The 71,228-nt window shown below is 48.0% G+C and overlaps 1 protein-coding gene across 2 annotated transcripts; it reads right to left on the bottom strand.

Moving 5' to 3' along the window:
• Window positions 1–32,144: 32,144 nt before the first annotated feature.
• On the bottom strand, window positions 32,145–57,923 carry TRIM29 (tripartite motif containing 29). Of its 2 annotated transcripts, XM_034754864.1 has the most exons (9): window positions 56,889–57,923; window positions 49,401–49,496; window positions 47,491–47,724; window positions 46,873–47,071; window positions 43,162–43,245; window positions 40,179–40,268; window positions 38,786–38,887; window positions 37,538–37,614; window positions 32,145–33,765 (listed from the first exon to the last, which is right to left on the bottom strand). In XM_034754864.1, exons 1-9 carry the CDS (start codon window positions 57,744–57,746, stop codon window positions 33,703–33,705), a joined length of 1,803 nt encoding a protein of 600 aa, XP_034610755.1. In that variant the 5' UTR covers window positions 57,747–57,923; the 3' UTR covers window positions 32,145–33,702. The 2 variants fall into 2 exon arrangements, with proteins under 2 accessions (XP_034610755.1, XP_034610756.1); XM_034754865.1 differs by lacking the exon at window positions 38,786–38,887.
• Window positions 57,924–71,228: the final 13,305 nt, after the last annotated feature.

Here is a 71,228-nt window from a genome sequence, read left to right as displayed (position 1 = left end):
GAACTGGAACTCTGCTGCCTCCTAATCCCGGAAGGATCTTTTCAATGTAATTTTTAGCTGGATCCTTTCCCGGTCATCTTCCTGTTTTTCAGCACATTCAGATTTCTCAGTTTTTCATCACATGCAGCCACTTTCTATTCCTGGTGCATGGGGATGTTTCAATCACGATTTTTGCGTACACACACACACACACACACACACACTTATTTATTTATTGAGCTTAAAGTTTTCATTGAGTTTTATGTGGGGGGAGGAGTAGGAGGGGAACGTCCTGACAACTTGACACATGAAATTACAATCTTCTCCCTCCTCTGCTTGCCTTACAGAAATTGTTTGTAAGCCGTGTCTACACACTGGCAAGTCTCACCGTTGCACTAGGCCTGGCGCAGCAGTAGCACTGTGTGTAGCGACAGCTGGTGTTTTTTACCACCGAGTCAGTGAGGGTTGAGAGAAGGGCAGGTCAGTGAAATGGTTGGTGCAATCTCGTATTGTCCTTGTTGCGGACCTACTTTGAATAAATTGAGGACTACAGTAACACCCCGCTTTGTCTGCTGGTTTGATCACTATCTGGGGGCTGGATTTCAGGGACTGTATAGCTGACCTCTCGGTGATGGAGAGATGGTGATGTTTGTTAAGGATTTCATCATTTCTCTACTTATGTCAACCTTAGGTTGTGTTCTCCTAGAAGGAGGCAATCCTCCTTGAATGCTCTTTGGACATAATGGGTGCTTCAGAGCAGGGATGGTCATGCAATACTCTAAAACTGATCAGTGCGGATGGCTTGTACAGAAACAGAGCCCTTCCCAGTCAATAGGCATCCATTCTTCCAGCGATCGACTAGAACTTACTGCCGTGTTAGCATTACAACCATTGCTCCATTTTAAGGGGGAAGGCAAAGCCCAAACCACACATGCCAGATGTTAGCTACATCGTGTAATGGAGGACCGCAAAGCACTGAGATATCGCAGCGATGAGGAGGGTTGGTATCAGAAGCTATGTCGAGTCGAATAAATACCCCAAGGTCTGGGTATTCTGCACTCCGCCTGTACATGACAGTCCCATTGATATCCATTTCTGGTTTCCTGAAAGTTTGGGAGTTTCCCGAGCAGGGGTATAGCTTTGACACACACCTCTTCTTTCTTGCATTTTGATCTATCGTGCACCCCCCTGTTGTTGTTCATCGTTAGTGGGGAGTTTGCAAAATACCCCCCTGGCTGCCTGCAGGAAGGGGCCATTCAGAAATGGAAATCTCCTACTGATTGCTGCTCCATATCAAACCTTGGATTTCAAAAAGTTTAATCATCCCTGTTAGCATAATTTGGGTGGATTTATTCCATATCTCAGTGACAGAGCTGATTATTTATGGGACCTAACAGCAGATTACAATTAACTTTGATTAATGTAAAGATTTTTGAGGGGAAAAAACCCCACCTTCCTCCACTCCCACTATAATTTATAATGCAGATTAGTTTTGGTGCAGATAAATTGAACCAGGTCATAAACCATTGAGACTCGAAGCAGGGGGGCCATGGGGGGAATCTGTGAGCCAGATCCCCAGCTGGTGTAAACTGGAGTAACTTCACCAAAGCTGACAGAGACGTGTTCGTTTGACATAAACTGAGGATCTGGCCTTTTATTTTTAATCCTGTTTTTTCCTCTTTCCTGCTGATCTCTCCTTTGCTGAATGCTAAGAGAGGAGAGGGAGAAAGTGGGTTTTAATTTATGTAGATTTATGCACAATACCAATATTTATGTAGGTGTGAGTGCGCAGAGAGGATAGGGGGAGAACAGGGTGTCCTCAGAGATGTCCCTAATAAGCAGATGCTGCAATCTCCAGGGATCTTTACTCCAGTAAACAGATCTCTAAGCAGGCTAAATGAGAGAAATAATCTCGTGAGCCTGGAATGTGAGAAAGGCTGCATGGCAGAAAAATGATGCAGTCTCAGATCAAGGTAATAACCAGAGAGAGGTGGTATTGAAATGTCGAGGAGCAGGGTGGGAGAAACACTGTCTTCACTGGGATGCCATTAGCATTCCAGGGTGATGCTGTATCCATTGGGGGGCGGGGGTGTCAGTATGAGCTTGGGCTGGTATTAGTTACCCTTCTGAGATATAGCATTCAGAGATGCAAGGTCAGTTCCTGAGTGATAGAAAGATGCCTTCAGGATGAAAATAACTGCGCTTGGGATGTTGCTATGTCATTTGAGAGTTTCCCCAGAGATGCTCTGTGAATTCAGATCAGTCCAGCACTACTCCAGTTCCATGCCCAATTAACTCTCATTGGTTGAGATCTGGTGTGAAGGGCTGGTTCTTCTAATCTCCTTCCTCTAGTTCTGGAACTGGACATCTTTAGCAAAGAGCCATTCTCTGGAAATGTAGTTGCATCTGATTGGAGTGGCTGGTTGAACTATTTCCTATCCCTTCTGAAGTCTGCTCCTGCCCTGTACGTGATGGCTATTCAATTAGGGCAGGATGCCTTGGAAGATGGGTAACAAGGGATATAGAGCTTTTCCCACCAAGTCTCCTTTGACTGGTCAGTGGTAACTGAAAGGTGGCTAATATCTAATGTCTGCTCAGCGGCCTACGTGAAACTGGGGGATGTGTCACAAAAGAGTCCCACTACGGCTGGCTCCCTGAGCAAGAGCAAACAGGCAGGGAAGCCTTAATCGTCCTCCCTATTTCTTACCTGGAGACGGGGCTCCTGGCTCAAACACACTGGCTGGGCAGCATGGAGGAAGATGGCAGTGCTGCGGTCCCTGCTCTGTGGATAAGCAGAGCATTCCGTCACTAAGGCTTTAAGCCAACGCTGGGGCCAAAGTTTAGGGGTCAGCTAGCGCCAGCAACGACTCTGAGCTCCCACTTCTGCCCGGGCACAGGTCTGCCACCCGTGAGGTCAAACTCTTCCCATCAGATTCACATGGCAGCTCTATCTCCAGGCTGAGAGGAGGGTTACCCTCGCACCGATGACCAGGAGAGCATGCTGCCTAGTGTTACGCTATATGCCTCTTGTGCAAGAACATACTGCCTCACTCAAAGGAGAGACAGTGCTTCTGCCTACAGGGTAAATGCTGCCCTCTGTAGCACATGGCAGCTGAGCTGTGATTACTCAGCTTGAGAGCAGCATGCGTAGTTCCTTCTTCCCCAGAGCGTGCATGGTGGACCTTGTATGCTCAGCCATGTTTCACCTCTCCAAATCGCTGGTTAGCAACAAGTCTCTGCGGATGCTCACGGCTGCAGCCTTTTGCCCTGGACTCGCTCCGAGTGGGGTTTTGTTCATGTAGTTGTGTTCAATTCCTTAGTCACAGCTGCCTGCTGAACGTGGCGTTTGCACCAGGTCTGCAGCTGCAGCTGGCTTGCAAGGATTCTAAAAGGGACTCCCAGCACCTGCCTCAGCCATGGGATCTGTGCCTGGAGCCTGCTCACATGGAAGCAGTAACCAAACTATTTTAAACAGCAGAACTTAAAAAGGATCAGGGAGGTGTTTGGATCGACTGCCAGAAAACTTGTTGTTTGTCCTAAGCTTCCCTGCTCCTGGCTGGGAAACGTGTGATGTTGTCGGTGCTCCTGGGTTTTGTCAGGTCAGAATTGGAGGCTGGGACAAGATGAAAAGTTAAGATCTTGGATTGAGAACACTCAGTTTGGAGGTGTTAGGATAAAGGGGCTGGGCTCATCTCTAGCTAGACTATTGCTGTTAGGAAGGCATCCTGGCCAAATTTCTACTCAAGCGATCTTATGCTGCTGATCATAGAATGAGCCATACCCTTATAGGATAAGCTCTCCCTCGCTTTGAACGTGCTCTTGCTGAAAATCAATGGGAACTTTGCCATGAAGCAAAATTGAGAGCGGTTTTTCGTCCACGGGTCCTCACTCTGCAAAGGTTATAGTTAGCTACTCAGCACCTGCAGGAGTCACTTGGCACCTTGAGGAATCAGGCGCTAAAAGCAACTCTAAGCAGCAATGCAAGTGCAAGAACAGCTGCCGTATTCCATCTCAGAGGTGGCTGCACATCACTGACGAGCAATGTGGCAGCAAGAGGAAGGTCTGGCCTGTTAGTAGTTTAGAATATGGGAGACTTGGGTTCAATTACCTGTTCTGCCACAAACTTCCTGTGTGACCTTGAGCAAGTCATTTAATTTCTGTGACTCAGTTTCCCTTCTTCAAATGGCAAAAATAGCACTTCCCTCCTTCGCCAGGGTGTTGTAGGGACAAATGTATCAGACTGTGGGGAGCTCAGTAACCTGTTGTACGACAGTGATTGGGGGGCCATAGACGTACTATAGATAGAACACAATCCCTGTACTTGCAGGACCAGCCTCAAGTCAGCATGTTAACTCCAACCAGCTGAGTAACTGGCCCCCAGTCTGTTGATCACTGAGCAGTCCCCTTTGTGGATGAAAAGGTGCTATTGGAATGCACAAGGCATTGTTCTGTTTAACATAAAGGGGCTTGCGTGCAATTGTTTCTTTGTGCTGCTGACCTCGGGGTGACGTCCTCACACTGAGCTTTTTACCAGCTGTGGTAAATGTTCATTCTAGATTAATTCTGTCTTGGATCAATAATTAATGTTGCTGCATCCTTTACAACTCTCCCCGGCGAGAAGGAGAGAGAAGCTTGGTGACAGGATAGTATTTCACACGTTCCCTGTCAAAAGATCTTTGTTGTATGCAATGGTGTTGTTGCCGTGTTGGTCTCAGCATATTAGGGACACAAGGTGGGTGAGGTAATATCTTTTATTGGCCCAACTTCTGTTGGTGAGAGAGACAAGCTTGTGAGCTTACACAGCTATTTGTGAAGGGCTGAAGAAGAGCTCTGTGTAAGCTCAAAAGCTTGTCTCTCTCACCAACAGAAGTTGGGCCAATAAAAGGTATTACCTCACCCCCCTTGTCTCCCAAAAGGTCTTTTGTATTCTTTGAAGACCCCTCTGGCCCAGGCTCTATCAGGCTTTTGATATCATAGATGCATTTTACTACTTTAGGGAAGGCAAGATCTCAGGCCATGTTGATTGACATGCTCTTTAATAGCTTCCCTCCTTGCTACGTACATGAAACCCACCTAATGCGCTTGCCTGGGTCTGTGAAGCAGAACCCTCGCTGTCCAGACACAGTATCTTGTTTTAAGGGGGAGTTGACTATTTTGAGTCATCTTAGTGCTGCTGAAAGATGCCAGATGGCAATGGAGATCAATCCTCCAACCACAACATAGACTGATTCCTCACTCTTGCACCTCACTCCTGGCTTAGAGAGAGACCCCTTCTAAGAGTGAGAGGGGAGTTAAGTCTCCATAACCCATTCAATCCAGGCCTTTCTGATGAGACCCCCCAACAAGAGGACAAGTGAGTAGACCAAGACCACCGACTTCCTTTTGGCCACCAAACAACTGTTAGATCACTGATGTCCAGCTGCTAACAAACGGAGTCAGACATGAAGCGGTGACCTAAGGTGAAAATCTCTGAATCCCATTACCAGCCCCCTGAGCCATCCAAGTTCCTAGAGCACCTCGTGTTAAAAATCAAAGTGATCTTGATTCTGTCTCTTTAGAAGACAAATAGGTCAAGACAGAGCAAGTTTGAGTCAGAGCTCCTTTAGCCTCCGGCTCCCCTGGAGACAGCTCGCAGTTTTGACTAATGCATTCGCCACTGGATAGAAAAATCTAAGCATCTATGTTTATTTCTATAATGAAGAAAACTAGCAGTGCAGCTGGACTTAGCCATGCTGGTGGCTATTGAGAAGCCTTGCGCTTGCACCTGGGACATAGGATTTCTAATATGTTTACGGTATAATGGACAAATGCTCACTTAATACTGTGTTTCAATAGCCCCTTTCATGCATGGATCTCAAACAGATTTTGCAAGTCCTAACGTGTGGATTATGAATTCCTTTAAAGAAACTGAGGCAACGATAGGTGCTGGAACAGGCCGGTATTCACCCAGAAAAGAGTTTTGAATGGAGCTAACTGAAAAATGCCAATTTTCCATGGGAAATCTTGAAAGATCCTCGGCTTATTTGGGGGCTTTTGGGGGGAGGTCTCAAAATTTCTTGTGATTTTGTTTTTTGTCAAAAAATGAAACAAGAAAAACTTTGATTTTATATTTTTTCTCAAATTGATTCCAAAAACTGATTTTTTGCCTGTTTCTTTTTAGACAAGGTTGACAACTTATTTTCTGCACGCACACAAAAAATACATACAAATAAATCCTTTTTGTAAAAAATTGTCAAAATGGCCTTTATGATGGAGAAAAAAATTGATGAGAGATTTGGAGTTGTAGTTGTTAATAGAACTCAAGTCCTGCCTCCTAGTTCCCTCTCCTAACCATTGGTTACACTCCTTTCCAGTCCATGGGTATCACACCGAATCAGCTAGACCAAGCAACAGAACCCAAAAATTCTTACTCTCTAAGCACCACTTCCCTGATCTTAGTGGCCAGAAAAGGGAAAACAGAGATTCTGAGTATAGAAAGAATAAAAATGTGAATAAGGATGTGGAATGTAGACTGCGGTTCCTCCAATTTAATCTCTCTGGGACCAGGACTGACTCTTGCTATGTGAATGGACAGAACCTAGCATAATGGGCCTAGACATCAACTGGAATCTCTAGGCTCGGGTGTAATAATAACAATAAGAGCACTGACATTTGGAAGAGCTGACTGGTAGCTCATAGTTAGGCTTGACAGAACTAGATTTTTATTTTTTGTGCCTCTTTATTTTTAAGCATTTTTCCGTTTTTATAAATGTTCACATTTGTGAGTAAATATGGGGAGGGGCTCAGACAGCAATTATTTAATGACCGTAGAGGCTGACATTCAAAAAGTTCAAGCTTTATAATCATCCAAATCCAAATACTCAACATCACACGTCAGGATACACAAGCAAATATCCTTAACTCAAACACTGATAAGTTCTAAAGCAGCATTTTTCTTACCTGGCCTGTCTGTACATTTTGATCATTATCGATGGGAATATTTTTTCGTCAGTTTGTATGCACGCAGCAAATTGACATTTCCCGACATTTACTGGGGTAAAAATCTAATCCTTCCAAGCCTACTCCTAGCACAGCCCAGGACCACCAGTTCTCTCTGTCTGTCTCTCTCTGTCTCTGCAGATTTTTATTACAGGGAAGTCTTGCAACAAGCAATTTCTATTCATCTATCTGGGAACATATGAGCTCTTTGTTCTTGGTTTGTTTTTTCCTCGATCAAAATAAGTCGTCTAACCTGAAAGAACCAGTTTCACTCTTTATGTCTACAAAATAGCATGAGAGACAAACCTAGGGGGGCAGAAGGATCCCGGTGCGCAATAGATCCTCAGCTGGCAGAAAGCATCGAAAGCTGCATTGCTTTACACCAGCTGCGGATCTGGCCCTCACAATGGGAGAAGCTTTGATACAATTGGCCTTTATTCTCTCTCCTTGCCCCAGACTGGGCTCAGGGAAATCCTCTGCATGCTTCCTAGCCAGCACCAATCGGTTGGTGACAAGCAGCAAGGCCCTAGCGCCCGCCCTCATGCTGCTGGTCTCGTAACACACGGGATTGTGACAGCGTTGGTCTGTTAATGTGATTGATGCCACAGGAGTGGCTAAAGCCCAGCTCGTAAATCTAGCTGTGCAGACGTCGTGCCGAACATCGGTCGCATTGATCACTGAATCGAAGAGTCTGTGGCTGAGTCTCTTGGGGTTCCTCCCACAGGGTGTCTTCACTTGTGAGTCCATTAATCAGAGCTGGGAAGAGCGAACACAGCCTAACTCCAGCCTTGCTGCTGCAATACGCGGTGTGGCTTTCTCCTTGCACCACATACGCTTGCATATAAAACAACCCGCATGTAAACGGATCCTCCCCGCGCTGCCCTGCAACCAGGGCCGGCTCTAGCTTTTTTGCCACCCCAGGCAAAAAAAAAAAAAAAAGGCAGCCGGACTGCCAAAGCAAAAAAAAAAACGGCAGCCGCAGGGAGCGCGTGGAGGGTGGTCAAGGCGGCTTGCAGGGGGATGAAGGGCGGCACCCGCCCGCTCCCTCCGCCCGTGGGCAGCCAGGCGCTGCAGCCCGCTTGCAGCCGGGCGAGAGGGGCTCCCCCTCCGGCCTTGGGGTGCCTCTCCTGGCCGGGCAGGCTCCAAGGAGGCTGACACGGGCAGCGCTGGCTGGGGTCTGCGACCTCCGCGTGGGGCCGGCATTGCAACAGGACTCAGCACAGTGCAAACGGCGCTGGGATCAGTGGGGCCCGCCCCTCCGCTGCCTGCCGGGCCACCGCAGAATCCTCCCTCCCTCCGATGCCTGCCGGGCCGCCACAGATCTATCCCTGCCTCCGCTGCCTGCCGGGCCGCCGCAGAACCCTCCCTCCTTCCAGTACCCAGGGGCTGCAGGAGGTGCTGGCTCAGCCACTCCTTTAAAGGCGGCTCGGCCGGGCCGGGTTCAGAGCGGAGTGGGAGGCGGAGGCCCGTGCAGGTGGCGGGGAGTGGCGCGTCCCGGGGAGCCCGGCGGCACGATGAGCAGCGGGGATCACTAGTTCCTGCCCCCCGGGTCGGGGTCCGTGCCCCTTCAGGGCTGGGCTGGCTGCTCCAAGATTGGCCGGAATGCCGCCCCTTACAATGTGCCGCCCCAGGCACGTGCTTTCTCGTCTGGTGCCTGGAGCCGGCCCTGCCTGCAACGTGCTAAGATTGAAACAAACAGCCTATAAATAATCCAATCCCCCGCCACAACCTGCGTTACTACTCCACTCACTTCTATTGTCCTCTTCGTTTTCCGTGGACATCCTCTCCATCCTTCAGGCGCTTTGCCAAACTCATTGTTCTCTCTGTGCCCAACAGCCTTTCCTCGAGGCCTGGCAAGGCATCGTTCAGCTCCCTTCTGCTCATCTATTGGGTTACCCTAATTAATCCATAAATATGTCAGTGAAATGGGTCGATCAGCCTTGGTCTCTCGATTGGCATCAGTGGAAAGCCATCTATTGACATCAGGCCTATCCTGACTTGAGATTCCATTACACCTTCCTTTATCTCCTAGCTGAGAGTACATGGTATGTTGTTTTTACAGTACAGGTGCTCAGATACTCCAGTGAAGATTAGGCAATAGAGTTGTCTGGTGGTGAGGGAAGGGGTGGAAGCAATATAGGGAGAATAATCTAATTACAATGGGACATAGGGAGAAAATGTGTAAATATCAAGATTAATTGTGAAGGATTTTTTTTTTTTTTTTTGCAATATACTGTTTGCTCTGCTGTAGTTCTTGACCTGCAGAAGGGACTGTGGGATTTCTTCCTGAAGTCAAACTGGTGGTTTTGTCTCACACAGAAGGGCAAACACCTTTGATTTTTTTTTTAAACTAGTTAACTTGTTTCTGATAATGGGGGGGAAACAAAGAACAAATATAAAGTCTCTATGAAAGAGAGCACAGTGATCTCGCTGGAACATTCTGCATCTGAATTAAAACACACAATGCCTGTGCAGCAGACAATAAGGGTCCTCTGCATTTCAAGGGGAGAAAACAGAAGGACCAACATCTCCGTAGCTACAAACACCATCCAGACCAGGGAGAGGAGTGTTTCCTTGGGGAGTCGGGATTTGGAGTTATGGTTGGTGACTGGCCAGAAGTACTTAAGAAAGAAGTATATGAACAGGAGTGTGCTGCTGTACAGTGCCTGTAGGAGGAGCGGAAAAAATGCTCAGTTCACAGATTTAAGCCCTGAGGAAGGGAGATGTAAGTGGTATATGCATGATAGTTCCTGCCTTAGCTGACACATTAGGGACTGAACTGGGGACCTCAAGAGCTGAAAGCATAAGCTAAAGTACCAGGGCTCCTTAGGTGTGATTGTAACAGACACACATCCTCGCCAGATTGGGCACACTCACCAGTGGATTATGAGGGCTCTTATCCCCATGGGGAGCCTAGGCTAAGGGACTTGCCCAAGGCCACACTGAGGGATTCTGTGGCAAAGCAAATAATTGAACCTAGGTCACCCAGTTCCCAGGCAACTACTTAACCACTGTGCCATCCTTCCTCACAGATTTCTGGGCTGTTCAAGGGGCCAGAGCAGTCCCTGGTGTTGCTCTAAGTTATGGCCTCCCATCCCAGGCTGTGCCACTGCGTTGCCTAGACCTGCACAGAAGGTCCACAGTGCTATGGGGCTGTCTCTCTGAGCTGGGACTTTGTGAGGGAGCTTGTGTAGAGCAGTTTATAGCAGCCCTAAGCAATGCCTACACTGTGGGAGTTCTCCCCTGGCAGGCTATGGCTTTTACAGCCAAAGGCCAGTGCAGGAGGGTGGGGGTAGTGTTTCCAAGACTCCTGAAGAAGGCAAAGGGGCAGGTAAGGGACTTTGTCTCTCTCTCACAGGGTCAGACACTTCCTCCTCTCTCACTTGTTAGCAGAAGGGACGAAGACCACTGCAAAGGGCGGCTCTCTCGCTCCACACAGGAGTGTGCTTTACAACTTGAGGTGCTCAGGCGTATTCCTGCATCGAGGAGACTGAGATGGAGAAAGTAAAATATGGATTTTTGCAGAGCTGCAGCAATTATGCCAAATTACAGCTCATGCCCACACCTTGGCTACGAATGCGTACTTATGAGGAATGCACAGCATTCTGGGAAGGGGGGAAGAGGAGAGAATAATAGGTTTGTTTTAGCAACCGCATTAGAATAGCAATAGCAGCGGCCATGCGGACTGGCCAGCCAGGCCAACCTGCATTGCTCCTGCTGGAATAATTCACTGCAGCACAGTTTGCAGCTCTTGCCTAGGACAGTCATTGGCCCCAGTAACTATACGACTTCATGCACTGATTGTATATGCTAAGCAGGGTTGTGTCTGCTCAGTCACTGGAGGGGAGACCTCCAAAGAAAATTGGGGGTGCTGCAGGCGAGGTACTAATGATTTAGTGGCTGCTCCCTGGCGGTGGTGTGGGCTGGTGGGTCTGCCTTCTAGCTGAGGTATAAAACCCTGATTTCAGTCACCTGTGATCACTAAAAACTCCATTGTTCTGCCTACCTCATTGTCCTTCCAGTGTGAGTAATTGCATTCTGCTTCTGAGTTATCCGCCCCTAACTTTCCATTAGAGCTGCCATTCTCCTTCATTTCCTGTCCTTGCTTTTTACAGACCCTTTCTAGGGCCTCATTTTGTCCCAGAAGCGGTTCAGTGATGGGAGAAACTATTTGTATAATACTTAGTCCTGCCTTGAGTGCAGGGGAATGGACTAGATGACCTCTCAAGGTCCCTTCCAGTCCTATGATTCTATACGCTATCCATGTTTTGTGCTGCATGCCATGGTCATGAACCAGGGAACTCAAATTTGTCTGATCTAAAAACACAGGCTGCTGCCCCTGGAGCTAAAAGAGAGTGTTAGAATTATAGGGCCTATGATATACAGCTGCGTTGTTCTGATTCCATCCAGTAGAGGACAGAGGCCAACTCACTGCATGGGAAAGCTGTAAGGTGCTTTGGGATTTGTTTAACTGCAAGGGCTTAGGTAAGCCAAAGCATTCGGGTAGTTGCAGGGCTGTCCCCAGAACAGAGAGATGAGGGGGGAGCGGTACTAGCCTTGTGTGAGCATTTCCAGTCTGGGTAGTAAGGGAGTTTTGGGGAATGCTTTCACTGCCCCCGCCCTGAGAAGCCTTAAGGCCTGCGAAGTACCTGTCTTTATGCACCCCCTCTCTGAAAAGCTACCGCAAAATCATCTCGCCCCAAACAAGAGCCCACAGGCGTGAAACCGCTGAGCATTGTCTCATTAGGAGGTGTCAGTCACAGAGGATGGAATAGGCTGTGGGAGGAAAGCCGCTGAAAGAAAGAGAAAGAGAGAGCTGGGCGCCAAAGAAGGGTGGGGAAGGTGCAGGGGAAGTGGGAGTCTGATGGACGTAGTAGTGAGAACAATCTCTGACACAGCACCTGCACCAGCAGTCCTTCCCACCGAGTACACCTGCTCCACTGCACCCTGGAGCACACACAACATTTGTCTCTCCCCAATGCATTTGACCGTGCAATAGACACCTGAGTGAGCAGGGGCACCTGCCAGGTTCTCTCTGCCTGTCCTGAGGAAAGGGAGAGGAGCACTTCTGACGCTTGATAACAACACCGAAATAGCCGTCCTGGGCCGGGCCTTTGCTGGTGTATATGGGTGTAACTCCACTGAAGTCAACAAAGCTCCACCAAGCTACGTGAGCTGAGTCCCATGGCCCCCTGTCTGCGGTTTGCGTGCATTCACGTCTTCTGAGACTCCAGCACCAGTCAGGGACTGCATTGCATTGCATTGCATTCGGTGGCAGGCAGTGGAGTTTGCAACGTGGTGATTGGAGGATGGAGGAAATGGGAAACCTGCCTTCCATGATTACCCAAGCAAGCTGCAAAAATCAGTCGCCTAGAGTAGAGATTGGTCTTTAGAGTATCCCCCAGGTGCCACTGTAATTTCCTTCAGCTTTTATTTAAAGAGCTGATTTAAGATGCAGTCAGAAGGGTCCTTTGTATAAATTTCCCTGTTATTTCTTGTCCACCAAGTGCCTGTCTGTCTCCTCCTTCCAATCTCTGCATCTTCCACAGATCCTCCCGACCTTGCTCTCTCCTCTTCCTTCCTCTCCTGAATTGCTTCCTATCTGGGCCATACAGAATACACCCCCCTTCCCTTCTGGCATGATATGGGGAACTGTAGCCTCCCTAAAACAGGAGCCCTTTCTGAAACTGCAGACCCACAAACCTGCTTCCCCACAACTTGATGCTAGCTCTGTCCCCTCTGTCTACCAAGAATCTGCAGGGAAAGGGAAAGAGACCTCTACTGGCTGAATATCCTAGAGCAAGCAAAGATGATATTGCTCTGCAGGGAGAACAGAGGGAAAAGATGCAATAACATCCTAGATGCTGGGAACATATTTCATTTGCCTGATGACTATGTTGTTATCTGCAGCATATTGCACAGTGGATTAGGTCTCTGCCTTTTTCCTGAGCATTGTGGAAAAGCTGCCCCTAATTCAGAGTTAAAGTGAAATCAACCCATCTGAAGGCGATGAAGCTGTAGCCCATCGTGAGGTTGGTTTAGTCACACTGGCTATTTTAGATGTAGTTTAGCAAAGATCAATTCGTCTGTTTCTGCTTTAAATTACATATGAAACTGGTTTATTTCATGATAACTCAGAATTAAACTAACTGCTGCCTGGCTTACTTAGTCTGTGGCGAAATGGGTCCAGGTTAATCAGTCTGCACCCACCAGTTTAGTGTGGATTTGGCTGGTGAACAGCAGGTGCTGGCTGCAGTCACATAGATAGGAGCTGCCTTGGTTTCTCTGTACTACTGGCCTACCTGTCTGTGGGGTTACTAGGCAGCTCAGCTTGTGTAGACACAGCAATAGCAAATGTTGACTGCTATAGATTATGATCCATTGGCTGCATCAGCAGCACAGGAATGATGGAGCGTTGTGCCATGATTGTTCCTTAATGCCACTCAGAACTATGGTGGCTGATTGACACATATAAAGTGCTACCAACCTCTCGGTCCCTCCCCATCCTCAAGCAAATACCACACTGTCAAAGCCCTCCTTGCCTTTTGTCTCATTTGCGCTCCCTTTCTGTGTACCTCACCTCATCTAGCAGGAGTCTCTTTTCTGCCTTTTCCCACGTTCTTGCTTCTGTGGGCACAAGGGCCTTATCGTCTGCAGCTCCTACTATCTGGAAAAGAGGTCTTCCTCGTCATCGCTCCATTTTCCCCAAAATGTCCTTGAGTTGCTGGCACTATAGAGTTTATGACACACAGTAAGGCACTTGTGATTCCATCCAGCAGAAGGCAGTGATACAGTGGCCAACTTATTACAGTTTATCAAAGAGAAGGTCAAGAGGTGACTTGATCATGGTTTACAGGTACCTACCAGAAAGAAAACTTCTGATGATAGAGGGCTATTAACCTAACAGACAAAGGAAGAACAAGATACAATGGCTAGAAGCTGAAGCTAGAGAAATTCAGGCTTGATATAAGGTACAAATATTTAATAATGAGTAACCATTCCAATAACTGACCGAGGGACAGGGTGGATTCTCCATCACTGTCAAGATTGGATGTCTTTCTAAGGCCTGGTCTACATGTATAATTTAGATCAACATAGTTAGATCCCTTGGATATGAAAAATTCACATCCCAAGCATTGTAGCTATGCCAACCCAACGTTCAGCATAAACATGGCTAGGTTGATGGAAGAATGCTTCTGTCGATCTAGCTATTGCCACTTGGGGATGTAGATTACCTACCGTGATGGAAAACCCGTAGCACTGTAGTGCCATGGTGTAGCCATGGCCTTAAAAAAGTGCTCTAGTTCTACCACAAGATATGGGCTTAATGCAGGTATTAGTGGGTGAAATTCCTTGGCACGTGTTATTCAGGAGGTCAGACTAGATGGTCCCTTCCGGTCTTAAAATCTATGAATTACAGCGTGATAATGCATGGTCTGTTCTGTAAATCTTTCTTGCCTCAGTACCACTCGGAGCACCAAGGTCTCAATGCTGCTCAGAGTCTGGGTAGCACCACTGAAAATCTCGTGGCCCTCGTCAGCATGCCTATTAGCACAGCTGAAAGAGTTTGACATGAACTCCACAAATCCCAGGATTACCATAGGTAGCTAAATGTTTGTATAGTGCTTTGGAAAACAGAGAACACCGTCTTTAAGTACTTAGGTATTATTATTGCCACCAGCTCTCAAATGCCTCTTTGGTTGGAGTTCAAACTGTGTTCGTGCACAAGGACGTCTTTTGAACCCCATCAGGAAACCATCTGTCAAAGCTTTACGTGACCTTTTCTGGGCCCTCTCTGGATGCCGAGGAACATTCTGAGGTCTCCGTGCTTTAGGGGACGTGAGGTTCAACCTGTGTTTGCTAAGAACATTCACATGAGGCAACACAGGCAATTGTTACTTAGAGGACTCCTAGACCCGGTTCCAGTGGGGCTGATACGAGTGTGCATGTCCACCTCCCGCCTGATTACTCAGTTGGCAGGTTCTGAATGAAACTTGACCCACGGGGAAAGCTCAACCTGAACCCCATTCCAACCCCCACAAATTGGCCAACTTGGAAGTGCTAATACCTGTCCTCTTGGTATCATTTAGAATACACACTTGACCATGCTCTGGAGCTTCTAGCAGCGGTGTGGTGAAGCTGGGCTCTCTCCTTAATTCTGTTGCTGTGTGAGCCGAGGCAAGTCACTTCCCCTCCCCGGGCCTCAGTTTCACCGGCTGTCTGGCATGTATGATAATGCTTAAAGTGCTTTGAGATCTGTGGATGGGAGGTGAAGCCAAGAGCTTAGTAGGATTTGAAAAAGGATGGGACATTTCCACAGAGAATAAGACTATCTGGAGTTACATTAAATGGGATTATTCTTTTTAAAGATGGTTTGGAAGGGCTATATAACCCCGCCTGCTTTTGAGAGTATAAGCCGACCTCTGCGGGAGGAGTAGGAGTATCTTCGTCTTGTCTACATGCATCTTCCTCATTGTCATAGCATCTGAGCCCCTCACAGTCATTAGTTGATGTGCCCTCATGATACTGCTGTATGAGAGGAAAGGATTAATCTCCCCCTTTTTTATTGGGGGGAACTGAGCACAGTGTCGATCAAGTGACTTGGCCAAGGTCAGAGAGGCAGTCTGTGGCAGAATGAGGAATCAAAGCCCAGTCTTCCCAGTTACAGGTTTAACCACTAAAATCATTCTTCCTCCTTGTGGGAAGGTTATTCGATTTATTGCCCATTTTTGGGGTCGGGGGGTTGCACCTTCCCCTGATGCATCTGGTGCGAGACATTGTCAGAGACAGGAAACCTGTCACTCCAGAGGCCAGCTTGCTGTCTTCTTCCTCTGCTCCTCATCAGTGCCATCCTCGGACCTACTTGGCATGGCCATCTCCTCCTTCCACTGCTCTTGCAAGTTGGCCACCTGGGTTGGAAGTGGGTTTGAGGGCGGAGCTCGCCCATATGTTGCCAGCAGCCCGCGCCGCTTGAAGCCGGTGCCTGCTGCCAGGCTGGAGGAGGAATCCGCCTCCTATTTCACTTGCCATGGCTGCAGCAACAGCGTGAGAGGCAGGGGATGAACCAGGAGCCATGGAGATGTTTCGCCATTAAGTGGTGTAATTTAGTCTCGGCTTGGTGTTTTGATTTTGCCCAGCTGAGTCTATGTGCATTTAGATTAATCCTGTTAGCTGGCAGGAGCAGGGCTGCCTGCCGTTTATCAAGTGTGCTTGTGTGATTTCTTATTTGATATGCAGCCGCCACGGAGAAGGACTTTGCTGCCTCGCTTCTGTCTCTAGCGAGGCCCTCTAGACAGACCATGATTGGAACCTGGGGGAAGGGAGAGGATCACGGGCTTTTTGTTGCATTCCTTGAGATTGTCTGAAATGCGAAGAAGGGGCTGGCTCTTCAGAGACTTCCAGGTCCCTCTGGGTATAATGGCTTGTTTCGTGACCATTGCTGTCTACCATACTATTAATATAACCCATTGGTGTGTGTGTGTGTGTGTGTGTGTGTGTGTGTGTGTACTACTACACTCTACTGGCTGGAATTGGAACATATCAGCTATATGTCATAGACCCCATACAGCTAACAGTAAATGAAGATTCTCCTTTAGCACAAGTGATGGGGGTGCTTTTAAAACAGGAAGTTTTAAGCTCTATCCCATCTGCCACCATTCATTTCTGAATGACCATGCTATGCAGCAGAGTCACCAACCATGAAGTCCTAAGTGGCCACAGATTGGTTACGGGATAGATCTGTCTTTTCAGGTGTGTCACAGTTCCTTCTCACCTAGATTTATGGGGGTAAGGTCTGAGATTCTAAATCCAGGGGTGGTGAGGAGGGAAACAAGTTTGTGTTTTGATTGTAGGAAATGATCTGAAAGTGGTCAGTCTGATTCAATCAATGTGAGTTTTGCCTGAGTCAGGACTGAAGGTCAAAGCTGTATCCTCTATCTTTTTTTAAATAATGCACAATGAGCCAGTGGGACTTCTTGCCACTAGATGTCATTGAGCAAGGAGCCTAGCAGGGTTGTAGTTAAGGAGGGCAGAAGACCCTGGTAGAGTCTGACCCTGGGACAGAGCTCAGGGTAATAGCTGGTTTTCAGGATTATTCACCGAGTCCTCTGAGGCTGGTCCAATCTTAGCAGGAGCTGGCAGATCAGGAACATTCAGTCCCAGAGCTGCTGCCATTAGAACTGGCTGAATATATTTTTTCAAAAACAAAAAAAAAAGTTTCAGTCAGAAAATGGCTCTTTTTTCCAAATGAATCTTTTTGCAGAAAATTTATATTTTTGTTGAAAATTTTCTTCCTTCCATCCCAATATTGGGACTTTCAAAATACAAAGCGCTTTTGTTTTTTGATAAAACTGCCAAACGTCCACAAAATAAATGGATGCATGGAATATACTTCCTATATCCCAACCAGCTTTACTTACCATGAGCCTCACTGGCATTATACCTTCAGGTTAACAGATCCCCCCTTTATAACAGAAAATTCATACTGCATCCTGAAAGAAACACCCCAGAGTCCTCACCCCTAACACCACCATCTCAGTCCTGCCAGAGTTCTCATTTTGATCAACAGCTGGCCTTTTATCCGGTATGATTTTGCTAATGTAAATCCACTGCTCGTGACAAGTGAGGATGGATGAAGTCAATTCATCAACACATGCTTATTGGCTTCTGTTGTATGCATCATTGGGAAAATCAGGCCCGTCATCTCATGGGAGAGGAAACTGCAGTCTTTCTATATCCTGGCACTCACTGTGTCCATTGTTCACCAACTGACTGGCAAATACGTTGAGACCTTGGTGGAAGGGACATTCTAACACATGGAGCAATTAATGTGAGGACTTCCTGAATGAGGACTGCAGGTCAGGGCCATGTCTTCTACTTTTCACCTCATGCATAACTAGCCAGTGGAACTCCTCAACTAGATATTGTTGAGGCCAAAATTCTAGTGCTTTTCAAAATAGGATTAGACATTTATGTAAAGAATGAGAACACTCACAGTTATGTTAGGAAGCATGGTCCGATGGTTAGGGCACTAGCTGACGACTTCAGTTCAAATCCCTGCTCTGCCACAATCTTCCTGTGTGACCAGGAGCAAGTCACTTAGCTTCTCTGTGCTTTACTTGCCCATCTATAAAATGTGGATAATAGCACTGCCCTGCCTCGGGGTAGACTGCCTCCCAAGCACCCCTTGTGGCCAGAGGTTATTCAGTCAGAGACTTAGGAACCCCTAGAGCATGCGGATGCACCCCTGACCATCTTGACTAATAGCCATTTGATGACCCTATCTCCCATGAGTTTAGCTAATTCTTTCTTGAACCCAGATTTGGCCTTCACAACATCCCCTGGCAACTGTGCGTTGTGTGAAGAAGTGCTTCCTTATGCTTGTGTTAAACTAGCTGCCTATCAATTTCATTGGGTAACCCCTAGTTCTTGTGTTATGTGAAGGGGTAAATAACACTTCCCTAGTCACTTTCTCCACACCAGTCATGATTTTATAGACCTCTACCATATCCCTCCTCAGTCATCTCTTTTCTAAACTGAACAGTCCCAGTCTTTTTAATCTCTTCTCATGGGGAAGCTGTTCCACATCCTTAATCAATCCTCATAAATCCTCATCTTTCACGGCATAAGCCAACCACTAACTGATGGGTGTCAGGAAGACGCTCCCATTATGGACAAGTTATTCCATATTGTCCACTGTGTTTCTTGCATCTTCCTTTTCAGCATCTGTTACTGTTCACTGTGAAATGGGAGACTGTCCGGGAGGGATCCTTTGGTCTCATCCAGTCTGGCATCTCCTTTGTCCTTGTATCCCCTGATTCCCCATTCAAATTTGGCATTTTCCCTTTGTTAATGGGGACTGATTATTGTGGAACAGAATCCATCTCGTATCCATTTGGAAAATCTGATACATGCAGAGGCTTGGCTGAGGGCTTCTTTGATTTTTTTTGTAAATTATTTTTAATAAAATTGGAAGTCATCAAAGAAAATGAACCTTGCTCAGTGGTATTCAGGCCTCAGTGACTAGGCTGAGATGGCATCTGATAAATGAGAGGTAAGAAGAGTTACAGGAAATTTGCTTCTGTTTCTTGGAAGCACATGACTAAGCGAGGTTAATAATCTGATTCATTAGTTTATATCTGTGTGAACTAAATGTGAATCTTAAGTCAGCACTGTATATCCTCCCACCTGGAGGTTACCACTTCCAGGCCAGCCCAGACTGTTTGCCAGTTGGCCAACAAGTGCCATCCTATGGCTGATGAGTGATGGATGTGAAATGAATTTGGTTAGATTCTGCCCCATTCCCAGTATCTGTATTAAAAAAAAAATCTCACAACAGTTGTCGGTAGCGGGCCTCCTTGTTGGTAGGGACAGCACAACCCATTAGGCAACCTAGGCGGTCGCCTAGGGCACTAACATTTGGGGGGCGGCGACCGCGGCGCCCCAGTCATTGGCGGTATTTTGGGGGCGGGACCATCTGCCGCCTCTGTCAAGGGCAGTATTTCGGGAGCGGGACCTTCCGCCGCCTAGGGCGGCAAAAAAGCTGGTGGCGCTCCTGCTTGTTGGCCACCAAGGTCATGTATTGAAGAGGCAGGGAGGGGGCCAATGTACCACCTCACTCCTAGAGATGGAGGCATCCTGGCAGGAGTGAAATTTGCCGTGTTCTGTAACTAACACGTCACCATCTAAGGCTACCAGTTGCCAGCACTAAATGGAGATGGATTTCACTGTACGTTACCATAATGGGTATTGTTATTCTTGTTATTCTGACTCTTACTGTGTGACAGGGTGTATCCATCCTGTCCACAGATGGGCAGGGAAAGGGCTTAACCCTCTGGCTCTGGCTAAAGGAAGGACCCGCAGCTGCCTTCCCTGAGAACAGGGATCTGCTGGGTAGCAGGGCTGGGACAGCCATGGGGAACTGATAATTACTGGGATTGTCAGAGGACTCTAAGAGAGTTAGATGCATCCTACTGAAACCAATGAGTCAAGCACTTAACTCCCTTAGCCACCTCTGAAGACCCCAGTCTGCATCCCTCCTAGCATATTTAAAGGCGAGTTTGCAGAGGGGAGCTGGGATGGACTCTGGGCAGGGAGAGTTGTGTGGAGGGGAGTGGATAGCTTCCTCTTCAGAACTTGGCTGGAGGGGGCCATCCTTGGACCCCTGCCTTGGACACTGGCTGAGAGGCCCTGTTGCATTGAGGCCCTGAATGGGGCAGGCTGTTCTTACATGCGCCCTCCTGGCTTACAATAAAGCTCATCACAAAAGTTAAAGTCCATAGCACTGGGGAAAAGCCCTAATGCACTGCTGTAAAACAATGCTTGCATTGGCCCTGCTTATCCCACAGTAACTGGAGTCATTAGTGCATCTCCTCTGGGGATTTCCACAATGCAGCTTAAAGCCAGTGTAGGCGAGACCTTAGAGGGGTTAAATCCTCTGCTGCTTCCTTGTGGGAGTGGGAGTTGAACAGTAATAAAAATCAGAGACTTTGTAACAGCAGTGATGTGGATAGACCCCTCCATGTTAGATCACTGGAGCTTGCCATGCCGGACTTAACTCATGCAAGTAACACAGATCTCATCCCTCCTGCTCAGAGCCCCTGGAAAACGGACACTAAACAAGCTCCTCTTGCCGGTGCATGCAGCGACGCGACAGCAACACGTCCTTCACTGCGCAGGAGCCCAGCTGCAGGTCTTTAAGCTGGGTAACCTTGGCAGTGCCACCCCCGCAGCCAGTTCCATGCAGGTACTGACATGCCTCCAGCACCCACAACATTAGCCAGCTGCGTATCTCGGCAGGGATGGCCGGTGATGTATTTTAATGAGAGAGAGAGTGAATTACATCAGGCTACAAGAGCCCCTGACTCCTATTTGACGGTCTGGGAAAATGGAAAGACTAGCATTTTCAATTTAAGGTTTAGTTAGATAATGCCTATTGGTGCCAGTAGATTACAGAGTGGATATTAAATCCTGCAGGATTTGCAATAGCAGAATACCAGTGGAATCTATAAGTAGGTGGGAGAATGCAGAGCCAGGGAGCGATCGTCCTCTGGAGGTCCTGAGAGGCAAGAGAGAATCAGAAGTGAAGCTTTTCTGTGAAGGATGCTCCAGGTCAGGGCACACACACACACAGGCCTGTGGCCTTTAAAGGTTCCCTCTTGAGACACTTTGGGGCCTCAGACAGTAGCTGACTCAACGTGCTTGAAAGAAGAAGTGTAAGAGAAGATGGGGGCATGCCTAGATGTTGGAAGGGGGACTCAGGAGTCAGGACCCTACAGTGCTATCTCCCAGCTCAGGGAGGGGAGTGTGATTTAGTGGTTGCAGCAAGAGAACAGGACTCAGGCGAATAGGACTCAACTGACTTTTTTTGTGCACCTCTTTTTGGTTTTGCTTTCCACTAATGTTCTCACAAGCCAGTGCACTGGCAGGAATTTCTGCTGTAAACGTGATAAAACAGTCAGAGCCAAATTTCATACTTGTGTTATGGTATTGGGCCCGGAAAGGTGATTCTGAGAGTTTGGCTTATCCAGGCAGGGTACAGAGACATACCACATGACTTCTGCCTGTACAGCACCCAATAATAGCATCCCAGCACCTGTTCACCCAATCCACATGGCTTTAATCACTGATATCCAATCCTTGCAGAGACAGCTGCTAACAGCCCAGGACAGTAGGTGGGAAATGTTGTGCGAATCATTTAAGATAACAATTGGATAACAAGAACATGCAGAGTTGTAACCGTTAATGCAAACAAAGAGTTTTGGAAGGGATAAACCTCCTCCTGTTTCAGGATTTAAACCAATCTCTAGCTATCCGGGATTAGAAGGAGACCTTCTTTGGCGGGGGGAGGTGGAGAGATGATCCCACATCTGTCTTGTCTTGTGCCTGCCTCTGAAGCATCTGATGATGGGCACTTTTGGAGACAGGATGCTGGACTAGATGGACCACGAATGACCCAGTCTGACAGTTCCGATCTTTCTCTCTCCATAGGAAACTGGCAAATGGAGAGCGGTGCAACAATCTGAATAAATTATGCATTGTGCATTGTACATCTAGTCCATTTTTGGTCTAGCCTAAGTAGGGTGACCAGATGTCCCGTTTTTAAAGCGACAGGCCCATTTTTTTGGAACTTTTTCTTATATAGATGCCTATTACCCCCCCACCCCCATCCCGTTTTTTCACAGTTGCTATCAATGCCCAGATGCTTCAGGACAAGGGCAGCTTTACTGCAAGGTCGTGGGTGCAATTGCACAAACAGGATCACCATGCCCGGCTAACTTGCTCAGGCTTAGCCCGGCCGCCCCTCCTTTGTGACATCATGGCAGAGGGGCAGCCAGGCCTAAGTTGAGTGGCACTGAGACCCTCTGCATCACATTGCAATGGCCTGAGCTGGAAGCCAGGCCCAGCTCCGCAGGACAGGAGCTGTGGCTGCAGGTAAGCACAAGACATGCTTGCCCAAACCCCAGGGCCTCCTGTCTGCACTCATTGAATCGGGAGGCTACATCTGCCCCTGCTTCCGGGTAAAATGCAAGAAACCCTTATGGGATAACCTAACTCCAGGGAAAGTTTGTGCCTGACCTGCATTAGAGATCGGTTGCTACCCTGAAAAACCAGGGTTTCTATCACTTCCAGAATTCTTGGTGTGAAATCCTGGCCCTGTTGATGTCGATGGCAAAATATCCATTGGCCCGAGGAGCCAGGGTTTCACCCTTGGTTGTTTTTAATCCTTACTATTATAACTCTGGATATGTTTGCTAGCAATATCCGATCCTGCTTTGAATCCTGCTGAGCTCTTCATCTCAATAGTGTTTCACAGCGGCGAATTCCATGCTAGAAATGCCAGGCCTCGGTTTCCCCATTACTAAATGCAGGTAATATTTGCCTACCTCCCAGGATGGAAGTGGTGAAAATGAATATTTGCAAAGCACTTTAAGATCACTCTGATGGCAGGTGCCGGAGAAAGGCAAAAGGTTGTCACTTACTATTCTAATGTACTGGTTGGTTGGTTTGACAGTTCATGGAGACTATTTATGAACTATATACATGATTGATGAGGTTATATAGGATTATTAGTTTTAAGTAGGATAAAACGTGTACATTAATTACCACAATTATCCCTGAATATTTTATATGGTTCAAACTTTCACTCATGGGTTAGGAGAAATATTAACCTTTAAGCTCTTTTCCAGCAGCGCTTCCTTCTGTTTGGATACTAAGGTTAATTGAGAGCTGTTTAAAACATCCTGTTAGAAGAAGGAGTTGGAGTGGTAAAGGAATATATCATATGTTTATTTCTAGTACTCACTTGTTTTACAGTAGCACATAGAGGTCCCAGCTGAGATGAGGGGCCCATTATGCTAGGCACCATAATATGTGGGATGCTCAGAAAATTCGGAGTAAAAACTAAATGTTTATTCTCTGACCAGGATGGGAGAGAAGGGGTGGGGCGTGTGTGTGTGTGTGTGAGAGAGAGAGAGAGAGAGAGATGGCCAAGCCTTCTGAGTCTTAAGGAAACAGTCAATTTGCACGTGGATGTCACCTGGGGACTGGTGAATTTCCATAGGTTTGAACCCCAAGAGGGCGCTGAGCTGGGGAAGGAAACAGGGGTTTCCTGGCCACTGAGAATTAGCGGATACCTCCCAACAGAACTTGCATCCCTCTGCGGATGATTCCAGGTCACTGCCTCAAGAACTCCAGTGGGCAGGAAGGTGGGTGTCCTGAAAAGCTGTGCACAGGAGCTGCTCCATAGAGTGAGGTTGACAGCACTGTGGAGTGTGAGACTTCTAGCCTTGGGAGGGCGTCTGAGAGGGGTAGGGGATGGCTGAGCAGTGGGAGAGAGCTCGTTATGTTCGGGTGAGGGAGGAGGAGCTCGGCCTGGGAGAGAAAACAAATCCAAGCTCTGTCTTTCCCTAAGTCTGGCCCGAGAAGGTGAGGTCGCACGGGACTAATTTCCAGCAAGGTCTGATGATATGCCTTGAAAATCAGTGTATTTTGATGCACGGGTGAAGGACAAAGAATGGAATGAACAGACTCCTGGGATGCAGAGTAGGTGGCGACGTCCTACAGGGAGTCCAAGAGCTATTGCATGGACTCATAAAACAAAGGGCTCCCAGTCAAATCACAGGCCTGCTGAGCACCTCCAGCTTCCATTGATAGCAACAGGGGCTATAATGCTCAACACATCTCCGGTGACCTTGGTGAGCTTTGTGGGTGCTCAGCATCTGGCCCTGCTGACGATGGCATCTCCACAGATGTGGATGCAATACACAGGCCTGGATTTCTACCTCCTGCCTCTGTTTGTTCTTCCTGCACTTAGAGAACATTAAGCACATGACTATTCACAGCTGTTTCCTGGGGCATTTTGCAAATGGCTGAAGAAAAGCCAATGTCTCACTGTCAAAGGTATCACCGTTATCAATCCCCTCAACCTAATGAGGTGGCCGAAGCACTAGAATGGTCATGTGATCAGAATTATTTCAGTAACACCCGGAGCCACAGTCATGCACCATTGTGCTGGGCATTGTACAAACACAGATCAAAAAGACAGTCTCTGTCCCCAAGAGCTTACAATCTAGGTATAAGACAAGAGGGAGAAGATGGATACAGGCAGGCACCTGGGGGACCACAAAGAAACAAGGAGAAGTAGCTCACTATGATCTCTGGGTGAGGGTACTAAACCAAGAGCCAGGAAACCTGGGTTCTGTTCCCAGCTTTTCCACTGACTTGGGGTAAGTTGCTGCTACAGCATTTCCGCCCTGTAAAATAGGGCTAATATTTCCTTATCTCCTGCGATGGTGTGAGGATGAAGTTCTAAATGTCTGTGAGGTACTCGGACACTTGGGTAACAGGGTGTGTCATATCACTAGCTACATAGTGTACTGAGCGCCTATGTGTCTAACTTGCCACCAAATAACCTCAGGCCCCAGTGCTGCAAGCACTTACGGACGAGCTTAGTTTTTTCTCGTGCACTTGGCTTCAATGGGATCACTTGCTATGAGTAAAGCTAAACAAGTGCATAAACGTTTGCAGGCTCAAGGCCCTAGACTGTAAACTCGTCAGGGCAGTGATGTCTTGCTAACGGCCGGATTCAGCTCCTGTTGAAGTTAATGGACCCCCTTCCATCAACTTCGACCTCTGTGTTGTCAGTAATGTGGTTTTAGGTTCTGTATTGATGATGGGTGGGGGTGGAGGTTATTTTCCAGCATCCTAAACCCAGGAGTTTCCGATGATTTGGATAAGCTCTTGCTAAGGATTTAAAGGTTGAGGTGCATATTGGAACAGCACCTCTGGGTCTTCCGAAGGTCTCCAGTCACTATTTGTAACCCTCACGTAGTTTTACCAGGAGGCTGTATTTTACCCTTGCTAATTTGCAAATTCAAATGCTACTTTCATTTTATTTCTTTTATGCAAAAAGTGGTAAATTTATGTGGCAAAAAAACCTGCGAGAACAGAAAGGTTCACATGCAATTAGATTTTATTAGCCTTGTTTATGTCTCCCAAGAATTGTTCATTTTAAAACTTTAGAGTCAGTATGTAAGAAAGACAAAACGGTGGCCTGACTTGCTCTGGTAAGAGGGGCCAAGGATTTCAATGGACTGAAAGGGATTAATAAGAAGCCCATCCTTTGCCGGGGGGGGGGAGGGGGGAGGGCACATTGGGTCACATCCCCAGCTAGTGTAAACTGGCCTCAATGGAGCGATGCTGATTTACGCTAGCAGAGGATCTCGCCCAACATTATCCTGATCTCCTGCCCAGTGGTGCACATCGAGAATAGCTCCATTTAAGTCACCGGAAATACCACACGACACAACCAAGCATAAGTATGAATAAACTCAAGCCCATTATGGTGCAAACCTATGTTAGTGTGGATTGAGGGTCAAATCCTGCAGTGCTGAGCACCCTCAAATGCCATGAAAGTCCCTTCACAAGACAAACACTTCAATGCTGCTCTGGGGTCATCCTGACCTTCCTGAACAGGGCTGTAAAAGCCCAAATTCAACCACTGGCGAGCTGAGGTATTGCCCAAATGTCTCCTACACGAACACTAGGCTACGTCTGTGCTAGGAACACTTCGCCAGTCTAGGAAGTCTGGAATACTGTGCTGGCAAAGAGCTCCTAGCGTATGGCAACATTGCAATCCCAGGTGTGATGGCAGCATGGCCAGGCAAACCTGCCTTAGCACAGCTAAAAATAACAGTGAAATCATGGGGACGCAGGCTTCAGCGTGGGCTAGCAGGGTGTGTATGTACCTAGAATCCCCAGTGTGCTTGTACAACCCAAACTGCCCTACTCAAGAACTAGGGGCCACCAAATGAAATTAATAGGCAGCAGATTTAAAACAAACAAAAGGAAGTATTTTTTCACACAATGCACAGTCAACCTGTGGAACTCCTTGACAGAGGATGTTGTGAAGGCCAAGACTATAACAGGGTTCAAAAAAGAACTAGATAAGTTCATGGAGGATAGGTCCATCAATGGCTATTAGCCAGAATGGACAGGGATGGTGTCCCTAGCCTCTGTTTGCCAGAAGCTGGGAATGGGCGACAGGGGATGGATCACTTTGTGATTACCAGCTCTGTTCATTCCCTCTGAAGCACCTGGCATTGGCCACTGCTGGAAGACAGGATACTGAGCTAGATGGACATTTGGTCTGACCCAGTATGGCTGTTCTTATATTCTTATCTACACTGCTGGTTTTAGCCCAGCTAGCGTGGGTAAAGCTAGCCGGCTATGCCTACCCAAACCGTGCAGTGTAGACGTACTCCTAGTATAGACGCAGCTGTGCCAGCAAAGATGCACGTTGTAGCAGGATAGTAAAACTACTGCCCATGAACGAAACAAGCTATGCCAGTAAAAGCACAGCTTTGCCGGTATAACTGTGTCTACACTAGAGACTTCTGCCAGCACAGCTAGCTTGGGCAGGGGTCTTCACCCCCTTATCTGACAGAGCTAAGTCAGCAGAAGCCTGTTGTGTAAACACAGCCTTAGCATTACATAGTATTGCAGTGTTCAAAAACCATGAGTCAAGCCCCAAGAAACCGTGAGCTTGGCTTAAAACCCATGCGATTGAATAATAATAATTAATAGGTTCTTTTTATTTCTTTCGGCGCTTTTAACGGGCACACGTCACATTTTCCAGCTCCTCTTGGCAAGGAGAAGGGCTAGAAATTATTTTTAAAGGAAGCTCAGCTTCTTATTTGAACACGTTTCCAGGACCTGGTGCTTCAAGTAAAGCATCAAATAGTGCGAGAGATGACAATGCTGATTACAGGAAAAAACAAAGAACAAAGGTTAGACACCAGGGAATGCCCAGTTCAGACCACGCTGCCCACTCCACCCCACCTCAGCGCTGCCCCTTCTGGAATAATAATAGCAGTTGGCTGTGCTGCCATGTTTGGGAGTGGGGGGTTGTGTATCTGGCTCCAATGAGGCATCTCATCCTGTCCAGTGTGATCTTTCAGCCAGTGACAATTGCGCTGCTACACAGGCCAGACGGAGAGTCCCATTCAATTGTAGTCATGCCTTGGAGCTGGGGGGCATGGGAAGATGGCAAGGAGGGGATAGGGTGCAGTGGGGTGGAAGGCTTTTCCTGGCACCCCAAGGGGCATGCAGAGGAGCCTTAACTCCACCGGATCTGGTTTTCCAATGGCTGGATTCGGGCTCTGACACTTGCATTCAGGAAGGGTACAAGGCCACCAGCCGGCGTGTGGGCAGCAGCCTTCACTCCACCTTAGCTCCCTTGGACTGTGAGAGAGGAGGAGTCTGCATTCAGGTCTCAGCTTCACCGTTCAGACCCGGGGCTACTCATATATTGTTTGTATTGCTGAAGCACCCAGGAGCCCCAGTCATGGCCCGGGCCCCATTGTGCTGGGTGCTGTACAAACAACAAGACAGTCCCTGCCCCAAAGAACTGAGTATAAGACAAAAGACAAAGGATGGATACAGATGGACAGGGGAGCACAGGGAAACAATGGTCTGCATGATAGGCAGCTCATCCACCCCTTTCTGAAGAGCAGCTGCCGCCTTTGACTCAAGGGCCACTTTCCTAGGTCTAGTCTGGTTCCCCTTTTTGGGCAACAGGCTTTTGCCGTGTAATTCCTGCGTACCTCATGGTGAAACAGAGGCGCAACGTGCTTGAACACACAGTCCTGCCTATGTCCTTTCAGCCCTGCAACACCGGAGCTGCAGCCTCCTTTGAGAAGAAGATGACCCACAGTACCATGCTGCCATCTAGTTCTCAGCCTGAGCAGGTAAGAGAGACGACTGAGGCATGCAGCTGTTTGTCTGCGCTCCCTGCCAGTAGCAGTCGTGCGGCTAATTCACCAAGTGCCGTGTCGAAATGAAGTATCTCGAAGGGTTAATGCTGATCCAGCGTGGGACGATAATCCCCAGAAGGGCCCAGCAACAGGGATGTGCAGCACAGAAGGTGCTATAACTGAACGGCAGTTTAATGCTGACACCTATTGGACGTTCGTGTCTTACAAACCTGGAATTCCCCCAGTGCTATGGGAATCGATGCGCGGGAAAGGCAGCGATGGCCTTTTTCTGTCTGCTCCCCTTAGAGGTGGAGGTGTCTGAATGTTCCTCCCTGCTTCTCCAGGACGTTCCCTGCTGCTGGCATTGGCACATCGGGGAGCAGTGACAAGAGGGCCCGGTGCTCTGTCATCTTGCCCCTATTGTTGTCCCTTGGGCCAGCGCTAAGTGGTAGTGCCGCAAACCAGAATAGTCGCGGTTTACACTGACGTGGCAGGGCTGTAAATCAACCGCTCAAAGTGCAGGGCAAGGGGGAGCCAGGGCTATTGTCCGCCAAGGAGTCTTTACTGCTAAGCTGCTGAGGAGAAACCCCTCCTCAGTGCCAAGACTCTAGATCCGGAGTCTCCTGGGTTTCGTAGGGAGTTCTGCAGAATAATTCCCAGGCGGGAAGAGTTGGTGCTGTGTTGTGAATAATAACTGGGTTTGTCTTGAATGTCTCAACCAATAGGACCTTTTGGCAGAGCTGGGAAGAGCCTTCTTGGCTTGTCCTCCTCCACACAACCCTTATTCTGAATCTTTCCATCTACTCCCTCCTCTAACAACCAAGCTTCAGGGCCCTCAGCACCAGCTCCATCGCCCTCCCGCTGCTGGCTGGCCATGAGATGCTCATCACCATGGCTATGTTCTCCTTGTAGTTTGTTTCCTTTCTCTCCCTTAGAATCTCAACCGAGGAAAGGCTACATGAGGGGAGCCCCTGGGCAGTGGTGATCTGGCTTTAAAATGGTCTGGAATTAATCAGCCAATGTCTGGAAGCACCCAAAAGCATGCTGGCCTGCCACCCCAGAGGCTACCGCCGTCCTGCACCCTCTGACATCAAAAAGAACAGGAGTACTTGTGGCACCTTAGAGACTAACAAATTTATTAGAGCATACGCTTTCGTGGACTACAGCCCATTTCTTCGGATGCTTATGCTCTAATAAATTTGTTAGTCTCTAAGGTGCCACAAGTACTCCTGTTCTTTTTGCGGATACAGACTAACCCGGCTGCTACTCTGAAACCTCTGACATCAAGTGTCCCTGACCTGAGCAGCTGCTTTCATTATATATTAGGTGTGGAAGAGGGATGTGGTTTGGGACCTGCATGTCTTATGTTGCACAGGGTCTGGCAAAATTTAAGGCCAGCCCTGCACCTGTTCTCGCTGGGACTGGAAACACTGAAAATCTCTGTTCTTGTCAGATTGCCAACCTGGTTCTGCAGCTCCTAGAGGGGCCTGGTGGTGAACTGGACCTCAAAACTTTTTGAGGGGGGCTCTCATAATGCTTGGGAGCAAGCATCAAAGCATGAATCCGGGTCTGAACTTCCCCAAAGCTCAGGGCTGTGTAGATCCAGCTTTGGTTGGGGCTTGTCTCTTTCTATGAGGCTCTGTCCCAGTGTCACAGAGCTGGGCGTCAGGCAGGGTTGTGAGCGTGGAGCACACTCCCGGGCGGGAGGTTCATTATTTTGTCTCTCGGGGCTGGCTCTGACTATATTCTCTAAGCTGGGAGTACACAGTCCTGCAGCTGTAAGGTTCATTATTCGATCCCCATGCTACTGCGCTGGCTCTGAGGCTGGCTGGCATTGAGGTTCATTCCCAGGAGCTGACGTTCATTATTTTCTCCCGGAGTCACAGAGAAGGGAGTGCAGGCTGAGGCTGGAACTTCCTTGCCTCATGCTTAGGAGCTGGAACGGAGAGGTGTTCGGTAATTTCAGGACCGGAAGAAGATTCCCTGTGATTGCTTTTTAATCACGGTAATAACAGTAATGGATGCAGCGAGTGGAATTGATGGGGAAGGGCTGAGATGTGTGTGCTCACAAACACACGTGGGATAAATGAGCAGGATTTATTGGCTTCTCCACTTAAGTGGCGCTGGCTTCATTCTGCTGGAGAGCAGGAGAGACCCTCAGTGTGGAAAAGGTACCCATCAGGTATCCTATGGCATGAAATGAGCCAGCCACTTCTGGAAAGAGATGCATCTTAGGGGCTTATTATGGCACCGGTCACCACAGTTCCTGGGCACCTCATAATAACCTTCTGAGATAGGGCTGGGCTGTTTTGTAAAGGTTCTGAAGGTTTTGTAAAGCTAAGTTAGTGTGGGGGACCTACGGGTAGATAGAACCGGAGTATAATGTACCAGCCTGTTAACAGAGACCTGGGCCCAGGCTATGGGTGAAATAGAATCCTCAGCTCAGCCCCCTTATATCATAAAACTGCTACACTCTGGTCTTTTTTTGTTCGATTGGCAGCTTTTGCCAAATCTTTTCTTCAGCGGGAAGTGCACCTGCTCAGGATTCAGCCCAAGGTGCGAGCTGTGAATGACACTGGCAGAGTTTTGTGAGGCCCTAGGAATGGGTATTAGAGGGAAGGAGCTGTGTGGGTGGGATGTGACTGGGCTAGCTGCAGACCAAGTGCGAGGTGCATTAGCGGAGCTATGTGTGAGAGTCCTGGGCCAGCTAGGAATTCTGCACATCTGGATTTCTATGCACTGGCAGAGGGCGCAGAGTTAGAACAATGGGATTTGTTATACGTCAGGGGATGTTACGGGGGCACACGGCAGGTGTACACTCATCCCTTCCCCTAAAAGTCATCCAGAATAATGGAAACATGCAATCCCCAGAGAGCGAACTCTTGAGCCCAGCCATTCCTCAGACAGAGGTTTCTCTTTTATTTCTGCAGTGCAGGTTGCACACTCCAAGAACCTCGTTTACATCAGCACAGTGCCGGCCTGCCCGATAAGACAGAATTCTTAGTGGCGTTTCTGCTTTGCTGATCAAGATAAACAAAATAATAAAACAGTTCATGCAAAATTCACCTCTAAGCCGGGAGCCCCAGTGCTAATCCACAAGGTTCAGTGAGGACAAGAGCCCTGCCGGATACATGATTGCTTTCCATTGGGTGAGAAGGTCTCAAGCAAACTAGGGGTGCTGGCTGGAGAAAGTGGAGGCCTGATTCTTCTCTCACGCTGGGGTAAATCAGGAGCAGTTCCACTGAAGTCAATGGTGTTACACCAATGTAAAAAATGATGTGGGCAAGATCAGAATCAGGCCCATCAGAATACAGGTCTAAAGTAGGGAATATTATTGAGATGGGCATGAGACGTATATACACTGGGGCGGGTCTCAGGGAGGCAGAAAGCGGGCATTTTCCCTTATTATAGACATAAGAGCCTGCAATGAAATTCAGATCTAGATGTGAGCTCCCCCCAAAGTTTGTGGGTTGTTTAGATCTGGGGTTCTGGGGATCATTCCTGTCTCCTAACAAATACGCATGAAGGAAGTGGGAGCATTTATCAGATGAAAACAATCAGCGTGCCTTCCAAGAGCCCAGACCACGGACATTTTTTGTAAAAAAATCAACCGCTGTTGTATTTGGAGGAGAAGCCAGGGAAATCCTCTTCCTAAATTACCCCATCCCTGGTATCTAGACAATGCATCACTGCCCCTTTCCCCTGTGGTTTGTCTTGTTGCTTGCTAAACATATTACTGTGTGCTGTTTCCCGAGGCCCATGACTTTGGGACCTGTATCTCCCCCCGCCCCCCGCACACTCTTGACTTAAAACAGCAGCATGGGCAGTAGTTTATTTTAATATCACACACATGCACACACACTACTCTAGCTTTTTTTCAAAGCAAACAGATACACAAGCCCAACCCCACTCCCACCCAACCCCAGCCCCCTTCTCCCTCCCCAGCCCCGTCCTTTCATTTAAAACATGGATATAAAAGAAGTTTTGTCTGCAGAGTCAGATTAAAAAACAGCACATAGCTTTGCCATGGGGATTAACTACAAAGTAATTTTCAGCAAGCAATAGGTGTGACCTCGTTCAACCAGGTGCTGCATGCGTGTGCGAGCGGGCACGGGTGAGGAGAAGGGGTGGGCTGGCTGTGAACCTGAGGAAGGCTTGAACTGAACAAGTCACGCAAAGTAGCTGCAAACACTCGCTTCTCCAGCAACTTATCATTGTCAGAGAGCCAGGCCTTGATCCTGCAATGTGCCTTTAGTTCCCATGGAAGTTATGGGGAGCTGAGGGTGCTCCGCAGCCAACAGCAGCAAGCGCTGATGCTCTTGGAGATTTTGCATAGTTACAATGACCCCTCCCTGTTGCCCAGAGGGAAAAGCTAAGTTGGATCATTGGAACGCCAATTGCCTCTGCCCTGCTTTCTGGCTGGCAACAGTCATGCGACCGCTCTGTCCAGAACACCGTCAGAAAAAAAACCAACCCTGAAATATTACCGTGAGCAACAACAAAAATAATTCCTGATCCAGAAAAAAATAATGGAACCAAAATATATAAGCTAATTTTGTTTGCGGGAAGAGGGGGGGAGCCCACCTACGACATCTAATCAATCTTCCATTAGTGGGATGGATTTTCCTTTTCTTTTTTAATTTGAAGCGGTGGCTGGGGGGGCCCGTTAATGGGATGTAGAGCCTTTTTGCCATCGATTGGCAGCCAGCCCAGGGGAGGAGTGACTGGAAGCGGTTACAGTCTGATGCATCTTTGGTGGCCACTGTGAAATGAGTGGGTGGGACTCAGAGCTGTCCTTGGTGCAGAGGTGGTGTCCACCATGTGGTAACCACTGGACATTGTCAAGGGGAAGCCCAAGAGTGTCTCCATAGAGAGGCCAAGGATTGAGTGGCTCACAGAAACAGACTTGCCCTTCCCACTGGGGGAGAGGGGAATGTCTGCAGATTAGGTTTGAGGCAGGTGGATGGAGGAGCATGGAGAAAGCTTGGCCTGCCAGTTCCCAGGATGACCCTGCCTTGTAGATTTAAAGAGGACTTCAGACTCCAACTTGGCACCTTTCACCAGCTCTACAAATTCATTCAATGATGACTATGTGGTTGGGAGAGCAGGAAGCACATGGTATGATACTATGGAGGGGAAGGGCTCAGTGCATACCATATCCAAGACCCCACCTTCCCCAAAGCACCTAGGAGAAGTAGAGCAATCTCTCTGCAGGTAGAGAAGGGTGTGGCGAGACAGGGAATAAGAAATCTACACGGGTTGGGCTTGTTACAGTTCTCTGGGGCTGCAGAGCTTTCAAGAGAAATATAAAACGGTCCTGGGACCGATTATGAGTTGGGAAAAGTCCTCATTTCCTCTAGCGCCGACCACCCTATCCAGCCCCTCCAGAGATTAGAGTAGGAAGTTTAATATAGTAGCAGGTTCATATGTGAAAATTCTTGGTTGGTTCTCCACTCCCGGCACATCTGGCTTTTCCCATGGACAGCGGGATTCAAGGTGCCTCATTTGAAGTGAATCCGTTGCCTTTGTTGACGTAAAAGGGGCGGTGGTGTGACTGCAATGGAGAATTTTGGGCATGTGAATTAAGAGCAGGACTGTAGCTTGCAGTCTGTCCTTGACCTACACTTAATTTGCACTGCCTCCGCCATCTAATTAACCCTCCCGCATACCCCTTCCACTCAAAAGGTTATATATTATTAACAGTTCCAGCTGTTCTTTTAGCAGAGCGACACCACCCATTCCCCCTGTTCAGAAACTGGAGCCACTTGACTTATTCATTGCAAACGTAGCCCTTATTCTCCAGCTGCACACAGACTTTGGGTGAGTTTTGTTCTGAGGCAGAGGGTCTACACCAAGTATCTGCATTAATTAAATCCCACGTGAGCCCTCAAAATAGGACTTAGGGGGTGCATGTGTCTGCTGCCAGCCCTCTGGGCAGGGCTGAATTTCACCCTTTGATATTTGTACGTAGCTACTCATTGTTCAGAACTAAAATCTGAATCTATAGGATGTTCACAAACATTGACCTATGCACTGTGTGTGATGGATCAGCTAAGCTGCATGGTGTTTTTCTGCTCTCTGGCTGGATGACGCAAAACCCTTAAACGTGACTGTAAGGAATAACCAGTGTTAAATAACCAGTGCTGTTGTCTGTCCTCAAGTCCACATGTGAATATAGGTTTCTGTGTGAAAAACAGCCCAGCCCTCAAAAGTCCGTGTAAACAAAACCCAGTTTGTGCAAATCTTCATGAATGACAAAAGGGCAGGAACAAAGCTGAACTTGAGCATCTATTTTACAAACTTCCCCCCATTCTATTCATTGCTGCTTTCAGTTGTGCCACTTCCCATCAGCATCTAACCTTGTCATCCTGCTGTTACCGCCCGGATGATCTGGCCATGTTTATCCCTGGGAAGGGTGTGTTGCAAAAAACAACATTGGCTGGAACGAGGGAGCTTGCAGCTCTTGTAAAACACAACAGCCACGTTATGGGTTAGTTGTGCTAGTTGGTTGCAACATCTCAGACAAGATCTTCAACTCAGAACCACCTGTATTGGTAAAATCTACCATGACTTCTCTGCTGTGCGTAGCTGCACCAGCTCAACAGGTCCTCTTAATTACCTCCTTGAATGCAGTGCATTGCTTATGGAAACTACCCAAATGCCTCTGCTCCCAGCAATGTTGCTGGGCCCTGTGAGATCCACTCCAAAAATGTGCTGATCCGGCCAGAGTTCTAAGGAGTACCAAAGTGTCAAAACTAGTGTAGCCATGAATAGGCGATAAGCCAGCACAAGGGTAAATGAGCGAATCAGCCTTTTCATGACATAGATATCTCTGCTTAGCACTGGGGTAAAAGCAAAGGCAGCCTTGGTTTTGCTTCATCATGATATACTGACCTAGATCCAGATCGTAGCTTGGGAATGGTTGGGTAGATATCTAAAAGGACTGGTTTGGGCTTCTCTCTATTAATCATACCAATTAACATCGCATACACCGTGTAATGCTGAGCATGAGATGGATGGATGGACGTAACATGTCCATCCAGTCCTGCTGTTCAGCCCACACTTCTAATACCTGCTGTTCAATGCCCTCTTGTGTGTGAATTCCATTTGCTTTACAGCTCCAATTTCCAGCGTAATTAAAGAAAGAAGAAAAGCTCCCCTTTAAATAACTCTCTGTGGGCCGGCAGTTCTGGCCTCCTAGAACATTGCAGTCCGTTGTGTGAATTAATATTTACAGGCCTTTTAGAAGGTGGATTACTTAAATACATATTTAAGGCTATTTTAAAAGCCAGATTATTGGCCCAATAGACTGTAACAGCTCCTACAGAGCCACTGCAGTCCAGAGCACATGTATCTATTTTGCAACGTTTTAGTGCTCATATATATCATCTGGATTGTTTGGTTCGGGTCTATCTGGTGAATATAAGCTATAAAAATAAAATAATCCCAACTACTATATGCACGAGAAAGAGATCCAAGTGTTTACAGGGGGGAATCAACCCAGACTATTGGATTAATATCAGGGCACTAGTAAGGGTGTGATTTGTGTTAATGGAACTGGACTGTCACAACAGGTCCATGCCCATTGTGGAGCTCACTCCTAGTAGATAGTAACTCTACCCTCAATCTCATCACTGTCAGATGGAACTGGAAACCCACTTCTCTAGCCTTGCTTCCCCCATTATAATAATGTGCTATAGCAACAACTTCGGGGTCTCTCCTAACCTCCCCTACTGCAGGGATATCTCTTATGGGAACATTATTCCCAGCATGCCTTTCTGGGTCTAGTCCTTTAAATTTGGCAGAGCCAAACAGCTGTCACCCTAAAGCAGCCATTTTGCAAGTGGTTGCTGCATTCTTCTCTTCTAACTGGTAAGTGCTCTTAACTCCTGGTATTTTTTCCCTTTCTCATTTCTAAGGCAATGGCATGTTCTTACAAATGCATAATAATCATTAAAAGATAAACTTTCTTTTGGGAGGGGGAGAAAGACCTTTTCATGCATTTAATTTTGATCTTGCAAGATGCTAAGATATTTCGGTGCTAAGGGAGATAAGGGAACCAGGAGAGATAGGTTCAAGTAGGTTTTTATGTGATCACTTGTTTTGCTTGTTAATCCAGTATGGTTTTTATTTAGGAATTAAATAAAATGGCCTTGTACCTTCTGTAGTCCAGTGTTTCTGATTCCTGTGAGTTGAGATATTTGGTGGTTTTTGTGAAGCCCCAGCTCCTGGAGTCAGGCAATTAACTAAGAATCTCTGCTTTTGGGGTTTTTTTAAAGAAAAGTAAGCCTCTACCCATCATGGTTGCAAGGAACTCTTGAAAACATGAAATATAAAGGCTCAAAAAGTAGAAGGCAAGTAAAAAGAACCAGCCCCCAAAATGTACTATTTTTAAAATCTCTTGAGTTTTGGATGGCCTGACTTTTGAGATTTGAACACATGGGGTTGGTAATACTGGTATTTGTTTAGACCAGTGGGAAACTGGTACAAAACACGACCACATGGATCTAGGAGTGTTTTATGACCACTTCGGAGTGGTATAAATGATTACATAGGGTACAAAGTCGCAATGAATTGGGCCAACTTTTCATAAAGACTGATCCTTAATCAGTGATACAGCGCATCAGCCTTCAAGACTCTGTGATCAGTATGTGAGGTAGTCTTACGCTATGGTCTGTGGTGTGCAGACTCCACATTATGTGTTTTCTAGGCACCACAGACCACACTTATAATAAGTGACCCCCATGCAGTGAACAGTAATATTGCAGAGTCTAAGCCAGTGGTTCTCAAACTTTCGTACTGGTGACCCCTTTCACATAGCAAGCCTCTGCGTGTGACCCCCCCTTATACATTAAAAACACTTTTTAAAATATATTTAACATCATTATAAATGCTGGAGACAAAGCAGGGTTTGGGGTGGAGGCTGACAGCTTGTGATAATCTCGTGACCCCCTGAGGGGTCCCGACTCCCAGTTTGAGAACCCCTGGTCTAAGCAACTGTGGCAAGGTCTAGACTGGAGCAAATTACCATTTAAAGCCCCAAAATTAAGATTTGAAATGGGGTTGAACCAAAACCCTGCATCCAAACGTTTCTGAGCCATGGGCGGGTTTGGAATCTGGTCTGAACCATGCAACTCTGCCCATCTCTCAATGACACAGAGTTGACTATGAAAAATAAGAAATACTATCACTGGTGAAGCTTAGTTGCTGGACCTTCTCCAGATCCAAAACACCCCTTATGACTCCCAACCTCCTGGGTGCTCCCACAGCAGTTCCTTCTCTTGCTGGAGCCCCATGAGTGCACAAGTCCAGGTCTTATTACTTACCAGCATGGACTGCTTGGAGGATTTCCATGTCTGCGGCTGCACCTTTGTAGCTTGGTGTCTCACTATGGCAGGGTACGCTGCGACAATACAAAACAGCTAGTTAGGAGCAGTGATGGGGTTATGATCTGGTCTGTGTAATACCCCTTCCTGCAAGCACCATCGCAGATTGCAGAATTAGAAAATACACATAGTTAGGAATCATATAGTCTATGACCGAAATGCTGCCACTTCTGGGGTGGATTGCAGCATCTATTAGAACAGTGGCACCACCATTCAACAGTTCAGGGAGAAGGAGTGAAAAAATAAACTATCCAGTTAAAATGTCAGGGGAATTTATGGAAGCAGAATGTCATTAGCCAAATTAAAGTTAGGCCAAGATACCAGGCTAATTGCTCTAACTCTTGGGGATCTCTAATTTCTGCAAAAAATCAAGACCTTGGATTTACAGCTTAGCTGAAGGATGGCATTCCAGCAACCCTAACCCATAGCTTTTATATTGGCCAGGCCTGACCCTGTTTAGCAGGAATTGATGCAATCGCAACTCTTGGCAGTAGCCAGTGAGGAGGAGAGGATGAAATCCTGGGTTCAGTGAAGTCTGAGGCTAAGATTTCACCCTGAACGTGCATGTTCCTCTGTTTTAACTGATGGGGATAACACTTTTCATCAGGAGATCTCAAAGTATATCTGTATCCCCATTTTACAGATGGGGAAACTGAGGCACAGAGCAGGAACGTGATTTGCTCAAGGTCACCCAGCAGGCCAGGAATTAGAACCCAGGTCCCTTGGGTCCCAGTCCAGTGCTCTATCTTCTAGGCAACACTGCCTCCCACATTATTAAGTTAGAAAAGGTGTCTCCATTAGGATATTACAGGGAGGGGTCAATGAATGTCATTCACCAGAATCCTTTTCCGTGTCCCCCCCCACCACCACCACCACTGCCCAAATAACTTTTGCTTTCCATTCTCTCCCTGCCCCCCAACAAATCACTCCAAACTGTTCATTAGATCTGACAACCCCAAAGTTGAGCAAAATCCTGCATTGCATTAAGCTACTCCCATAACCAAGCCAGAATGAGTGTTCAGGGGGCCATGTGTGCCATATTCCAGGCTGCCTTTCACAGGGGGAGCAGCAGAGAATGGGATTAAACACCCCCCTCAGGTCAATCACTACAGACTGACCCCTGAACGGTGGGGTGGAAGGAACCAATAGAGGGAAGTATAAAGCTACTAAATCCCTGAAGCCCTGTACCAGTCTTAGTGAAGAGGCTGCCGTCGGACTGTTTGCTGAAGTCACCAGGTGAACTTTGCCCCATCTGGGGGAACTGATATGGCATCTTAGTTCCATTGCCCACTGGAAAAGAGAAGAGCTTGTGTTACTTCGAGAGGTTGCCTTCCAGGGGTAAAAGTCCTTGTCTGTGTAATCATCAACCTGTATAATGGCCTGGCACCTGCTGGGTGGAGGGAACTTAGATCCCTGGGAATGCAAACAAAGGACTGATAATTACCCAACAGCTATCTCGTTTAGTTTTAACGGATTCTTAACGACCAGAAATGAGAGAGGAGGAAGTGGTGGTCTGGGTTTTAAAAAGCTGCCTTCGGATCTGACATCCCAACCTTCTTGGGGTACTTGGAAAACCTCAGCAGGACCCAACGGAGGAAGGGAAGGCCAGGGCTGCAAATGCGGGAGTAGGTATGAGGTGGCCAGGCCAAGTGAGAGAAGGTTGATGTTTGCAGGGTGTTCGTATGGTGTCAATGTTCTGCATAGGGAGGGAAGAATCTTTCTTCCGAGAAACCACGGCGCGTGTGTGATGCAGTATGCGTGGTGCCGGCGCCAGGCCCTAATAAACCAGTGTGCCACAAACTAGAATCATTAGGCAGACTCCAAGTCTACCAAAGCTCTTTCACCATCAGCCTTTGGGACCCTGGGCAATGCTCAGTGAAGTCATCGGGAGTCCTCACTAGAGCTTTGGATCAGGCCCTTCCTGCTGAGGGGAGTCTCATGGCAGAGCATGTGGTAAAAAGGAGACAATCCTGCTAGCCGTGCGGGTTGTGCAGGAAGGCCTATGAGAAAATATTAAGAGTATGAGCAGAGAAATGAAGAGAGACCTAAGGGGAAGGGCGAGTGTTTAGTCTGGTAGTGCCAAGGGACCAACCAAGAACAGGGCCCAATTGTACTAGGCGCTGTACAAACATAGTCCGTGCCCAAGCTTTCAATCTACACAAAAGAGAGATGAGAGGAGAAGCATGGTCCTGTAGGTAAGCCACAGGCCTGAGACTCAGGAGATCTGCAGTCTGTTCCTGTGTCTGCCACAGAGTGCCTGCATGACTTTGGTCAAGTCACTTAATCTCTTTATGCCTTGGTTCCCTATAGGTAAAATGGGAATAACAATATTTCCTACTTCCCTTTGTCTCTATTTAGATTATAAGGGGCAGGGACTCTCCCTAACGATGTTTAGCACAATGGGGGCCCTGAACCTGATTGTAATGTAGATGATGATGATATAAACCAAATAGAAAAGGTACAAATATGAGCTAGGGCTGCCCCAAAGTGTCAGGGTGGCTAAAATGGCAAGGGTGGAGAAGCAAAGGAGGTGGACTGGGTGGAAAATGGCGAGAAGCCCTGGCACAGGCGGTAGGAATACCTTTCATTGAGAAAGCAGAGTTACCAATGCCAAGTGTCTCCTCTGCATTTTGGAAGGAGGAATATTCCCACGCTCGGTTGTTGAAATTGGCTGCAAGACAAGAGAATCCAGTTTAGCAATCAGCTCCTGATAACCCACACCTAGGCCTGTGCCCTGGTGTTGCTCCACTCACAGTCCTCCTGACAGACTTAGAATCAGAACCAGCACGGTATAGGTGAGGTTAAAGTAAGCCAAGCCGCAGAAGAATTGTCCATCTGTTCTTTTCACAATGCCCTGGGTGGGAGAGGAAGGGCGGTGTCTCTCTCCCTCTTTCTGAGCGGTGTGAACAAAGCTCCCTCAATGTAACAAAAAGCCATCATTAGTTACATTAAGCTGCCCACTCATGATTTTTCAGCATGATTATCTTGCAGAGATACCTGCAGGGAGAGGCTGGGACTCCGAACATGGGACACGCGTAATAGGGAAAAGTTTCTTGCTCACTCACTCACTCTCACTTCACCTCCACCACCATAGACTTGTGCTTCAGGGTTTCCCCAGCACTTGCTGCAGAGGTGTGGGTCTCCGCTGCATACCTATCTTCCAAGCTACCAGGCACCGAGGCCATATGCAAAGAGGAAAGGAGCCAGATCTCCGAAGTGCGTCTGCTGCCACCCTGTGGGCTGCTCTCATTTTAGCACTTCCATTCATGTTCCTTTCACACACCGTAGCGTCTGCACCGCTCCCTTGCAAAGCTCACCAGATACAGGGACAAGTAGAGTGACCAGATGTCCCGAGTTTATAGGGACAGTCCTTGTTTTTGGATCTTTTTCTTATATAGGCTCCTGTTACCCCCCACCTCCTGTCCTGATTTTTCACACTTGCTGTCTGGTCACCCTAGGGACAAGTAACCTCCCTGTTCCAACTTTTCAGTTGTGGGCAGGTGGTTTAAACAGAGAGCGAGCTGCCCCTTGCTAGATGAGGGGTTGAGATGGCCACAAATGACTGATTTGCAAATGAATCCGACTCCAATGACCTTTGACCACATCACTCTCTAGGATTACTTTGCACTAGCTGGTACCGCAGCCTGTCATTGTATATGGTACTGTGGGGCCATCAGTTTAAGCACTGCACGCTTGTTTCCTTGTAGTACATCCTCTAGATAGACCTCTCACTGCTAATCTGCACATGCACTCAGAGGCTTGCTATTTGAAAGGGCTCACCAGTACAAACGTTTGAGAACTACTGTGCTAGAGAGCTCTGAAGCAGAAGACTGTCCCTGTATTTAGCAAGTGCTAAGGGGTTCCCTGTGGTGCCCTGTCACAAAACCCCTATTGGTAAAAACCTCCCTCTGAAAACTAATTGAGGGGAGTGCAAGGCCCCAGCACTGCATCAAGAGGGGGTGTCTGTTCAAATGCAGGGAGAGATGCACTGAGATGGGTATCGAAGGAATGTACAGGTTTGATAACTTGCTGTGAAGTTATTTATTATTAGGAATAGTTGTTTGGGATCCAGCCCCCTTTCCTGTTTTGTGAATCCTTTACGAATCAATCTTGCTGTCTGCGAACGGCTTTACTACGTGTAGCTCTTTGCTGAGATCTTTGGACAAACAGTTTTCAAACCCCCCGTGTCTTTTGGGAACTATTCACTTTCTGACTCTGTGTTATTTGTTATTGCCTAAATGACATGGTCTTGATTTTGCTCCCTCATTGGCTGATTAAAACAGAAATAGCAAATGATTGAGAGCAAATACCAACTAAGGAGTAGCCTTGTTAGGGAATGAATCCCCTGTTCTCATGCCAATCGGGGCACTGTTGGGGCAGCAGCTGCTTCTCCTACAGTGTGTACGTGCAAATAACAAACCAATAAGGGGTGGCTGAGGGCATTGGTGTGAATTCCAACCATGGCTCTGCAGCATTCAGCCAGCTCTGTGCACTACTAACCTGTGAATCCCATCTGGTTTATTAAAGTGAATGTCCCATTGACTTCAATGGGACAGGCCTGAGTAGTAAACACTGCTCCCTGTAGCATTTGTCGAATCTGGTGCATCAGGGCCGGCGCTTCCATTTAGGCAACTGCCTGGATTTGGGGGGGCGGCATTTTGCCACCCTCAGCAGCAATTCGGCAGCGGGAGGTCCTTCCGAGTTCCAGGTCTTCGGCGGCAATTCTGCGGCGGGTCCTTCACTCGCTCTGGGACCCGCTGCCGAAGTGCCCCGAAGACTGGGAGCACGGAAGGACCCACCCCCCCCAGCCGCAGAATTGCCAACAACGACCAGGAGCGCGGAAAGACCCCTGCCTAGGGCACCAAAAACCCTGGCGCCGCTCCTGCGGTGCATAATGTCTATTACACTGTAACATGTCCACCTACTAATGCAGGGGATGGATAACGTTGTGACCAAGGGTATTCAGTGCAGTTCTCCATATAGCAAAAGATACGAGAGGCTCAATCTAGCCAGCGAGTGGAGCTATGGTATGCCCCATGTTTCCCAGCAATCCCTTGGCAGAGCTGGGAGTAGATCCCAAGACTCCTGAGCTTTCATACATGTTAGCAGGTCGAGGTAATGAGCTCAATCTGCTAACTCATGTTAAAACTTCAGACTGCCCCATCTTCACTAGGGTTTTACCTCATGTTGGCTAAGGCAAGGTCAGAGCACACCTTTGTCCGAGGGAGACAAGCCCTGAGCCCTTCAGTGCTCCTCCAGGCTTTGCACTCAAAGCCGGTTACCCTGGGCAGCACCTTGTCTGTTGCCCTGTTTCAGAGAGTGCAAAAATGTCTGTGTTTTTAGGCTAAACAGAAAACATGGGGCCAGATTCAGACCTGGCATGAACAGTATGAAGGGGCTGAATATGCCCGATTCCAGGATGGTGATGTGAAAAGTAAGTGGTCAGAGGAAGCAAATGACACGCCATACGTTGCATCTCTGAGTCTTGTCTGCCCTGCTTTGTTTAGAGGCAGCCCAGCCATGGACGGACAGAGAGCTTGAGGGAGAAGGGTCAGTCACGGTACCTTTTGGGGTCAGGTACATGGAGAATCTCTTCACGTTGTCAGGCTGATTCCACTCGTAGTTATTGTGCATGTAGCGGTGATCACCTGGAGGAGCAGAGCAAAGTCTGGGTCAGCAGAAGGTAGGACTGGAAGCAGCAGAGGCGAGGGGTGGGTGGGATGGGGCAGCATAGGCCAGGGCCGTTCCCCTTTGGCTTTCCTCAGACCTTTAGGGAGAAACCATTTTGCCCTTGCAAGATGGATCCTTTGAAAACAGACTTCCTTAGTTGTGCAGTTCCTGTCTAGGGCTCCTTGGGATGGGGTGAAGTGAGGATGGCTGTACAGAACAAAGGTATCTAAGTGGATTTGACCCCAGGGTCACCGAGGCAGTCTCATCCCTTTTGAAGTTAGGCTTGGTCTACACTACCCCCCTAATTCGAACTAAGGTACGCAACTTCAGCTACGTGAATAACGTAGCTGAAGTTCGAAGTACCTTAGTTCGAATTAGTTCGAACTTACCTTGGTCCACACTCGGCAGGCAGGCTCCCCCGTCGACTCCGCGGTACTCCTCTCGGCGAGCTGGAGTACCGCAGTCGACGGCGAGCACTTCCGGGTTCGACTTATCACGTCCAGACTAGACGCGATAAGTCGAACCCAGAAGTTCGATTTCCAGCCGTCGAACTACCGGGTAAGTGTAGCCAAGGCCATAGTGGCAAAACTCCCATTAACCCCATTAGGCTCAGGATTGGAGCCGCTGTCTCAACCGGATCCTGCTGGAGAAGTTTTCTAATAAAGACCTGTCCTGGGCAGAATTTACATTAGCCTTTCCTCCCTGTCCTCTTTCCCTCTTCTCTGCCACTCCCTCTTCTCTTTCCTCCTGCCCCTCTCTTTAGAGTTGGCCTCATTAATGCACCAAGGCTCTTGGCAGAAGGGTTTGTTGGTGAAAATGGGATTTTAGACAATGCGCTCGTTTGCTATATCCGGGCCTCTCTGACTGTGTAACAGCCTCCCCCTCCATCTGCCTGTGTCCCCTTCCCACACAGGCTGTGCTCCCAAGATCACTAGTGAGAAGATAGAGTAACCAATGTTTTGGGAAGCAGCAGTTCCTCATAGAAGAGGCAGAGGACTGAAAGGTGGGACCCAACCACTCAATGAACCATTCACACTTGAATGTGTGACAAGAAGCATGGGGCTCGGTGTGACAAAATGAGAAAGTTCCCCACTAGCAGCTTCGTGGATGATTCCCAAAGAGCTGAGGGATGGATAGCAAGTGCCTCCTCGCTAGTTGACACTTTTGCACAATTCTCCTTGGCCTTACACTGATTGGACAGACGAGAGAACCTGATGGCTCAGGGGAATGGAGTCAAATCCTTTCACTGGTAGGTCAAAATCTCAAACTGGGCCGCTACTGGTTGTTATCCTCTAGCAGGCATCCAGGACATTACATGCTAGTTTGGGGGTTCATTGGGACATGCCCATCAAATGTTCTCCAGACACATTCCTATCCAGTTACAAACAAAGGGTCTGATTTGAAAGTTCTTGGATGCCAACGGGAAGACTTCCCCTGAGTCAGGTGTGTGTGGCTCACACTCAGCGTGTCCACCATGATCACAGGGGAACCTACGTGGGGATGAGTTGGATCAGCTTATCTAGTCACAATGCCCCCATCTGCTGAGTATCCCGAGTTTTGGAATAGGAGAGACATCCTCTCCACCCGCAAGCAAAACGCCTGAGAAAAAGGAGAGGGGCCTACGAGGGAGTTGCCCTAAAGTTTTTGACTCCCCTCTTCAGTGGCTTCTAAGGCCCTGGCCCTTTCCCAGGATAGCTGGCACACTCTGAAGAGGGGAGTCAAAATCTGCTGGGGCCGTGGAAACTGAATTCCAGCCCCATCTCTAGAGGCGGAGGCCTCGGATCATAGTGGTTGGGTGAGGATCTTAGACATTTGGATCAAGGAGTATTGACAGGGTGAGGAGTTAAGAGGTTTAGCTGGCTGGGTAAATAAAGGACTTTGTTCTCCTGAGCTGTCAATCTGGCACCTTTTGCCAGCAAAGAATTAAGTTTGTTGCTTGGATCTAACTGCACATGAGAAATGTACCGTCTGCGTTGAATTAATGAGTCCCCATACAGAAATCCCACTGATCAAGAAGGAGCAACACTTTATAGAAGCTGACATTTTACAACCCAACCTATATTTATGTCCACCTGCTATCCACAAGCACCTGGCACAGTCTCCGTCCTTGTGAGATTTCCTATCGCTTCCAGTTTAGCTCTCCCTATAGTAGTCAACCACTTACCTAGGGGGGTTCCACTACCCAGAGACCTGAACAGCTGAGTAAAATGCATTGCAGTCAGTTAGAAAGAGGCCCCCTACTAAACCCCTTATTTAAAACATCCACATCACAACTTTGGGGTTTGGGCATTTCCCTTTGAGTGACCTGCTGCACTGGCCAGAAATGGAAACCACTTAAAGATTAGGGATGTTTTCTCTTGGGTGCATAGATGTGGGCGCAAGCAACTGAAATTCAGACCTGGATGTAGAATTGCAAACACCCCGTTATGTGAGGATTTTCCGATCAAGGGGTTTTACTGTGGCCCATAATAAAGACACATGCAAAAAGTTGCCCTAGATTGCAAACAGCTCCGAGTTCTGGAACTGGTTTGGATGAGAGGTGTTGGGTCAGGCTTAGTTCTAAATGCGCAAAATTGACCCTGTGCAAAGAGCCAACACAAGGCTTACGTGCCGCTTACATCTGACTTCAGCCTGGTTGTGAGGCCTTGAGTGGTGTATGAGCCTTCTGCTAGCTCTCTGCAAAGAGGTGAATTTCACCCGATGTTTAGTTTGTTAGTTGCATTGGTTTGACTCTTACGTTAGCAAACGGAGTTGTGGTTTATTTGCTGTGATTTATTTCTGCCGTATTAAAACTCTCAGGATGCTGTTTGAAGGTTCTGCCTCTTTGCAAGATTATTAAGCAGGCACCTGTTATAACAACAAGCGGAGTCTCTTTGGAGACTGATATTAAACAGGTTTCACTCTACTAATATATTATTTCTCCCAGTGAAGTTTTTAACAATGAAAGATCAAATGGGTTGCAGGTGAGCTTGCTAGGTTGACTCGGGGAGTCTGTTAATTAAGGCCAATAAGTAATTGTAGAGTTATTTCCTTGCAGTCACTAGATACAAACTCTTCCTTCTTTCAAGTATAACTATGGTTTGCAGATATGATGGCTGTGAAGAGTTTTTTGGATTACCTTAAATAACTTTTCCCAGCAGTTTGAACACCCTGGGACTTATTAGCCAGATTCTAAGCAGTATCCATTAAACTATTGGTAAAATTTTCTAAAGTGCCTGAGATGTGTAAAGGTATTTAAGCATTGCTACAAGCAGTGTTGCAAGGCCTAAGTCACAGATGGCGAAGTCCCATTCTGTGTTACGCAGGAGGGCAGACTAGATGATCACAGTGTCCCTTCTGGCCTTAGAATTTAGACTTATGAAACTTCAGAAGTGACTCGGAAGCTTACGTCTGTTGACCTCTGAGCTCTGACCTCATCACTGACTTTGTGTTACCTCCTTTGCTGGAGTTTGGGGAATGGGCATGGCTGGCTGGAAAATTTCAATGGGAAAAAAAAAAGTTGAAGTTTTTTTACAAGGAAATGCTGTGACCTAGAGATGGGATTGACTCTGGATATGAATAGAAAGCAGAAAAAGGGAGGGAGGAGCAGCTCGGGGAAACACTACCATTCTCCATGTGATTCCTCTCTATGAAGTTCCGGCTGAGGTCTGCCTTGCAGATCTTCTCCACGTGTCTCATGCAGACGTTCAGCAGATCATCCCGGAGGAGCCCCATCGACGGGCTCATGGTGTCCCCGTCCAGCAAGACGCTGTAAGTCGGGAGAGATGGTGGGGCGATATAGTTCCTCATCATTGCGCCAAATTCCTGCCAACCGGAAGGTGTGGAGGTTAAAGTACCGAGAGGCTAGGATGCAGGGGAGGCTAAGGAGAGATTCAGAAGAGGTTAAATACAATGGAGATTAGGGCTCTGAGGAGGCTGGGGGATGTTAGGTTTCAGGAGAGGTAGCGGGATCAATCCGCTAAGATTGTGCATCGCTTCTAGGCAATGCAGTATCATGTGAACGCCCTCTGATCGGGTGAAAGCCTTGGATACCCTGCTCAGTTAGTTGATTCCTGCTTATGTCAGGGGGACGTCTCCAAAAAACAGACTCTAACATTTCACAGCAAGATTGCCAGCTGGTGTATATTGACCCCGTTCTGTTACGCCTGTGGACCATCTGCCCATCAGAGATATCCCTTTCTTAGTAGAAACAGGAGTGGAGGAAAGACACCGCCTCGATTTACCTGCAGAAAGAGCACCGAGTCACTGATCTGATGTATCTGCTCCCTGGTCTCCTTGTCCTCCTGCAGCAGCTTTGCCCTCTCTTCTAGCTCCTCCACGATTTCTTTTATGTTCTCCACCGCGGTCTGTTCCCTCTGCTCCAGGGCAGCCTTCACCTCATCCCGCTGCTTCTCCAGGTCGCGGACCAGCTCTTTGTAATGCTGATCCACGGTGGCTTTCTCATTGGTGGTGAAGTTCTAGTGGGGGGGATATAGAAGGCACGTGGCATGAGGCGCTCAGACCGGGGACTCCAGCAATCCAACACAACCGCAATGTATATTCAGGAGAGGAAGAACAGCATGATGTTGGAGGCAGACACCCCTCCCCAGCACCTCCAGCTATTCCACACATGGCCAGGCCCCTTCCTCCCATTAGGCAGCATTTGTGCATGCAGATCCCCTAGCCTATCAAAACGCAAGCTGGAGAGGCTGAAATCCTAGGCTGTGTCTGGAGAAGTGTAGCATGGAGACTTCTTAGACGGGAAGTTCTCTGGGCTAGGGACCCTGCCTGTGTTTGTGCAGCACCCAGCACAATGGGGCCCTGGATGGGGTTTCTGGGCGCTACTGCAAAATAAAGATTCATCATTGTCGCTTAAAAGGAGTCCCTTACTAGAGTGAAACCCTTGGGACTGAGGCTTGGAGGGTGGCAGAGCATTCTCAACAGCCAGCCCATGGGAGCAGAGATCCCACCCGAAGGTCTGGCCACACTAGAAAAGTTACATGGGTACAACTTTGCTAGGGTCATGTTCTACCAGCATGGCTAAAGCAGTATTACTTCTAGGGTGTAGGCAGTTATACTGAAAGAGCTTATATACACTACACTAAGATGCATCCATATAAGCACTTTTGTACTGGCGTGAATATGTCCACACTCAGCGGGTTTCTGCCATGTTAACTATACCAGTGTAGTGACAGTAGCAAACATTTCTAGTGTAGACAAGCCTATGTCCCTTGGACTTTCAAGAGAGTCCTAGGTTCTGAAGTGACACTTGAAAATAGGACCTAGGCTCCTAAGTCACTTAGGCCCAGGTCCTCAATAGTATTTTGGTGCCTAATTCCTATTGAAACCAATGGAAGTACCTAAATACCTTTGAGGATTGGCCCTTTGGCCCTTTTGAAATTGTGTCCCAGAATGACCAAGGATAGTCCCATGTTCAGGCCTAAGCTTTCTAGCTTGGCTTCCCAAAATAATATTAAAGGAAGAAAGAAAACCAAGGTACAGTTGTGGAAGGACTGAGAGAAGGCAGGATTTCTTGTTGACTGTACATACTTTGTTGGGCCTGATGTCCAGGTAGGGTGTGAATTATGTTGACCGATATTTACATTGGTCCTCTCCTATGGATGTAGATATACCAGTATAGCTTATTCCCTTTCCCTTACGGAAATAAGCTGTATTGGTATAAGGCATCTTTCTTTGGGTATAACTTGATCCATATTGCGGGGGCTAAATCATTTTAACTATGCCAGTACAGTTGAGCCAACCCAACCTTTGTGTGTAGACTAGCCTTCGGTGATGCTTGCTGGAAAGCTGGATGGAGAGAGAGCACCAGTAACCCCAGGCAAGAAGGTAACAAGGATAGTTATCTAGCAAGTCCATCTTGTGCGTTCTTGGTCTCCTGCAGGGTGTGTCATGTGAGAATTGCAGCGGACACCATTCTCCCAGACTTAGAATGAGTGTGGTTGATCGGGTGATAAGAGAGGAGTGGAGGGAGGGAGAAATGAGTGTGATATGAGAATGTGAACGGAAGAATCAGAGCACGGGAAAAGCGGGGAGGCGAGAGGGGCAGGAAAGTGTGAAAAACAGGGGAAAGCATGTGGGTGAAAAGGGGAAAGGGGGCAGTTGGGAAAAGCCAAAGAGAACGTCCCGTCCTCACCTTGATGCGATCCTTCTCCTTTTGCCACTTATCCACTTCATCTTCTACCTCTATGATCTTCAGCTGCAGCTGCTCCTTCTGCAGCGAGAGCTCAGCCTGTGGGAGGGAGGAAAGGGGGAGACCTGTGAAATCGAGCGGCGTATGGCCTACTTCAAAGAGAATTTCTGCTTTTACTTATGCATTTGGCCCTGAACCATAATGGCTGGGAGCTACAGGCTCCTGGCACCACTTCAATGGATATCATACGCTGGCAGCTGGAAAAGATCCCGATGTCTTCAGTTGGGTCAAGAGATGTGGCTCCCTAAGCAAAGGAAGCAGCAGAGTCTCCTGCTCGGGAAGGGTGGGATTGCAAATGGTACGGCTTTTAATCATGCTGGAGTCATTAGCTGGAGGGCAAAGAGGCTTGTTTCAAAATTCAGCGGGGTATGAAATGAAGGGCCCAACCCAGGGCGTGTTTGTGCAGCAGTAGCAGTTTTCATGTAATTATGGAATGACGTTTGATTAGTGTTGCAACCAGGGGATGACGCCCCCGGCAGGAATTCTGTTTAGATAGGACTGTGGATTAATGTGCTCTGAGTCTAGGGTTTTAATGTTCTGCTAGAGCTGGGTGAAGGCAGCAAAAAAAAAAAAGGCGAGGTGGGGGAGTGACTGGGAACATTTGCTTGGTCTAAATCAGCAACTTTGCTTTGATACCTTCATGACCCCTTTTTATTGGCTTCCCACAAACATTTGTACAACTGATTTATTGGTCGATGAGGATGTTCATGTAAAGAGCGAGAGCCCGAATACCAATGCAATTACGGGTTGTGTAACCCATCTATCAGTGTTTGCTGTGTTTCCCTTCGCATTCTGCCTTCAAAGGGTGAGGATGGGCTAGTTCCCACCTCTAGAGCCTAGCTCAGGTTGTAGCGATTCAGATCTTTAGCTCTGGAGATCCCTGGGATCAGCCAAGATGGGTGGCTATCATCTTTGCACAGCACAGTGAATTGCGTCAGGAGAACTTGCGTGACTATTTCAAGGTCTTCCACTTCTGGGTAATAAGGCTGGGTTTACACTATCACTGTAACCAAGTCAGGGAATCGGGATATAATGCTGGTTTGCTTACAATATGATTCAGTTGTGCCGTATCCCCATACCTAAGGTAAAGCTAGTTTCAAAGATGCAAAGTACCTTTAACTCTCGCTGGCTCCACTGGCAGCTGGGGTCACTCACTAGGTGTGTAACCCACTCTGTCCCTGTTTATGGGGTACTTGGGCCACACAGAGGTGATTGAACTGCTACAGCCGTGGCTAACAGAAGTAGGTCTTCTAGCAATTTCAACCACATTGTAACTAGGTTCCCTAGCTTAATGATCGCTGTAGTGTAAGGAGGGTCTAAAGGTTTCAGTCATCCAGTGGGGTAGCAGAAAGAGTACCATGTGACTTAAGAGATTAGCTGCACAACATAAATGATGCACACAGCAGAAAGTCAGCCAAACAAGCCCAACCAAGCTCAAGCCAAGGAAATCTGTCTACTAGGTTCTTACACTTGTGCCCATCACCATGGTATCAGAGTGCCAGCTTGAGCAAACGGCAGCAGCTTTTGAGACCCATTGATTCAAACTGTCCCTCTTTAATAAGTCCCTATTTATCAGGGAAAGCCTAATTTGCCAGGTTTTTTCCTATTGCCCCATCAAAAAAAAAAAAAAATCCAGCCACTCCAATATAGCTCAGTGAAGTTAGAAGTTGCATCCCTGTTTCTCCCGCGAAATCTCGCTCAGAACAGTCTTTGCATGTTGGTATCTGTGATCCTCTAAAAGGGGGCCCCCCTCAAGCCATTTTACAGTTCCTAGGTCCGGGGAGACCCCTTTGGGCTGTTGGACTGTGACTACCCACATAGAGCCATATCCCAGAGTTCCAGGTGTACAGAGAGTGGAAAGCAGACATAAGCAGGTTGAGTGGCTGGGAAAGGATGTGTCTGGGGCTTGTTCACCAACCAGCTCCAGCTAACATACAATGAGTGGAAGAGGAAAGGTGGATTGGCCTCAGGAAAAGATATTATGACAATGAGGGGGGCTATTGATATATCTAAGATAGAGGAAATTTTGCTGGACCTCAGACCAGGAAGGTGAAGGGATGAGACTTAATTCCTTGATTTGTGTTTAGGGAATAGGTTACCTGGAGCAGCACATGCTGGAACAGTCCCTGACCACGTAGCAGCCTTCCTGAAGGCTTTCTTTCTCTCCCTCATGCTGTGCAATGTCATATACAGGGCACAGTCAACCATTGGTGCAGAGGTGGGACGCCATGGGATGCGAACCCTTTGGCTCCAAGCCCCCATTATCCTCTAATAGCCCGCCCAAATTCAGAAATGAAACTGAACGGCAAGGGTTTTCACAGACAACCAGGTCTGTGGGGTTACCTTCTGGTAGCACTGAATAGTTAGTCAAGGAAAGAGTTGGACTATGAAGGTGGTTTTCTCGTCAGGGTTACTGGTATCGTTTTCAGGAACGTCGTATGGCTGGAAAGCAAGTGCCAGTGTGGAGGGGTTTAGGTCTGCAGGGCATTGGGGCTTTCTTTGGAATGGATCATCTCTTTCTGAAGGGAGGGGGGCTGGATAGAAAGCACTGTCAGGAGAATTGAAGCTGATGGATGGATGGCGGTGATGATGATCCTGAATTTTGATGGTACTTTTTATGAAAATGGATCCCAACAGGATTTCCCCAATTATTACTAGCTCACTGTATAAGTTATAATTATCCCTGCCTCCAGCACTGAAATGCAGCTGCCTCTGGAGTGGAATGAGGCAGCTGTTTTAACAAGAAACACTTCTCTATGATTTAGAGCAAGAATGCCATTTTTGGTGTAAATCAGAGGCAATTTAGGTAGCCAGAATCTAAATATTGTAGTTATCCACACCAGATATGGCACCAGGGCCAAGGGAAGATGGGAAAGCTTATGAAGACACCAGCAAAAGGCAAGGAAGATGCAGATTAAATCAAGTGGATTGGGGGGGGGGGTAACTGAAGTAAATTAGGGTACTCTGTGGAGAGGTAATTTATAAAAAGGATGGAAGATAAAAAACTGTTCACAGAAAAGAACAGGGAAAATAATCTAAAAATAAGCTGGGAGGTAGAAGGGAAAGAGAAGGAAATTTGAATACAGCATAACTAGTGACAAGAGAATTAAAAGATCTGAAAACAAAGGTCCCAATTCATTAGTGGGTAAGAACATCAGAACGGCCATACTGGGTCAGACAATGGTCTGTCTAGCCCAGTTTCCTGTCTTCCGACAGTGGCTGATGACAGGTGCTTCAGAGGGAATGAACAGAACTGGACAATTTGAGTGATCCATCTCCTGTCGCCCATTCCCAGCTTCTGGCAATCAGAGGTGTAGGAACACCCAGAGCACTGGGTTGAGTCCCTCGCCACCTTGGCTAATGCCATTGATGAACCTATTCTCCATGAGCTCATCCAATTCTTTTTCGAACCCAGTTATGGGTCTGAGCACATCCAAGCACGCAACCAGAGGGTTTGGGCAAAGGTGCCTCTTTGCTGCCTTGGTTCTGGGGCTACCTGGGAGGCCGGTTCAGCATCCAGCACAGATTACAGCAGCCTCAGGGCTGGCCTAAATTCCACTCAGCTGCTTGTGGCCCAGGGGGGCTATTTTGGCAGCTGGGAATAGCCAGAGCACAGGGATGCTCCAGACACCCCCACACCTATGCCTAGGAACAGCCTTACAGGAGGGATTTTTAGGGTATCATAGAGACTTTGTGCCAGCTCCAGGCTACTTAAGGAAAATTCCCCCGTGCTGGGAGGCTTCCCCAAGGTCCAGATCTATTGGCTTTGCTCTAAGACTGCGTAACTTTTTCCAATAGTTTCAGAACCAAACAGTGGGGGGATTGAGTCAAGCTTTCCCTCCCATAATGGTCTGAGGAAGGCAAAGGTTGGAGAACCCCAGCTCAGGTTACTCCAGGCCTCATCTACATTGGTGGATTTAGCTCTGGCTTCTCTGGGACTGTAACTGCACCAGTACAAAATCTTAATGAAGAAGCAAAGTTGCTCTAAGGGTTGATTTGCAGCAGTGCAGTTTACCCAGCCTTCAAGTTGTCAATAACTACACCGGTGCAAGATGTGCTGCCCTCGAATAGAGTGTCTGCATTAGGATCACATCGAGGATAGCAGCAAAACTTCTCCAGGGGCTGAAAACTCCACTGTACACAAGGTCTCATAGACAAGCCAAACCAAAACCTCACCTTACATCAATGGGGGAGGGGAAAAAGCTCCTCCATTGTGTATATCAGTGACTGTTTGCTCTGTAGCTGACAGCCTGTAGCAATACAGAAAGGGCACTGAGTGGAAGCACCCCAGACCATTGGAATGAACAGTCAGCTTCAAAGCCTTGTTCGCTCCATTTAAAGCCACTTTGTTGAAATGAGCAACGCCCAGTTCCAGTCACTTGAATGTCAGTTCTCAACCACTTCATTAAACCTGCTGTACAATGTAAACTTTTCCTTAAAGGGAAAAGAAAAAAAAATATCAAAGCACTCTCCACTAGATGTGATCTGACATGCAGAATATTAAGGCTTGGGATGGACGGTAATGCAGTGTTGTTTACAGATCGGTGGTTGTTGGGTATTTCTGATACTTCCTCATTTGAAAACAGGCCTGCAAAATTGGTTGTGAGCGGAGTGTCTCTTTTTAAAATGCCGGGTGTCATCTGTGCTGCAGAAATCTCTTGGCGAATCAGTTTTGTGTGTGTGCATTTGCTATCAGCAGCCACCATTTGCCAACATTTTGTACTGCTATCTTAGCTTTATGATTTGTTGCTTTTTAAACAGCCTGGCCCTGAGGATGTTACTGTTTGTTTAAATCTGTAGCAGGAAACTAACCAGGAAGGGTGCCTTGGGGAGGATTTAAGTGGGTACTCTGCAGTGTAGCAGAAGGAAAGACAGGGAGAGGCAGGATGGTTTGGTGGGGTGGACTGCTATCCAGGAGACTAGCATTCAATTCCCTGCTCCACCACAGACTTGCCTGTGTGATTTTTGGGCAAGTCACTTAGGAAACTGCGGTAGACAGACAGACTATCTGTAAAATGGGGATAATAACTTTGCCCTACCTCGCAGGGGCGGTGTGAGGATAAATGTATTAAAAAGATTGTGAGGTGTTCAGACCCTATGGTCAGGGAGTTGTCTAAGTACCTACGATAAGGAGAACACAGTTTGGTATGTGACAGGTTGGTGCATCTTACCGTGTTCTCAGGCATTCAAAGCAATCAATAGGATCAAGTGTAACAGGAAAGGAAAATAACGTTGCTGCAGGAGTCCCATGTATTTGGGATAAATCTCAATGGATTCCAAGGAAGAAGCATCCCTACAGATTTCCCTTGTTGTCAGATGATGAGCAGCAGAAGGACCTGATTGTATGTGGGAGGATTCTGGACTCCAGTTTGTGGTGGCCTTTTAATTCAAGCTAATTAGCTTCCACCACTCACAAGCAATTATAAATGCTAATGTAGATACTCTCCCCTGTTCCTTCCTCATTATGGTTCAGCCTAGAGTGAATTAACCAGCACCAGAAACAAATGAGCAACTACGGTTAAACTAATTGATTTCCAATTAATTCAAGTTACAACATGGCCAAAACCTGTAGTCTAGAAAACCCTTGTGCATGTGTGTGATTCACATTGATAAACCCCTGAATCCTGTAGGCTTAGCAGCAGTGGAAACAACACAGTTCAGGGATGTATTTGAAGTCCTGCTTGAGTTCCCCAGGGACTCAGCTGTGGTACTAATGAGAGCCAAATAAATGGACAAAGACAGATATGAGAAATCAAATGACATCACTTAAGTCCTGGGGGAGGGGAGAGGCTATCTTTCTGCCTGCCCAGTTATGGTCACTTGCTTACAATCAGGATGGTCTAGGTCCATCGAGCAACCGCAAGGATGCATGGCCGCTTGGAGACCTGAGTTAATCAAAAGAGCTAGAGAGAACATGACGGCCAGAGAGCAGAGATTAAGCGGGGACCTCCCTGAGATTAGACATGATGTTAAAGGGAACAGAGGCGATGCAGATGCTACAAGGCATCAAAGTAACAACGAGGCATGAAATTAACCTGCAGACTGAGAAAGACCTTCAGGGATTTAGATGGGATTTCTTTATATAGAGAGTTGCTGAGATATGAGCAAACCATCATTTAGGCTGGTTTTAAAAAGCAGCTAGATGAGGACAATGTTGCAAGCAAGACTGCAAACTGTGTAGGAGAGGATGGAGATTAGACAGACTTCCCTGCTGCCCTTCTTCACCATTAACATATCTGATCATTCTAGATTCCCGGGAAATCCCTCTTGCATGCACTTAACTGAAAAGGGTAGGCCGTTTCCTTCTGCTCGGCCTTAAGAAGAGTTAAACCAGTTCTCTGTATTTAGTGTCACTGAAGAATTCTCAGCCTCTGTCCCTTTTGGCATTTGTATTTTCCTGTTCACCATGGTATCTGAGTGGCTTCCCAATCCTCAAAGAAAGGATGGGTTTGCGCTTAAGACGCAGGAATGAGATCTGGGTTCATTTCCTGACGCTGCCACAGATATCCTGTGTGACCTTGGGCAAGTCACTTGATCTCGGTGTCTCAAGTCCCCATGTGTAAAATGGGGATAATCGGCCTTTTTCTGTCATATCTATTTCAATTGGAAGGTCTCTGGGCAAGGACTAGCCCATACAGCACCTAGCACAATGGGGCCCAGACCTCAGTCCCACACCCCTGTAGTAACTATACCACATCCACTCAGCAAACAGACTGAACAAAGGTGGGAAGGTCTTTCTTTAGCCCTTACTTAATAGTGAGGCTACTACACTCTTTTGCAGACTCCCTCTCAAATAGGATTCCAGCCCTGCAAGCTTCTGTACAAGTGAACAGCTCAGTGATAACAACACTTTGCATTTACTATGCAGCTTTTGTCCCAACAAAGGGCGGGCTGGCATTATTGTCCTCTCTTTGGGGGGGAGGGAGGGGAACAACACCAGAGAGGTTCAGACCAACCTTTTCAAAAGTGGCCACTGATTTTTTTTTTTTTTTTTTTTTTGAGGGTCACCACCTTTGGGTCCCCAACTGGAGACACCTTGAACCCAAACTAGGCCCTACCTGCCTAGATTTGTGTACTGAAAAACTGAGGCATTCAAAATTTGAGGTTGCTCTTAAAAAATTGGGTCCTAAATGATTTGCGCAAGGACACATGGTGAGCTAGGGGGCACAGCAGGGACTAGAACCCAGGTTGCCTCACACCCATTTCCCCAAGATCAGTCTGTTAGACCATATCAGTGCCTTACTAATGTCATCCAGTGCACCGGCCATGTCCGTTCAAGGCCACTGCAAATGCTCCGCCTCCCCAGAGTAAGTAACATTATACCTAGACATTCTGTGGGGTGGGGGGAATTGCGGGTGGGAACAGAGCGGGAGCTGTCTACTATTTAGATGAGTGGAAAGAATGATGGGAACAGGCAGTGGAGAGCGTTACCTCTTTCCCCGATTTCTCAACCTCCACCGTCACTGTGGTGTGGTTCTTGTGCTCCTGGAACATGCAGAGGTAACAGATGCACATCTGGTCTGTCTGGCAGAACAGCTCCATGGTCTTGCCATGCACCGGGCACTTCCTGGCTTCAAAGTCCTTGATTGGGTCCAGCAGCTGGTGATCCCGGAAAGCAGCCCCCTCCAGATGGGGCTTGAGGTGCAGCTCGCAAAAGGAAGCCTGGCACACCAGACAGGACTTCACCGCCTTCTGCTTGTTATCGATGCAGGAGTCGCACAGGACCTCCTCTAGCTTCACGCGGGGTCTCGACCCGGGCACTCTGTTGGCCATGTTGTAGCTAGGTCTCTTCAGGTCCCCTGTCTCCATCGGAGGGAGGGAGGGCTTCTTCAGATCCCCTATCTGCCCGCCTGAGTACAATGACCTCCTGCCCTCTCCTTCACTGGAGAAGAAGGCCTTTTTCGACTCTGCCATGAAGAGCGGTTTCCTCAAGTCCCCTTTGTCTACAAAGGAGATGGGAGGCCGACTCACATCCCCAAGCTGCACCCCAGGGTATGATAGCTTCTTCCCGTCCCCTGAATCCATGCTGAAGTAGGATGACTTCTTCTCGTCTGACTCCACAAACTGGATGATCGGCCTCTTCCAGTCAGTCCCCGAGTAGATGGAGCTCTTCAGTTTCCCCGTCTCCAGAGAAGGACTGCCGGTGCTTTTGGCACCTTCCTTCTCACCCCCACTGGGACTGGTGGACTTCTTCAGCTCCTCTCCCTCTTTCTTAGAGGGGGACGGACAAGTCATATCTTCTTGGTTCCCAGCCACGCCATTTGTCCTTGCGGCACACCCTGTTTCCATTTTGCAGAGGGATGATTTGACCTCTGTTCTTTGCTCCTTTCTCAGCCCTCTTGGCAGGGGGTAGATCTTCTGTCCAACTGCTCTTCTCTGTAGAGCAGGCAACCTTGCTGGTGATTGAGTCAGCAAGGAATGGAGGAGGAATGCAGGAAAGCCTCTGCCTAAATGACACACCTTGAGCTGCTGGGAGGTGGAGAACACCAGAACTATGCTGGGTAGAGCCAGAGAGAGGGAGATGTTACAAAGGGATCAGAAGCCACAGCTGTGCGATTAATTATACAAGGCAGCCCACACCCAGAACATTCTTGCCTAACCAGGTTTTGGGAGGAAGAGTTGTTTATATCCTTTTTAAAAAAAATAAAATTCTGATTAAGACGCAGCAACCGGTTCTGCAGCTTGTTTCGAAAATGACTTTCTTGCCATCAGGAGCTAAGCTTTACCTCCTTGCAGATGTGGGCAGGGCTAGAGAGAGTGAGGTCAGGGACATCGGTTTAACTGGGTCTCTCTCATGCACTTGCATGAAATACTCGCACACAAAATACGGTTGACATTAAAATGAATATGGTGAATAAAATTGTGTTGTATTTAAGATGGGATCTCCCTAGGATTTCAGGTGATGAGTACAGGTAGGGGTGAAAATTAATGGATCATACTAGGTATAAATGATCCTAGTATCTTTATCTATTTAGATTTTGATCTCCTATAAACCCCATGCCATGGGGCATGCATTTAGAACTTTAGGCATCTCTGCCATGCATTTAAAAAAGAGAACAATGTGGGAGATGCAAAGTAAAAATCAATCAGAAGCTCAAAGAAGCTGACTTTATCTCCGCTTACCACGTATCATGTGATCACCAGTCATGTGACCAGTACAACTTTAACCCCCTTTCCACCCCAACACACTTTCACACTGGACAGGAATCAAACTCTCATCTGCCTAGGCTTCTACTAGCAGCAGGCCTCAAAGCTGAATAAGTGACTGTTTCAGAGCTTGCTTGGCAGAGCGAGGGCTGGCCAAAAATAGTGTTTTCTGTGAACATTTTTTGAAAAAGATGAGGGGGAAAAAAATGTCTGAGTTTTTCCGTAGAAACTTGGACCTTTTCGTCCAAATGAAATGAAAGAATTTTGGAGGTTGGGGTTTTGTTTTCTTCTCTTTTTCTCCTTTTTTTCCCCTTAGAAAAGAGCGGGCGGGGGGGGCAGGGAAGGAGAAGAATGGGGGAAGACCCTACAATTTTTCATTTTGATTCAGATCACATTGAATGTTTTCATTTTGTTTGGATGAAATGTTTTGAGAAATACCAAATTTTTCCATGAAAGGGTCGTATGACATGCCCATTAAATCTCCCTCCCTCCCACCCCTTCCAGCTTTTTGATGATAAAATGGCGACGAGCTGTAGACGTGGAACAGTCCAAAGGCAAAGGCCCCTACGCTTTGTATCATAGACAAGTAGGGCTGGGAGGGACCTCCAGAGTCAGCCAGTCATCCCCCTGCACCAAGGCAGGATGAAGTATACTTTCAGGAAATTTCAGAGATGGAGCCAATTCTCCGCTCACATTGGTTTAATACTGATTTCACTCGACTAGCGTCGGTGGAGTTGCACCGGATTTACGCCTAGTAAGGGCGTTCAGCAGGCCTGTGGTCTGTGCTTAGTTTCAGTTTCGATACTAAAATGGGGTTATTACTTTGGGATGGGAGTGTCATTTTCCCCCATAACACTTTTTATTAGAGAGGCTCCACACCAGAACCCCAAATCTAAGCACCCCACACTCTGAAGGAAGTTTAGATCAAGGTCTATACTTTGCAGCTGGTCTGTAGTGGAGAGAGCCAAAGCCCTGAATGTGAACAGCCTACACTTTGGATCTGGATTCCAAAAAGAGCTCAGTCCTCAATTTTTTTTTAATTAAGGATTTTGTCAATACAGAGAGAGACAAAGAGAGAAAAAGCTTAAAAGCAACACACCGGTAGCCTACGAGCCGAAAGGATCTCAGAAACAGCCCTGCGGGACTGAAAGTGATTAAGGCACCTTCCAAGGTGGAGTAGTCTGTTCTCACATGTACTGAGAAATATATGCAGAGCTTTTCAAACTGGCATTAAAGCTGAAGAATGAAGACAATAGCATGCAGTAACCCAGCTCAGAGAGAGGCAATTTGGTTTCTACCACTCTGGGTCTGGTTAGGGAGTGCAAAGGGTTCAGGGCTAGATTCTGATCTCCGTTCCGCTGATGTCAATTCGGAGTAACTCTCTGTGTCGTCTTATAAAACTGCATGATTTTAAAGCCAGTCTTGTATGTTGAGGGGGCCTGGCTCTTGATTTTTGAATGTTTGGGGTTGGCAGCACCGGGCGATGAGGAGGGAGTGTTGAATGCCATGACCTTGTACGCGCTAATTCCACCACAATTGGAGCTGCACCAGTAGTCGCAAAGTTGGGGAGGTTTAAGGGGGCGGAAAAACCTGCTGTGGCTAAAGGGGTGTGTCTGATGAGCACAGGGGAGATGAGTTTGTTACAGCCCCAGCCAGGGAGCAATTGCTCTTTAGCTCAAGCGACAGCAACTCATACTCTTAATCTCTGAGGTCCCCAGTTGACGCCCTGGTGCATCAGGCAAGATGGTGGCTGTCATGCCTTTACACGCGCGCAGAATCATGTGCTCTTGCAGAATCGTGCAGTGCCTGGAACTGCTATCCATGCAAAGAGGGGGAACGATTCTGATCATAGCAAATGGACAGTAGTCAAAAGCAGACAGGCCTGCATTATATCTGCTTGCCAGCTTCCTGCATGCTGGGTTGTGCTTGCCTTGAGTCAGCAGAGTGGGTAGTGCCCTCTTTGTTTTGAGCCAAAAGCATCACGAGCTTTGCCTGGCTGTTGTACATGAGCTCTGGGTAGTGTCAGTTTTGCCTACCCCCTTTCAGTCTCCACTGCTTGTTGCAGAATCCCATTCTGCCCTTGTCAGCCCCTAGGGTGCTCCTGGTTTGGTAACCATAGCTGTATCATGCCCAGTGAGCGAGGGCTAAATTCACCTCCCATGCTGCCCTGCTTCCTGGCCACGCGGCTTCTGAAGGGCTGCCGTTTCACAGTGGACATGGCAGAAAGGGTTAAAGGAAAAAGCCGCATTCTTTGCTTTTTCCATTTGTGCACCTCACTTTCATTGAATGACGGTCAGAAAATTCCTCGCCGACACGTGACCCGCCTCCCATTTGTTACCTTTGGCCTCTGCTGTGGATCGATCCTGTCCTCACCTGTCTGAAACATGAGCCCGGCACAGTCTTTCCGACCTTGTTAAGAGCTGCTGTAGGGGCTTGATTGCAAGTAGTGCCCGTGCCTGGGAGGGTGGTGGGGAATTCTGAGGATAAATAGCAATCTCCGGCTGGTAGCTTTTAGGGTGGGCTGTGTCTTGACTCCCAGTGGGGGGGGGCTATAGCTCCCCCCAGTAGTTCAGTCAAGTCAGGCCAGTGCACCGACACTGCTCCACGGGGGCACAGCTGTCTTTTTCATAGGATAGACTTAGCGTTATTACAGGCTGTATCTGTGTCTTGGGGTCATCCCAGCCCGAGGAGACAGACTCACGCTAGCTCTGCTCCAGCTAGCCTGCTAAAAATAGCTGTGTGTGGCCATTGCAGTGTGCATGGCAGCTCGGGCCAGCCACCCAAGCTCAGACTTCGGGGGTCAGGCGGGCTTGGACTGGGGCGGATAGCCCACCCTGCCACCAGTGCCACAGCGTCCACTCTGCTATTTTTAGCACACTAGCTCCTCCCTGCAAATAAGTAAATTCTTAACCCAGATTAGCCAATTCTGATTAAGGTAGAAGTGAAGACGGCAAACCGTTGTTTAACTCAAGTTAATATCTTGAGTTTAATCCCTGGCTTCCCTACAATCTTTCATTTGAGCTGCTATCCTGAGTTTAAAACTGAGCTGCCATGTCCTCACTGCAATTTTAGCCTGAGTTAGCTAATTTGGGTTAGTTAACCTGAGTTAGCACGCCTTTTTTTACATAAAGACATGCCCATTTCTGGAGGATGTGTTAATATTTGTTTAGGGTGCATGTGTGTTTTGCCCAAGGCACCCCAATATTTCCTGCAGGGTGCATCTCTGTCTCATGCATAACACACCACATTAGGGATAGTGTATACCCATTTCTCCCACAAATAAGGCAGGGCACAATCCCTGACTCATAGGCTACACCCATGTTTGGAGCTTTTAAATCACCCTTCAGCACTTTTCATCTGAGGAACTCTGGGCCCTTTACATACATGAATACGCTCAGCTTCACAACACCCTTGCAAAGTAGGTCAGTGCTACTAACCAGGTGTAAAATTGAAGGAAACTGAGGCACAGGCAATAGAGGTGTTGAAAAATTTTCAATTGGAAAAAATGGCATCAAATCGGCTTTTTTATTTTTTAAAGAGTTTTGTGAACCCAATTTGGATGTATTTATTTTTTAATTGTTTTAAATGTTTTGATGGACATGACTGCCAAGAAATGGAGCCTCTTGGGTTTTTTCAGCATATTTTTGTTAGGATTTTTATTCATCGGTTTCTTTCCCCCCATTTCTTGTGTTTGATTTTCAGTTTTAGTTTTACTCCCTTGCACTGACTCTCACAGCAGCTCAAGGCTGGGAACAGAACACCGCCTGTCTGCCTGCCTGCCCTGTGCTTTAACCACTGGACTATGTGCCCTCTCTTTACACACCTGTCTCTTACCTAGGATACACCAACGTGCTTTCGTAAGAGAAGCCCCCATCTCAGGGATGCTTGTGATGAACAAATATATAAATAATCCATATTGCAAACAGGGACTGTATAAATCAATCCAACAAAAAACATAGTAATGATCCATGACCATAAGAGTGCTTTTCCTAGATCCATTGTACAGTGCCTAATTTCAAACTACAGCAAGTAAAACCAGTTCAGGGGCCTCGTTCCACTCTAGTTCACATCCGTGTAAATCAGGAGTAAAGCCACTGAAGCCAGTGGAGTTACACTAGCATAAAACTTGTGTGAGAGAAGACTCAAGTGCTAGGCTTGTTTAAAATGTGAGCTGTGGTGCGTGGGGGGGGGGTTAATTATAAACCTGACGTTAGCAATCTGTAACAAGCAATGGACCAAATATATCCCCGTTAAAGTCAACCGTACCTTCTTGGGAGAGGCAGCTAAGCCAAAGGGATGCAGGACTAAATTAGTTGTGTGAATTACAGGATTGGTGTAAATGGTTAACTAGTGCAACTTTGGTGATCTGTGGGTGTGCAAAACAAGTGTGACATTGAGGGGATGGGGTGTGGGTGGTAGGAACCGTCACTAAAAGGAGGATGAGAATGCTTAAATTAGTTACTCGATTTTCACGCTCACTGAAGGCCAAATACCTGAGCTCAGTTCTACCAGAGAAACTCTGACATTGACTAATTGACACTGATGAAACTGAGGGCCAAATCTGGGTCCCATTAAAGTCATTGGGAATCTTTTCATTGATTTAAATGGGACCAAGAGGTCCCTGAGAGCAGAATTTGGTTCTGGTCCAATGCAAGTTACGCTTACCAGTCTTCATTCCCATGAGTCATTTGTTATATTGTGGTAGCACTGGAGTGGCCCAGTCATAGGCCACAACCCCTTTGTGCTAGGTGCGGTGCAAACACAAAACAAAAAGCCAGTCTTGTACTAATGCAACACCTATTTATTTCAGTAAAGTGACTCCTGATTTACATGTAACTGGGATGGGGGGGATTCAGGACCCTTTACAGCTTACAGCAATTTAAACTCCTTTTCTGTGCAATCTACACCCGTGTAATTCATACCATTGCCACCACCAAGCATTCAAAACTCATGGGTTAGCCCCTGCCCCCAAATCATGAAATTGGCTTAAAAATAATAAATGTTGCACTTTGGTCATGTGCCTTCTGGGGCTCTGAGCCTGTCGGGTGCAGTCTGGTGAGGTTTGGAAGCTTTTCTCTGCAGCTGTGTTTGTGTGACCTAGCGGCAAAAGCACAGGACTGGGAGACAGGAGACTTCATTCTATTCCTGGCTCTGCTGTTGACCTGCTGGGTAGCCATGGGGTAAAATGGAGATAATGATCCTGACCACCTTGGTAAAGTGCTTTGAGATCTATGGATTATGAGCTAGGTGGTGGTGGTATTTATTAAAATGCCAGATGAGATTCTCCCATAATCATATGACTCCAGGAGCTGGGACTGTAAGAAAAACAATAAATATCCTGACACTTGGTGCAAGAAATGGCTACACTGAATTTACAGTATTGAAACCAAGGAAGCTACAGCATTTAGACCAACTTATCATCTGGCTCCCTGTTTATATCATCTCTGAGCTGAGCTCAGGATCGATAACAGTATCCCTTGGGATTAAACTCTGCTCAGTTACGGGGCAGCTCCTCTCTCTGCAGTGTGTGGAATTTGTAGCATGTAACCAAGAGCAGAAAATTGCCCCTCAAGGTCTCATTCTGCATCAGTGTGCAACCCCATGCAGGATGTGAGCCTGGCATCCAGATGTGAGCCTGTGCCGAGTTTGCTCCCTAGCATTTATAGAATGGTTAACATCTTCAAAGCACTTCAGGAACATTAGCTAATTAAATAAACCTCATGACAACCCTGCAAGCCAGGGAAATATTTTCCCAGTTTGCAGGTGGGAAAACTGAATTGCTCTGAGGTGAAGTGACTTGCCCGGGGTCACAGAGCCAGGAACAGAACTCTGGACATCCCTGGTCCCCCGGGTCCTTTTTCTTGGGATGCATCATCATGTCTGATAGAAGAAGGATCCATCTAGCACAACACAAACTGTCCCTCTCTTTCAAATGGAGCTGGAGGAAGGAGCTTCTGAGTTTGATAATAGAACATATAGTAAGGGAGGTAACAGCAAAGAATGCTCTGCCCTCCCTAGACTGATGTGAGGGGATCTCCATTCTCTACAGCATCCTCCAGTCTCTCACTAAGTCGGGGAGTGAAGACAAGTGAAGCTGGTGACATGGGCCATGATTCATGCTTCAGGGAATCAGGGATGGAAGGCGAAGTGGGGATGGCGTGAGTCACACCAGGAGAGGCGGGCTGTAAAGAGGTGGAATGAGGGAGAGGGTCGAGGGAGGAGTAAAGGTAGAGAGAAAGGGGAGGACAAAAACAGGACAGAGGGAGGAGGAGGGCAAGAGGGAGAGATTAGAGAGGAGAGAGAGTCCCTAGTGCACTGAGGCCATCTGTATCTTTCTGTGTCCATCTAGCAGCTGGCTGGTTTCTTTCCTGGAGATATTTGGTGCTTGGTGACAGGGCCGGATTAACTCTTCTGTGGGCCCGGGGCTATTAGATTTTGTGGGGCCCCTGGGGGTTTGGAGTGTGGGTGTGGGCTCAGGGCTGGAGCAGGGGATTGGGGTGCAGCTCGGGATGGGACAGAGGGTTGGGGTGCCAGAGGGGGCTCGGGGCTGGGACTCGGTGTTAGGGTGCAGGTGGGGGTGTGGGGTCTGGGAGGGAGTTTGGGTACAGGAGTGGGATCTGGGCTGGGGTAGGGGATTTGGGTGCAGGTTCTGAGCTAGAGGCGCTTACCTCTGGCGGCCCCTGATCAACAGCACAGTGGAGCTAAGGCAGGATCCCTGCCTGCCCTGGCTCCACGCTGCTCTGCTCCCCAGGGTGGCCGGCATGTCCAGCCCCTAGGTGGAGGGGCCAGGCTGCTCTGTGCGGTGCATGCTGCCTGTGCCCACAAGCGCTGCCCCCGCAGCTCCCATTGTCTGGGAATCCCGGCCAATGGGAGCTGCAGAGCCAGCGCTGGGGGCGGGGGCAGTGCGCAAAGATTCCCTGAACGCCCTTGCCTATGGGCTGTGGTGAGCCGGCGCTTGTGGTTCCAGCCCCGAGGGCTGGCCGAGGCTCGGGGACCAGTGTCCAGCCCTCAGCGCAGAGACTTGCCGCAGGTCAGATGAAAAGAAGCAGTGGGCCGCATCCGGCTCACGGGCTTGCAGGGCCCCCCTTAGCCCGAGGCCCTGGGCTGCAGCCCCTAAAGCCCCAGCGTTAATCTGGCCCTGCTTAGTGAGGGCAGTGCTGAGTTGCAGAGGCAGCCAAGCACTTGGCAACCGTTCCCTTGGTAGCCCTGTTTTTGGTGTTACACGAGCGTGGCTGTCTCCTCCCGGAGCTGTCTGGGCCTGAGCAGAACAGCACGGTGTGGAGGAGGCAGTCAGGCCTGGGAGAGGCACCGCTGGCAAGTCTGCAGTTGCAGGGCGGGCGGTAGGGCTGTGGCGCTCCATCTCCGCCCCTTTGGGATGAGGGGGAAATCCTAGCGAGGCATCTGCTGTTTGTGCTCCAGGGCCACGTGCAGTGGGGTGGCAAATGCTTTGCGCTGATCCAGAGCTCGGGGCGTGTGTGTGTGGGGGATGATGAGCTTCTCCTGCTTGTGGAGTCAGGTTCCTTCCCCCGGCCCCATCATTATGCCCATGGCTGGCACCCCCTGGTGGTCCACCATCCCTTCTCCTCTAGGAGCCTCCATCTGCCATCCTCCTAACTCCCTCTGCTGTTCTGCACACCCTGCTTGCCGTCCTTTAGCCTCATGGGACTGGATCCAGCTCTCCTGCCAAGGGCAGCAGAGTCGGGGAGGCCTGGCTAGGTCCAGTAGATGCTGAAAAGCCCCATTAGGCCATCCAACCCTTGGCTCTAGCTCATCTGCTGGGTTCTGGACCTTCTCTGTTCCTCCGTCGGGGTCGCAGGCTTTGTCTGAGCGAGGGCTGCCGGCCCATGATGCCATCATAAATTCACTGTGCAATACCATGGCCACATCCTGGACTTAATATGCTGCCCCGCTTTGAGGCTGCTGCAAGGGGTGTCAGTGAGGTGGGGGAGAGGGGATCTTGATTTCTGTCGTTGTTGGGTTACTGGAAATCTGTGCGCAACGCCCTTGGCAAGAGGAGCCGTGAGGAATGAGTCCAACGCAAACACTAAAGGGCTGTGAGCTCAGTTATTGCGTCTCATTGTTCAGAGGAGTTTTCAGGCTGAAAAGCCCCCGGGAAGTTAAATGGGGAAAACGTGTTGAAACAGGGATGCTTATTCGCTCTGTGGCTGGGCAAGACAAACATTCAGAACCTATTCTCCCTTCCCCCTCTGTGGCCTACAAAAATTGTAAATGCAGGAAAAATTAGGGCAGCTGGGGAGAGGGGTGAAGGGAGAGAGAAAGACCAAGGGAGCGGAAAAGAAAAGGAGAAAAGGCAGAGGAAAAATGAGGGGAAGATGGAGGGTGAGGGGGGGGAAGTAAAAAGAAGATGAGGCAAAAGAATTGGGGGCCCTGATCCTTCTCTCATTTACCCAGGAGTAACTTAACTAAAGTCAGTGATGTTACACCAGAGTAAAACCAGCAAAGAGTCCTGTGGCACCTTATAGACTAAGACGTATTGGAGCATGAGCTTTCGTGGGTGAATACCCGCTTCTTCGGATGCCATGCTCCAATACGTCTGTTAGTCTATAAGGTGCCACCGGACTCTTTGCTGCTTTTACAGATCCGGACTAACACGGCTACCCCTTTGATACCAGAGTAAAACCAAGATCCAAATCCAGCCTTTTGCGTGTTTGAGAGCGAGCGAGACCCTGCTTTGCATTTAGATGCCTTGCCCAGGCTTGCTTGGTGGCTTGGCTTTGATCAGCATTTTTCCTCCGTGGCCGAGTTTCACCCTAGGTTTTTATGAGTGTTTAGCTGGTGGTGACAAGTGCTTGTGAAATGTCTCTGGGGAGCCAGTTTATCTCCAGTGAGCAGCAGCAGGCTGTGGGGGAAACGAAGCGGAAGTTGGCCTTCCCAGGCTGCAGTACAATGAAGCTCAACTTTTCTTCAGTGTCATAGGTCAAATTTCAAACGGCGCTTCAGGGGTCCCTAACCTGGCTGTCTGTATGGATCCCCTGCTCTTGTTGGGGTGTTCTCTTAGTGTGGTGGCCGTGAACAGGGGACCGGCTCCCAGCTGTTGCTTTGTGGGGGAATCAGGCAGAACCCAGCAACAGGAGAGATCCACATGGGACAGTTTGTCTGGCATTTGGGCTGGAATGGAGTAGGCACAGCTTGCCAGAGGCAGCCGGGATGTGGCACCTCTCGCAGCACGGCTGCATCTAGACGAGGGGAAGCGTGCTGTGCTCCCAGACCTTGGAGGACCCATTTATTTCTCTCCCCACATCCCTCCCCTCCCTGGCTTAATGACAAAGTGCAGCCAAGAGCTCAGACTGCTCTTCTGATACTGAGCCCACGTCCCTATTCTCCCGCTCCTCCTTTAGAGCTGGAGTTCGCTACTCTCTCCCCCGTCCTGCTTCCGGCCCAACAGTCAAGTTATTCACCTCACGCCCTCATCCCGTCGCTATGTCAGCAATCCCAGTGCTGACCCCGGGGCTCACTTAGCCTGCCTGTAGCAACATCATCTAGTTGGTTAACTCCTGCCTCGTATCAATCTTGGGGAAAGCGGGCAATTGCCCTCACAGTTCCAGCAGACGCTAGCTGGTATTCTTCAGAATGTCAGGCTGTAAAGTTCTCGTGCCTAGGGAATGTCCAGTGGGAGCAGCTGGCACAAAGCCCATGCCAGGGGCTGACCCATTGCCTATTACAGTAGATGGCATGGTGCCCTTAGCAATAGTGGTCAGCTGTATCCTTGCTGATCGTTGTCCTATTGCCCATCTCGTCCCCATGGCAGGGTTTTCTACATAGCTAATATTGTTAAATTTGTATCTTTGCCTCTGGCAGCACAGGCTCTGGGGTAACCGCTGGCACAGTGCCCATGGCAAGAGTTGGTAAAGCCGTTGTGACAGTGCATATGGTAGCAGTTAGTCCATGGCCCAGGGTAGGAGACAGCAAAGTGCCCAGGGAAGCATGGAGTACAGCAGCTCTGGCTTTGATAAGCACCACAGATGGGGTGCTGCCAGCCATCCAGACAGCAGCGGGCACTACCCATGCTTACTATTTGCCATGGTGGCAGCTGGCACAGTAACAACAGCGTGTTGGCACAAAGGCAAGAGTTGGCATCCTTGTTGGAGGTTTCACCAGATGATATTGATCACGGCACATGTTTAAAATAAGACACAATTTTCATCCCTGGTTCAATTGAGCTACCACTGGGGATGGATTAGGCCTACTATTTATAGGAAAGCAAAGTGTGGCTTCCATATGTGGCAGGCTTAACATAGTCAGTGGCAGACTCTCTGGCTGGTGACCATGATAGTCCTGGCTTTTATCTAGACCAATCTCCTCTGCAGTAATATATATGACTCAGGGGCCTAGAGGCATGATCACTTTCTCCTAACTGGAGAGGTTGGCTCCAATGTCAGGCCACCAGGTGGAAAGTACAATTGTGTCTCTGGTCTCTACATATCCATTGAGTGATTACAGGGAAGAATCATTCTTTCTGCTCTCAGAATCACTGGCTTAAATTTTCTGGTCTACGTTGTACAGGAGGCCGAACTAGGTGATCATAAAGATTCATCCTCTTCTGAAAATCTGTGAATCCGGACTCTTGGGTTCTGTTTCCAGCTCTGACACAGATGCGCTGGCTGACTGTCAAACCCCTTTCCCTCTCTATGCCTTGATTTCCCCACCTCCACCATGGGGTGGGTGGGATGAGAATTCCTTCCTGTCTTTGAGAGGATTTATTCCTGAATGTTTCTATTGAGCTTCCAAGCCCTCAAATGGAAGGTACTCTAAAAGGGAGCAAAGCATTCTTAATATGTTGCTTGGAATGCTTCTGACAGGAAAGGCCTGGCTGAAAAATGCACCTTGCACAAGGCTCAGAAAGCTAATCAACATAGACTGAGATTGCTCCAAGTTGCCTATGGGACTTGGACATCCAGTTCCTATTAAAACGAATGGGAAAGGGGTGTCCAAATCTGCTTTGGAAATCTGTCCCCTCCCACCCCCGTGGTGCAGGCAATGTAGCCCAGGGCAGTGGTTCTCAACCCTTCCAGACTCCTGTACCCCTTTCAGGGGTCTGATTTGTCTTGTCTACCCCAAGTTTCACCTCACTTTAAAACTACTTGCTTACAAAATCAGACATAAAAATATAAAAAAAAGTATCATAGCACGCTAGGACTGAAAAATTGCTTACTTTCTCATTTTGTCTGCATGAAATTTTAGTTTGTACAGACTTTGCTAAAGCTTTTTATGTACCCTGCTGTAAAACTAGGCAAACATCTAGCTAAGTTGATATACCCCTTGGAAGATCTCTGCGTACCCCCAGGGATACATGTATTCCTGGCTGAGAACCACTGGCCTAGGGAATAGAGCACTGGACTGAGACTCAGGAGACACTGGGATCTATTCTTGCCTCTTCCACTGGCGATGGGTGACCTTGGTCAAGTCAGTTCACCTCTCTGTGCCTCAGTTTACCCATCAGGATAAAGGTACTTAACCTCCTTTTGTAAAGTGCTTTGGGATCTACTGGTGAAAAGGGCTATATAAGAGCTAGGTATTGTCATTTATTATTATTTATTATATTTGACGGCCTGGAGCGCTCATCCAGGGACCAACAGCAAAAATGTCTCCGCATATCCCAGCCAATGCCATAGTGCACAGAAAGAGGTGGGGTGTCTGAGCTAGCCAGGTCCCAAACCCTGTAGAACCTGAGATTGATAACAACACCTTGAATTGCTTGTCCAGAGAAGCAGATGGGAAACTTGAGCACAGGGGTAAGTCTGTTCCTGTCACGCTGCTGCATTCTGTGTCAGCTTATCTATCCATGGGGTCTACAAGAGTAACCGCATCCCAGAATGGAGGTTTCGAAGGCATAGAGGATTTTGGCAAGGTCCACACCAGAAGAGGTCGCAGCTAGAGGTGCTCAGAAATGTTCTGCTAGAACAGTTTTCCACTGGAAAATACTGAAAAGTTTTGCGGGAACGTATTGAAATTTTTGATGGGAAATTATCTAAGTGTCTCATTTCTCCTTTGTTGTTTTGACTTCTACGTTTTGTCATTATTGAAACATTTAGACGAGTGTTATGTTATATATTCCATTAATTATATGTCAAAAGGATAAGGTCAAAACCAAATATTTCATTTTGTGGAAAACTTGAGATTTCCACAATTCGTCCCAATTCAGGCAAAACAAAATTTTGAAATCTCGGTAATTCCTGCGGGCTGGACCTTTGTTTATTTAACCAGTCCTGGCCAAAACCTCTTAGCTCACCGCAGAGAAGAAAAGCACTGCAAGCCCCCGCTGCTGCCTGGGAACTGAATGTGTTCGCCACAGGAATCTCATGCATGCTGGCAGGCACTGCAGCTCCAGGGGAATGTGATCTGTAAGGGGAGGGGAAAGCAGCATTGGAGCACGTGGGCAGGTGCAAGGAACACCTGGCTGGATGGGCATCGCAACGCTCGACAGTGTCATCTCCATTGCCCCAGCAGGGATCTCACGGCTGACTGTGAGTGCAGGCTAGCTGATGTCATTTATTAAATTAATTGCAATTAATTTAGAGGCTTTGTCAAGTCTGAACTCAGCCCAGCATAGCATCATGGGACTGGCTGACGCCCAGGAGGGAGCACAAGCAGGATTGGCCGCGG

The sequence above is a fragment of the Trachemys scripta genome, chromosome 21 (genome assembly GCF_013100865.1).
Source record: "Trachemys scripta elegans isolate TJP31775 chromosome 21, CAS_Tse_1.0, whole genome shotgun sequence".
Classification (NCBI taxonomy): domain Eukaryota; kingdom Metazoa; phylum Chordata; order Testudines; family Emydidae; genus Trachemys; species Trachemys scripta.
This window is presented reverse-complemented; position numbering and strand designations above follow the sequence as displayed.

Excerpts from the sequence above, each read along its gene's own strand:
- TRIM29 (XM_034754864.1), bottom strand. The coding sequence starts at position 57,746 with ATGGAAACAGGGTGTGCCGCAAGGACAAATGGCGTGGCTGGGAACCAA. Across the intron at positions 43,246-46,872 it reads GAGGAATCACATGGAGAATG|GTGATCACCGCTACATGCAC; the intron begins GTAGTGTTTCCC and ends CTGCTCCTCCAG. Across the intron at positions 38,888-40,178 it reads CTCTGCTTTCTCAATGAAAG|TGGGCAATGGAACTAAGATG; the intron begins GTATTCCTACCG and ends TCTCTTTTCCAG.